This window comes from Chionomys nivalis, chromosome 10 (genome assembly GCF_950005125.1).
Source record: "Chionomys nivalis chromosome 10, mChiNiv1.1, whole genome shotgun sequence".
Taxonomy (NCBI): Eukaryota; Metazoa; Chordata; class Mammalia; order Rodentia; family Cricetidae; genus Chionomys; species Chionomys nivalis.
The window spans coordinates 22,131,893-22,203,349 of NC_080095.1; the positions used below are offsets into that span (position 1 = coordinate 22,131,893).

The following is a 71,457-nucleotide window of genomic DNA, read 5'->3' on the forward strand; positions in this document are numbered from 1 at the left end:
CGGATTACATCCCAACACAATTTATATGAGTGTATCAGCGTCATCTCACTAAACACATCGTAAGTAGAAAACAGTAGGAACGAACAGTTAGTGCTGCACGTTGATGCCGCCCAATGTCTCAGCCTGGTGGCACGGCTCTCTAGTGTGCTGTTTCCCCCATGACTGTGACTCTGGAGCCAACCCCAGGTGTGGTGTCTCTGCCCAGTGCAGAGAGAGACGCAGATGTATCACCAGCCTGGGAAGAGAGTCTGACGGGACAGTGGAAGCCCAGTGCGTTCATAAGGTTGAAAATGTCTAGGAGGAACAATTGTAAACAGGGAACCTCTATATTTATGAGGGCCCCAAGGCAGTTTGTGTACTCTGGTGAGAGCAGCCCAGACCCTGGTGCAGAAGCAATTCGTGGGAGAAGCTCCCCTGAGGTCCTTTCTGTGGTACTTTGTAGTTCTTGTTGGTTAAGTCCTGTATACCTCAGAGTCTTTGGGGCTCCCTAATATGTTCCTTAAGAACTGAGGACCCCCTAAGTTCCTGATCTTTCTGACTTCCATGGAGAGGGGTGAAGTCTGGTGTGGCAAGGATGAAGCCCTTAGTTCTTAGCTCTGTGTCAAACACTCCATGGGCCTGGTTGGCCTAGGCCTGGACTCAGCCAAAAACCCACAGACTTAAGCCCTCAGCCATTGTTATTGCCAACTCCTGACCACTGTTGCTCATCCCTGGCCCCCCACATCCTCCCTGTACCCGGATGAGGGATCAGGACGGTGTGAAGCTTGGCGGTGAGGTCAGAGACTGGGTAGCAAAAGAGACAGAGGCAAGCACTGCCGAGTTCTATGAAGCAGAGCCTTCACATTCTGACCTATGAAGCCTGGGCTTTTTTTAGCTTCCTACCTCAGTGAGCCATTATCCGTGTGCTAGCGTGAGTTCCTATGGCATGTAGGCGATATCTCTTCACTCGGCCCTGACTGCCCTGACCAGAGAAGATAGGTGCAGAACTGAGTGTTTTCCTGAGGTCTACCAGGAACTCTCCCCACGGATCTTCCTGGAGTCAAGAGAGGAGCCTATGTAGTGGGAGAAGAGTAGACAGTGCCACATCTCGTTCTGACTGCTGAGATTGAAGTTCCAGTCCCTGGCTTCTCTAGGATCATACACTTATTGTGCCCTACACGGGTGCTTTGTCATGCCTACATGTTTATCCCCCGGGGCAGGAATCTCCCTCGGGCACTTCAGAGGCGGGGTACAGAGTGTGGGGTGTAGGCTGATAAAAGGAATGTCACCTGAGCAGTGGAATGTCGTCTCCCGCTATCTTCCCGGACATTTGAGTCCTGTGTAGCCGGAGGGTAGAGAAAGAGCGGGAGAGAATAGATGGAGCGAGCAGGACAGACAGGGGCCAGATTATCAAGAGTCTTGAAGTCATTTATGTGAACATGTAGATTTATTCTACGAGGGGTGGGGCATATAAAATTTACCTTGTGGAGAGTAGCATCATCACCATCACCACCATAACCACCAACCTCTGTAACCGCTTCATTACCATCCATCATCCCTGCCACTACCGCCATCACTGCCACCATGGCCACCATTATTAGCGATGCCATTAATACCATCAGAGATGACATATGTTCTGTCAAGAATGTACCACTGTTCTAAATACTCTCCCACGTGAGCCCTGTTGGCAGTTCTCTGACTTGATTGATGCTGTTGCTCATTCCAATTTTAAAGCTGCCATAACATGGATGAAAATCAAACGGGAGCCCAGGGCAGAACCAGAATCCACTCCACATCTCCCTGACTCTGAAACCTGAGCCCCCAAGAGCTGATCCTACGAATGAAGAATGAGAATTAGGGAGATGGCTGATGTCGGAGGTGAGAAGCAGTAAGGCATGATGATCCGTCCCAGAAAGACTCAGGGGACACAAGGGGGCAGAACTGGAAAGGAATGCTTATCTATTCAGGGATGAAGAAGAAGGGGTGCAGTGAACACTGAGCCCTAGGTTTCTGGAATGAACAGATTGAGCAGCGCTGTTTGTGGAGTCGCAGGATGAAGTTTTTTTTTGGATGACCAAGTGGATGAAGGAAGACATGGAGAGTGGAGGTGGACCTGAACGGAATGTACGGAGATCCCCATTGCATACACAAGCAGCTGCTTTCATCTTGATGCCATGTGGGATGCTCTTGATTTGAGGCAAGGGTCAAATGTAAGCATTTCATGGGAATAGATGATTGGACTTGGCCATCCCTGGCACTCTATGCTATGACATCGAAAAGGGGTTCGGTAACGAGCTATCTGTGGAGGAAACAGCATGGAGGAAAACACCAAAATGACATTTTCTGAAAAATTATAATACGATTTGTTTAATATATTTAAGTGTGCATATTTCAATGCATATTAATGTGTACAAATTATGTGTTGAGAATCATGCTTCCCCCACTTCTAACTCATAAGGGACACACTTGGAGACCACTGATCTTCTCCATGACAGAAGTCTCAGGAACAGACTGTGCTCCGCATCTCCCGACACTTTCAACTGCCAGAGTCAGGATCCCAGGTCAGGGCTCAGGGCTTCAGGAAGTGTGACACAGTCAAACACTATGCAAAGCTCATCTGTTTATTCCAGTGCGCAGAAGAGGTGAGTGTTTACACGGAGCCTCCCCTCTCATCGGCAGCCCCGTCACTTCCTCTGCACAAGTTCTCACAGGACACGCCTTCTCACCAGGCTGTCCACACAAGCACAAAGGGGGCTTTTCTCCTGCAGAGACCCAGGTGGAGACCCTTCAGACACCCTGAGGAGGCCAGGCTGTGTTCCTGGAGCCCACAGCCCACCAACATCTCTTCTGAGGACTGGGCTCTGCTTAACATTTATAGTATGTTATAGTATGGCCGTGGTTGGGTTCCATTCTAGCGCAGAATCCTAGCATCCGCTTCTTACTACACCTGTTTTCCTTTCCTGGCTACAAGTGTTAAGTTTACTGAGGGCAAGGGGAGGGGTGGAAAAGGAATTTCCCCCGAGGTCTTCTCTGTCAGGGTTCAAGGTGTTTTGTTGTTGTTGTTGTTGTTGTTTTGTTTTGTTTTGTTTTGCCAAAAGCGCTCCCTTTGTAAACATTGCGGCCAGCGTGGGTTTCTTTTGCTGGCCCCTTTCCTCTACACCCCTGGCTCCAACCTAGCCAGATACAGAACTCTGCTTGCTTCCCGAGTCTCCAGTTCCTGGGCTATTGAGTAGCCAGGTCCTAAGTGGCTTGGTGTTGGGGATTGTGTGGTCTGTTCCGCAAATCTCCCCTGGAACTTGGAGTACTGTTAGTCACAGGGGCCAGTCTGTAACGCCATTGTTATAGTTTGAGTCTGAAATTCCTCCCGCTCCTCCCTCATGTTTTGAGATTTTTATTCCCTATATGGGGAAGCTATGAAACCTTTAGGGAATCAGATCTAGTTGGTGCAAGTCACCAGCTAGGGTCAAGCCATTGAAAGTCATATCCTGCCCCTGGTCTCGCTTGTGTCTGTTTACTGGTCCGTCCGATGTAAGACGCCTCTGTTGCATGCCCTAGTTACCATACCGCCCCTACTACAGTGGACGGGAACCTTTTTGACACTGTGAGGTGAAGCAAACCTTTTCTCTCCCATAAGCTGCTTCTGACAGATAATTTGTCACAGCCACGAGAAAAGTCACTGATATGGATGTGTGGAAAAATAAACTCCTGTGGAAGATTCTGGAACTAGGAGTATGGAGTCTGACAACTGAGCCCACCCATGGCTCTTGGAGTAGGTTCTTACGGGGAATCCAGTGACCCTGAAGCCGTCTGGGGCAGTTCTCCCATCTCTAGTGGAAGACCTGTTCAAGGAGCAGGTGTGCTGTCCCCGCCCCAGGGGGTGTTTCTCAAGTCACAGTTTCCAGGTAGCTCAGGCCGCCCCTGCCATCACTCATGAGGCAATCTGTGGCCATGTAGGGAGTTGGGCCTGTAATCTTTGCCCTGGGATTAGTGACCTAGGGTAGGTCAGCTGCCCTTACGTACGTATGTAGCTTCCACTACTTTGTGAACCACTCTTAAACCACTGATTGGCACCCCTTGGCCACTGAAACAGGCCACTGTGAGGCAGGACAGCCCTGGACAGTTACGGATTGCAGTCAGGCTGTGTACTGTGGATTCCCTGGGCTGATCCCGCGAGAATTCTTTTTCTTTGTCTCCTAGCAACACAAACTCTTGCAGTCTCCCGCCATCTCTGTGTGCCAAATGCTTTTTTTTCTCATTTTCTTTTATTCTTTTTTAATTAAAATTTCCAACTGCTCCCCGTTTCCCATTTCCCTCCCCCTCCTCCCACATATTGCCCCCTCCCCCCGCTCCCCTCCCCCTATCCCCACTCCACTTCTCCTCCCCCCAGTCCACTCCCCCTCCCTCTCGATACTGAAGAGCAGTCCAAATTCCCTGCTCTACAGGAAGACCAAGGTCCTCCCACTTCTGTCTAGGTCCAGGAAGGTGAGCATCCAAACAGGCTATGCTTGAGAGACCCAGGTCCCAGAAAAATCTCTGAGCCGCAGCCCCCACACAGACCTCGAATGGCTAGGCTCCAAGCCCCAACCCAGAGAAAGAAACACAACCTAAAAACAGGACCAGAGCCAGGGGAAGAGACACTTTGTCCCCAAACCTAGAGCCGGAAAAAAGCCCCTAAATCCTGAAACTAGGGCCAAAAGAATGCACTAGGTCCCTAGATTTAGGGCATATCAAAGATTAGGTTTAAAAAGGTAGAAAGAATCAGAGAAAGAAACACAGTTTGGCCCCAGAAGCAGAGCCATTTCTGCCCCTTACTCAAAATCAGCCAATCCCCGAGCAGGGAAAACGGATCAATCAGAGCCTCAGGCAGTTACTGGCAGTTTGGGAAGTTCCCTTCGTCCTGGAAAGCTCCCCTACAACATTGGGAGGGCAGCCAATCCCAAGCCTGGAAGTCTGGAATGCCCCCTTCAAGCCACTAGGGGGCAGCCAATCACAAGCCCTGAGGCTTGGAATTCTCAGAGCCTCTGTCCCTATATAAACTCCATTTTTTTTTCTGCTGCTCTGGGACTCTTCTACACTGTTGCTGTTGCTGTCGATACTGTTGTTGTTGTTGCTGCTTCAGATGGATGGAGGGAACCGAGTTAACTCATGAATAAAGACTCCTTGTTTTTACATCGGAGGTGGTCTTGTGGTGGTGATTTGGGTTCTGGAATTTGGGCGGGTGTAACATTTTATTGTGTGTGCACTGGGGTGGGGCACTAAATAGAAGGGAAAGGAGGGAGGGAGGGCCTCCCACACCTGCAGGCACAGCCTGTGTTTTCCAACACTGATTATTCCCCATTGGGTAATTCCTGAGCCTCGGTGACTGTCTCTGTGCCAAGCGTCTTCATGTGATGTGTGTTCTGATGCCACACAGTCGCATGACACCTGCCGTTTGCCAAAGCACAAGACCCTCTCACATTCTAGCAGAAGAAGCAGAGGCCAGCGCCAGGCCACTGTGCTGTCCACCGGCTCACCTAGACCCTGTGCTTTCTGCTCCTTTCACAGTTCCTTGCGTTTATACACCATCAGCTGCCTCCTGGGGACTGCAAGTCCTGGCATCCTGCTTACATCAGGGCTAGACAGATGTCACTGTGACTCTCTTATCTCTTGTCCACAGTGTCTAATGCTGTGTGTTCAGCAAGTGCTCCATAAACACTTTGTGGGGTTCTTTCTCACTGTCTCCACGGTGACAGGAGTGACAGAACCCCAATCTCTGGGTCCTTACTTGGGACTCCTCAGAGTTTAACCTCCAGAAGATCCGGAAATCATCAAACTGTGAAACCTAGAAGCAAGTCAGCCAGACCTCCTGTGCATGTAGCCACAGGATGAACCTGGAAGCAGTTTCCCTGGAGATCTGTCCTTCCCCGAGCCACCGTGGGAAGGAAGTGCTGTCACTTCCAACCCTACCCCAGGATCCCTCCACTCACGGGGGCCTCAGAGTGCCAGTCAGTCAGAATCATCCCACTGTGCTCCAGGGCATCCATTCTTCAGAGCACGCCCATGCCATGAGACAGGTCTGGAATCACCTGCCTGTTTCCCTGGGGCTGCCTAGGATGCTTCAGGCTCCTTCCCGCACCCAGGCTGTCCAGGACCCACCAGTCTTCATACGTCTTCGAAGTAGTCCTTCCTGGTGGCCTCTGTTCACTGTCTGTTCCCTGACCAATCCTGCAGCTTGTGGATCTGGCGTTCCACTGAGATAGAAGTCTTCAGAGTCCCCAGGGAGTTCTCCATCTGGACTGATTCTCCCATGCAGCCTCCCTTCCGGCACATCGCTTGGTACACCTCCCGGGACTTCTTCCGGAAGCGCTTGCCCACAATCACGTACACCAGAGGGTTGAGGCAGCTGTTGCTGTAGGCCATGTAGGAACTGATCTGTGTAATGACGTCCACGGCCTGCCTGACCCAGCATCCAGACAGCACGTTGAGACGAATCAGTGTGTCCAGGAAGGTACTGATCTGGAAGGGAACCCAACATATCACAAAGAGCCCCAGGACGGCCAGCACCAGCACAGTGGCCTTCCTTTCTGTCTGGATCTCCTTGAATTTCTTCATCTCATTGTTCCTCAGCACCTGCATGATCTTCACCGTGCAGAAGGTGATGATGGTTAGAGGCAGCAGGAAGCCCACCAGGTTCAACAGCACATTGGTGAATACCTCCCAGGAGGGGGATGGGTAGATGATGGCACAGGCAGTGACGTTGAAGCCTTCTTCGTTGTACTTCATCAGGGTCCTGAACATCAGCATGGGTGAACTCAGAAGCAGCGTACAGCCCCAGATCACCAGGCTGTAGATTTTGGCCCAGCGCACCCCGCGCATCCGGCCCATGGACATGGTCTTCACTAGTGCCAGGTAGCGGTCAACACTCACAAGCATCAGGAAGCAGATGCTGCTATAGAGGTTCATGTAGATCAATGTGTTTACCACGCGGCACAGCACCTCTCCAAACAGCCAGTCGAAGTTATTGGCGATGGTGATGGCCCAGAAGGGCAATCCACAGGCCAGAATGAGATCCGCAGCTGCCAGATTGCCCAGGTAGATCTCTGCCACGGTGCAGTTATTCTTGTGCAGGCAGAACACACTGAGGACAAAGATGTTCTCCAGTGCAGCCAACAGGAAGAGGACCCAGAGGAAGGGAGCCTGGATGGCATTGAGCCAGCTCAACCACTCGATGTCTGGGCAGTCGCTATTCTCTGGAAGGCTCTTGTTAAGAGCAGACTCGAGGATGTGCGTGGTGATGTTGAACATATCATTGCTGAAAGAAAGGGGAAAAGAGACAGTTACACCCTCAGACCACAGGGGGGAGGAGAGAGGGATAAGGAAGGGAGGAGAGAAGAGAAGGGGAAGGGAAAGGGAGGAGTACAGAAGATGAGGGGGACCAAAATGTCCATCTGCTTGGCTAGTAGCTCCCCAGGGCAGTGCGGATGTGGGAGGTGGCAAGACTCCAGTCCCTCTGTGGACCGTACTAGGGGACACTTTGAGAGGCCCTCTGCTCATAGGACCAAAGGGACATGGCATGTCTTGGTCTGAGCTCTGTAAGAATCCTTCCTTGGCCACACCGCAGTGGTGAGTGCCGTCCATGACGGGCAGATGTGCACACTGCCTTCTCCCACCTCTTGCCTCAGGGTCTGTCACCCCTCAGCCTCCCAGAGCTGGTCAGGAAGGAGTAATGAATCAGATTAGAACAGTGATGTCCTCCTCAGTGGCCCCAGGACCACAACCACTTCCCAGGACAGCCCGTGCCTTCCGGCACTGCCCACTGGCAGGAAAGCATGAAGGTCAGCAGAGGTTGCATAGGAAGAGAGAAAGTGAGGCTTTGGACCTGGACTCAAATCCTGGCTCTTTTATCAGTTAACTCTGTGACCTTAGATCTTTACTTAATGTCCCTAACCAGTAAAATGGGAATAATAAAATATACTTCTTCGGATTGTAAGTAAAGATCTCAAAAGTCCCAAGCGCTGTGGTTCACCGAACATTAGTAATTATTTCCGTCAACCTATTAAAATGAAAATCAATGTCAACCTATTAAAATGAAAATCAGTGTCAAACTAGGACTGCCATTTGTGTTCTTTGGTAACCCCTCGACCACATTAATCCCTGGCTCTTCTTTCACTTTTAGGTGACATTGGCACCCCACAAGGCAAGCCCCTTCTCAGAAGTGTTTAGAGTGAGAGAATTTATCTGTGTTCAGCAAAGAGGCACTCGGCTTGGACACACGTTAGTTAGCTTCCAGTTCTAGCTGTGTGGCCTTGGGCACATGGCTTGACTTCTCTGGGCTTCCATTTCTACTTTCCTCCCACCACCATGCTATTATCTTCCTGACTGGCCTCGTGTGATGGCTTCAAGGTTCAAATCAAAGAGCGATTGTGAAGATACATTAAAAAGCCCAAAGCACACTTAGGAGGCAAGTGTGATTGGCATCTTCCCTGTGGTTTGGGTGCTAGGCGAGGCCCATGGCTGGGCAAGTGAAAGGGGACACCAGGCAGTATATCTGGGAATGTCTGTTTAACATCCTGGGGTTTCCCAGGAAGAACCCCTGAGTGCCTTCTGGGCTGGGGCCACCATAGAGCCCGGCTGAGACCTGTGACTCATTGGTAATACAGTTTGGACCCTGAGGTGCCTGGAGTCCCTGTAGCTCCAATGGGGATAAAGAGTCCCGTGGTCACCTGTGTGATGAATATTGGCTAAGTGGTGATTTCAGGAGGGCTCAGCCCCAGCATTCTACCTTCCTCACCAGCACCATCATCACTGCCATTATCACAACCACCATGACTTCCATCACCAGCATCCAGAGTCCTGGAGCTGGTCCCAGAGGAGTTTAAAAGTCCTGAGGATGGGGGAGTGCAAAGCAGCCAAGGCTAGACCAGAGACCCATCTCATCCGTTTGGGGTCATGGGGTTAAAGTTTGGAGGGTGATCCCAGACAGGAAAGGGGCTGTGTGACTGATGTAAGAGGTGCGTGTGAATAAGGGTCTCCGCTGTTGCCCCGAGGATGTCATGTAGAGGCCAATGGGGAAGACGCATGGAAGGCTCGGGAAAGATGCTTTGCTACAAAAAATTCTCTGATATGGCTCCCTCTGGGAGGTGGAGTCTCATTCTTTTCCCCATGGATGTGGCTGGACTTAATGACTGGCTGCTGACCTCCAGGGGTAGTAATGGCATGTGAGCTCCAAGGTGAGGTCATCAACTACATTGCCCCATCTTCCTTCCTGGCCTTCCAGAGTGCTGGCCGTGGGAAGCCAGACACTTACGGCGTGGACACTTGGAAGCACCTTGCAAGTGGAGTTGCCAACCCCAGTGCAGCCTGTGTGTGGTGTTTCTGCTCCCATGGCTCAGCCTCTTCCTACTGAGCCCAGGCATCACAGAGAGAGGCCGCCACCCACAGGCTGTCCTGCATTCTGACCTATGGGAATGGGCAGCTTCTTTGGGAACCTTCCTGGTGTCCTCATTCCAGCCCTGAGTTCTATTTCTGTGGACATGGAGGGCCCATGTTCTTAGCAGCAGCTTGGGGGAGCTGTTCACCCACTAGAGACTCAAACATACCATCTCAGCCATTCAGTATTCATTCTGTGGGCCAGCACTCGGAGGAAACGCGGGAGTGTCAGGAGCTGCCTGGTCAGTGAGCATTCTGAACTGTTAGGACATTCTCAGTGACCTACTGGGGTGGACATCTCTGTCACACCTGCCATAGGATGGGCAGGCTTGGGACCTCTGCTGTTCTGCCCATACTGGTCCATCAAGATGGAGACCTGTCTCCTGGCTCTGCTCTGGTTGTTTCCCCAAAGCTTCCTTTAGTGTTCTGTCTTCCAGCAGACATCAATTCCATCCACAATGACCCTGTCTTCCCAACTTGGACTTCTCTGATTTGTTGGATACTGATGCCAAAGTTTGAATTTTTTTTTTTTGGACAGGAAACAGCTCTGGCTGTCCTGGAACTCGCTTTGTAGAACAGGCTAGCCTCACACTCACAGAGGTTCACCTGCCGATGTCTCACAAGTGCTGGGATTAAAGGTGTGTGCTACCTCCTCCTGGCCACAGTTTGATTCTTTTACTCCCGCCCCCCAAGTTTATTTTTTGGACACCTCACTTGCGATGATGTGCCCTTATGCCCTCCCCTAGTCCCACAAACGCCACTCCTGCTGCTCCTGACAAGTCCATGGGGACGAAGATTGAAGCTTTGATCTTCTTCAGGTCTACACGAAGCATCCCCTCTATCACGATCCAGGTCAGGATGCAGCCCTCCCGCCACCCGGAGTCCTAGAGTGATTGACAGTCAGGTGAAGGTCCCTTGACTCACCCAAAAGAGGCTGTGGTGTACATGGGGTCCTCATGCATAGACAGGGGCATGGGTCGCTTCCAAGGAGGGTACATTTGTATTTAGGACGCAGAGAGGTGAGGTTCTTCCTGGGGGAGTGGAGAAGAAGACATCATCAGTCGTGATGACCAAAACACACATTTCTGGGCTGGAGAAATGGCTCAAGTGGTTAAGAGCGTGGCTGCTCTTCCAGACGTGGGTTAAATTCCCAGCCCCTACATGGGAGCTCACAACCATCTGTAACCTCAGTTCCAGGGGATCTCACAGCCTCTTTTGGCTTCCAAGACAACAGACACACAAGCGCTACATAGATGCACACATTAAAAAAAAAAAAAACCCAGTTAATTGGAAGGAAAAAAATTCACATCATTTATGAGGATGCAAGATGGAGTCTCAGGCCTTTTCTGGACATACAAGTGCTAAGGCCACATTGAATGGTAAGTGTGGCTGGCTGCAGTGTCTACATTCAGGAAGCTTCCAGACTGTGGAGACGTGGGAGATGCTACTCAACTGGTCGCAAAGACTTGCCGACTAGCATTGAATGCAAAGACAATGGTTTGACTGTATCCCCAGATGTAGACAGAGACTGCGTATTCATTTCCCAGCCACCCAGGCCTGAATAATCACACAAAAACTGTATCAATTACAATACGGCTTGGCCGATGGCTCAGGTGTATTTCTAGCTAGCTCTTGCATTGTAAATTAACCCATTTCTATTGATTTGCATATTGCTACAAGGCTGTTAGATTCTGGTATCTCTCCCCCTCAGCAGCTACATGGCATGTTCCTGACTCTACCTACTCTCTCTCTCTCTATCTCTGTTTGGATTTCCTGGTTTTATTTGCCCTGCCATAGGCCAAAAATAGCTTCTTTATTAGCCAATGGTAATAAAACATATTCACAACATACAGCGGGGAACCCCACTTCACCCAGAGGTCTCATGTAAGGAGCTTGGTCCCTATGAAAGACGGCATTGCACCTTCAGTCTGAACTGTACCCACAGGTTTGTTCTAAGCACTTGGTCCAAAGGGATGGAGCTTTTTTGGTATGTCATGACACCATTGGGGGTGGGGATTGTCTGGCAGAGATGGGTCACTAGGGGCGGGCCTCTTGAAGGTCACGAGAACCTCTGGTTCTGAGTCACCCTCTGCTTCCTGTCTCTGACAGTGTGAGGAGACTTGTCATGTGCTCTCACTGCCATCGTAGACTGAACCCCACTCGGAGACTGTGAGTCCAAACAGAACTTTCCTTCACTCAGTTCCACTTCTGCCAGACAGTTTATCCCATCAGGCCTTCACACTTGGTCCAGGACTCCATGGGACATGACAGTCCTGCCTGGGAGGTGTTTAGGAAGCTGAGGGTGCATGCATTTGTTTGGGTGCTTGCATGTGTATGGGTGTACCCCAGATATGTCCCACTCGGCAGTCAGACACTCCTAAGCAAGAAGATTCTGGACACAGCATAGTCATCTAGTTTCAGAAGCCAGTCGTCTCCCAGGTTCAGAAGCCAATCTCCCAGTTCGGCAATGGCAGCCAGGACCAACGTAGACAGTTGCGGGGGATGGGAGAGAGTATCGTAAGGCACCCAGATGATGCTGCAAGAGTCTTACTGGAAACTTCTAAAGCCAAGGCCAGGATTAGAAATTCACAAGAACTAAGTCTGCTTCTCCAAGGAGTGGAGATTGGGAAAGAGAAGAAATACCCCATGGCCAGCCTTTCAGAGAGACCCTTCCAGGCCTCTAGAGGCAAAATCCAACTGTCTGAGGATTTTGAACTAGTTTTAAGGCTATGTTAAGCATTATGGAGGTGTCTGTTAGTCACAGGTTGGCTGTCCAGGAGAAGGGCAGAGAGGCTTCTTCTGTCTGGGGGCTGGAGATGCTGCGGCCAGGTGAAGTTCATTGGGATAGTGACATTACTAGATGTTGGGGCCTTGGACTTGGTGGCCCTGGAGACGGGTTCAGTGCCCTCGGTGACTTTGCCATAAGTATCTGGGCAATGTGACCCAGACAGCCTCTGTTTTTAAGATAAAAGCAAAGTGCGTCTCCTCTCTTTGCCCCACATGTGGCCACCAGGTGCATTACTGCCCAGGGGACTTGTCAACTGAAGGTTTCTGTACATCTGGATGCTCCCGGGATGGCACTTCAGTGTGGGTTCCACTGGATCCCACTCCAGACAACCTCCCGTTTTCTACTGCCGTGGGCTTAGCAGCCCTTAGGACCACTCCATGGGCTCTGCCATCTGGCTGCCCTGTGGGTCTGGCTAGGGGCACAATCAGGGGATGGAGGGAGTGAAGATGGGGCACTGGTGTTCCAGCTCCCTACTCTGGAGGCCCTAGGGTCCAGAGTCCCCAGCCTTTACCCACAGCACCACTGTCTGAGGGGGAAGGACAGGGAGTGTGGGCCATGCAAGCCCAAGGCAGCCAGGTACCGTCCCCCAACCTGAGCCTACATGCTCTCTACACCTCTGTGTGTGGACTCTTTAGTCCACCTCTCTTGTCACCCATCCTAAATGTACCTTCTCAATCCTCCTGGGGTTTGGGGCACAGTTTGGGACAGCAAGTTCAGGTACAAGGAGAATGTTTACAAAAGATTCAGGCTGGGAAGTCAGTGCTCATGACAGTGGCGTGATGTGCTGTGTGTGTGAGGTGTGTACGTGCGGGGGAGCAGGAGGGCCCTGCCCGCTCCCAGATGTTGGTTGACTCCTACAGATGCTGGGGCAGGGGGTTCCAACATTCCAGTTCTCTTGCACACTCAGTGTGGACAGTGTCTTCTGGAGGCAGCCCAGATAAAGGAGGTGGAAGAAGAAAATTTCCCTTATGTCTGCTTGCTGCAGTCAGTCTCGTTGGCCAGTTCGTCTATTCTGTTGCTGTGGCATGCTGTCACTGATGGCACTGCCCAGCTTTTGTGGGTGTCTGTCATGGACTAAAGAGCCGAGGTTCCCTGGGAATCCTCCAGGACTCTAACCCCAGACTGGGACAGCAGGAGAACTGGCCTTGTAGACTGAGGAGCCAGGTTCTTAGACTCTCCAGAATGAAGACAGCCATTGTTGGACTACCAGACCATATTATGTGTAAGCAAATGAATAAATGCTTTTTAAATATACGTTCACTCTATCTGTTCTGTTCTTCTAGAGAATCCTGACCAACACAGACAGAAATCCTCCACGGGACTGGTATTTTTCTCAGCTGTATCATGGAAGTTTGCCCCAGAGCCCCTCCCTTCACTGTGAGGGAGGGATGAGTCAGTGGCAGGCAAGTGCCAGCTTTCGGCCAATGGTCTGCCTTCTTAGTACCACCAGGGGGCACCCTGCTTTAGTCGTGTGTGTGTGTGTGTGTGTGTCTGTGTGTGTGTCTGTGTGTGTGTCTGTGTGTGTCTGTGTGTGTGTCTGTGTGTGTATTCAGGGTGTGTGTGTGTGTATTCAGTGTGTGTGCGCGCACACGTGTGGTGTGTGTGTGTGTATGTGTGTGTTTGTATTCAGTGCGTGTGTGTGTACATGTATGTATTCAGGGTGTGTGTGTGTGTGTATTTAGGGCAGGGCCCTTCGACCTTGCTCTCATGCTCACAGCTCAGGTTTTTGGCCCTGATTTTATATCAGGATGGACACTGATTTCACAGGTTTGGAAGGAGACACCTAGCCTGTTGATCTCGGGGAACCTTTGATACTGTGTTCTGTCTGTGTTCTGTGGGGCATATATACTTCAGCATCTCAACAAAAACTGTTTGTGCACAGGTGTGTGCATGTGTGCATCACTATCTGTGTGCAAACTGTACCTGTGTGACCCCTCCATCTGTTTATCCTCAGGGCAGGTGTCTGCCTCGTTGCTCTTCCCACTGTCTGCTTGCCATGTTGACCACTTAAACAGCAGCAGCCAGTAAGCAACCCCCCCTCCAACACACACACACACACACACACACACACACACACACACACACACACCACCCAGGCCAGAGCCGGGAAGAATCGGGTCTCCTGAGTCCCTTCCTGACCCTTCCCAGGATATGAGTTTCCCCTAATGCCTGCTTTACACATCAGGATGCTGTTTATAGACCGTCCCTAGGTAAACCTTCAACCAAGGCACAGATGGGTCTGGGGAGAGTGGGTCCCTCATAGCCTGCATCAGCCTCAGCAGCAAAGTGCAGCCCTGGGCATGGCTTTCCAGGGAACCCTTTCCCTTAATGGAAGAAGGCAGCAGTTGCCTTCAGGCCTGGGGATGAGCGTGGACAGTGAGGAGCTGCCTGCAGGGGTGGAGGTGGGGGTGAAGAGTGGGGAGCTGCCTGCAGGGGTGGGGATGGGGGGATAGACAGTGGGGAGCTGCCTGCAGGGGTGGGGGTGAGGGTGGACAGTGGGGAGCTGCCTGCAGGGGTGGGGATGGGGGTGAAGAGTGGGGAGCTGCCTGCAGGGGTGGGGGTGGGGGATAGACAGTGGGGAGCTGCCTGCAGGGGTGGGGGTGGGGGATAGACAGTGGACTCTTCATTTTCAGAACTCCTAGAGTCAGCTCAGAAAACTAGACCCAACATTAGACTTGAGCATGTGGGCCCTTCCAGCGTCTGGACATTTTCTGGTTTTGGAATGTTCCAGAAATATTACTAATGGACAGAGGGAGTCTTGAGAAGAGAACCCCTTGCTGCAGGGAGGGGGTGGGGTGAGGGTGGGGCAAAGTGAGTTTGCTGGAGTGCTCACCTCAGACCTCAGAGGGCTGCTGCAATTCTTTGTCTTTTCTAGCTCACTGTGGCTAGGTGATCCCGTTTAGAATGTCGTTTTCCTTCCGACACAGAACTTCTCAGTTGATAGATTCGCAATGCAGTCCCAGCACGCTTGCCCCTTAAAATGAAAATCCCGTCTACACAGCCCTCGCAGGGGTTGCCCCCATCCTACTTCCTCCACAGGTCTCATAGTGATGTCTTGAAACACAAGCACTGCATTTGAAGCTATTCCTCTGCTCCAGTCCTCTTTGTGTTACGTGTGATCTGCACTGTTCCGGCCTCTTAATTCAGTCCTGGCTCTCAGGCATTTCCTAGGCTCCTAGCTCTGCCTGAAGTCACGCTCCTATGCCTGCTACTCACACTCCAGCGGCCCACACTCCAGCGGCCCACACTCCTGCTGCCCACACTCCAGCGGCCCACACTCCTGCTGCCCCTACATCCCATGGGGTTTTCTTCTTTCTTCAAGTACTTTGCCATGGTCATTCATGTGGGACAATCTAACTGGGACATTGTTTCCTGTTATGTCCCCTAAAGCTGACCTATATCTTATGGTGGTGACTTCCTGTAGCGGTTAAAATCTATAAGCCCTGACTTTCCACAGGGAAGGCATCCATTAGGCATGTCCGCCTTATGGATTTTGTGCCACATGTATCTCAGGATGCCTATGGATCGTTGTGACATGTGTGTAGATGACATGTTGAAGTGTTGGGCAAGCCTGGCCTCGGATCCTCTGAGTAGACTTGATTTCACAAGAAGGAGAATAGTTAGAGAAGATCCCGGTTTCACAGAAGATGAAGAAACACAATCAGGGCTGGCAGCTTCAGTCCAGGTCCAAGACTTCAACATAAGAATGTTTGAGTACTGCGGTCTCTCTCTCTCTCTCCTGCCTTAGCCATTTATTCTAATTGCTGTGTGGTTCCTCTTGCTGCTTCTGCCAAGCGCCTGACCCATGGCAGGTTCTCTGTCGGTGCTGGCTAGTTGACAGACAACGGGCAGGTGATGTGCTTTTCCTTGCCTCTGTATCTTTGCAGAACAGAGGCAAAAGCCGACAACCGTGCATCTCCGTTATATCCTCATACCCCTGGAGGCTGAGACATCCTTTCCCCAACAAAAATGCAGAGGCACAGAAGCCACTTCAAGTAGCCCAAACTCACACCCCATCAGGGGCAGGCTTCAAACCCAGGTCTGAGTAAGTCTGAAAGCTAAACCTTCCTCTAGCCCTAGAGAGGCTCTCACCCAATCTCCTAGTGCAGGCCACATCCCAAGGAAGAGCAGCAAGATGGGTGAGCTCACAGCCTATCTGTCTACTGGGGAAGTTGTAGACTTCTCCACAGAGAAGATGATCTGCATGTCCAGGGCCTCTCTGCCTCTCTATCTGCTAAGCCTCAGGCTCTGATGGGGACTTCGGGAGGACCTTCAGTGCACAAAAGAATAGATGCCCCCAGCCTGTCCCTGATGATATCTCACCACTCTGAGGACTTGATAAGAAGAGGTTCTTGCCACAGAAGAAGCCAAGATTCTTATCCTTGTCTCTGTCCTGCTACCTATTTCTTAAATGGGACTTGAGCAGAGTTTGACAAGGAAGCCAATAAGAGCGGCCACTGCGTGTGCGCACGCGCCTGTGCATTATATGTGTGTATAGGTGTCGTGTGTGTATGTGTGCATAAATAGTGTTGTGTAAATGTGTACATAGTGTGTATATGTACATAGTGTGTATGTGTGTGTGTGTACGCGTGCATGTTCCAATGAAGGCTGAGCACTATCTAGGTGTGCTCTGGGAGAATGCCCAGTTTTATTATGAAACTCTCTGTCACTGTCGTGTGTGCTCAGGAATGTGACTGAACAGGGCCAAGTACCCAGAGCTGTCCCAGGGACTTCATCACTGAGACTCATGGCCAATCCAAGGCCAGCTCCAACACTCACCAGCTGTAGACAATCTTGGATAAGCAGCCTCAGTTTCTGCAGCTGCTAGACCGGGATACTAATGTCACCCCCTTGGGGAGGTTGTGGAACTGCCAACAACTGCAAGGCGCACTTTAACTGCTCCAAGCCGACGGTATTGTCTTCCTGCTAACAGCAGGCTTTATTAGAGGTATGCACCCTGGCGCCAAAGGAGAAAATGCCCAGGCTTCCCTGTATCTTCTTTTTATCAGGAGAGGAAACGGAGCTTCCCTCACTTCCCCCACTAACCAGGACACTTCAGCCTGGAACCGGAACCAAGACTACCTGTATAAACTGGAGCAGCCAGAGGGGGCGCTCTGGGACTGGGCCAGGGTGCAGCCCCTCTGAGAACGTTCTTTCTGGTGTCCTGGTAATTGAAGGCCCAAGCTTTCTGAAGTCCTGAAGTATTTGAGTGGGAAGGGTTCCCAAGAGGCTTTTCAGAAGAGAACTTGAGGCTCAGAGGCGGAAAGTGTTCTCCCAGGAGACACCCACTCAGCTGAGCTTCACCTTGAACCCGAGACCTTGAAATCCCAGCCCCTCATTCTTTTTATTATCTCATGGCTGCCCCATACTGAGGTGGAAGGCCAAGATGTGTGTGCCCAGTGTCAGTCAAAACCAGAGTTAGTGCCCGCCTCACCCCATACTGTGGTGGACACGCATGGGATGTTAGGAGCACGTGCCTTTGGTGAAGGTAACGGGTACAGACAGTCTTCCCACGCCCCTGAGCGGCCCAGGTTTCCTGTCCTGAGCATTGAAATAATCACGGTAACAGGCGATATAAATCTTTTCCAGAGAACAAAACCAAAAACCACATTAGAGAGGAAGGCTGCATGCACGTCCAGACAGGAACACAAGTTCCTGCAGCACAATTCCCTTGGGTGGCAGACAAGGTAGGGAGCACGTGGGTCCTGAAGGGTAACCGTGACTCTACAGCTTCCTCAGCCGCCCGAGAGAGGGCCTGTGATAGCATTTGTAGTCGAGAGCCCTTGAAAGAGGATGAGCCCCCACCCCACCCCGACTCTTCCAGAGTGACCACTACGGGATCATTTACACCACTGCCAAGTGTGTCTATGGCACTTGCCACCCAGCTAGGTTTCCAAACAAGCGGGAAGAAGGCAGACCGAGCAGAGAACCTGAGCCAGCCGCAGACAAAACAATCCCATGTCATGAATCAGTTTGGGTAAACAAGGAGGGGAAGATCCCAGTGAGTTTGGGGCAGGAGGAGCCGAAGTTTTGTCCCTTCTTACATAATATACTATAATATCCAGGGTCAAGAGCTTCCCCAGGACGTGCCTTTGGCTATGACGGGGCTTAGCGCTTTCCCTTCTTGGGGGTAACCTTTCTCCATCCAAATGTCTGTTCTTGTGTTTGCCATAGAAGCCTCATCTGAGGGTTACCTCCTTTGAGAAACCTTCCCTGATTTCTCCGCCATCAGACAATCCTTGTCCGTCTGGGACATTTGAGCCAAAAACTGGAGGAGGTTGGCCTAGTGTTGAGACCTGGGTAAATGTCTGGTGACTGTGGACCCTCTTTTTGTTCGTAGGTGACACAGGTTACAGGTGACTCTGGAGATGTCCCGGGGATGGGGGAGGGGTAGCAGAGAGCTCTCCATCTGAGAAACATGCAAGCAGACGCCATGGGATCTGCTCACTGAGCTTCAGAAGCACACCTTTTTTCTCATTGGCACCCAAAGGTGGACTGAGTCCGTCTTAATCAGCTCCTTCACTGGGCATGGCACAGAGATGCTGTCCCCCTGACTCCCTGTCTCCCTGTCTGGTTCTCCCCACCTTTCAAGGACCCAATTAGACCTGCTCAAAGTCCTGCCAAAGACTGAGTATCCCCTTAGTCACATGACCTCTGTCTGCTGGAAGAGGAGCCCCTCAAAAGAGGGAGTCACCCTTCAGAATTCCAGCGCTCTGGGCTTGGCCAATTTTTCCAGGAAGGTGTGGGAGGGGAGCCGGATTCTGAGTGCGGCAGAGCCAGGGGTCCAGAGAGATGCAGAGAAGACTGGGAAAATCCAGTCCTGGAAGCTCTTTCTCATCAGGCCCGGGTTGTGGAGCAACACAGTAGGCGTGTCTTGATTCTGTCAGTGCAACCTGGGGCAAATGACTCCACTTCTTGGTAAAGTAGGCTTACTTCTTTGAACAGGATGCTGTAAGTTCTGGTAAAAATGTAACCCAGGGCCACGGATGGTCATATTTGCTTTCCATGTTTCCGAGCACATGACAGCTAAGCCTCTGTATGTAAGCATGATTCCCATCAGCCCCGTTTTACAGACAGGTAAACTGAAGCACGGGTAGCAGAGAAGAGAAGAATGGGCAGAAACCCAGGCAGAATGGGCTGGAACCTAGGCTGTGGAAACTTTGAACTGATATGTCATAGACAGACCAGATAGGATACATCGTGACTGACCCTACGCTGCAACGGTTTCCGGCTCACAGCCTGGAGCCCCGCCTCTCCTGTAACAAGCACATCCTGAGCAACTATCATTTACTTTGTCCCTATCTCAGTCTGGGCCTGCTACTGATCTGTCTTACAATCAGTCTGCAAATAGAAGGAAATGTATCCTTTTTGGAAAAAAAAGTTAAAAATTCCTTCATTTTTTTTTATTCCTGATTCCACAATTTACAGGGCAATATACCTGACGTAAGGAAAAGAAAAAGAAAAGGTCACAAGAGACAAAAGACCTCAGGAGTGCACGCCTGATTGACACTGTATTGCATGAATTAGTGGCTGTGCCTTTACCCTCTGTGGCTACGACAGCCGGAGAAGGGATTCCTGTTTAGGCTGCAGTGACGTTTCTGACAGTGGCTCGTCACCCCTTTTGTGGCAGACAGTTCCTCCTGAGACTACTGTGCAGAGTAACCTGCAGCTTTCCTGGAAACTCCTTGCTCTCCCGCTAAGAGCTATAGTTGTCTCTGCTGTTTCCACTCTGCCTTCTGTTACCGTATCCACCACAGATCCGTAGCCAGCACCACAGGCACCGCCCCAGCATCTTTGATTGTTTGCTATAATTTCCCACATGGCAGTCACCTCCACCCACATCTCCCCCTTCCTGGTAGCCACCAGAGCCTCTTCCTTCACCTCCATATCCACCACCTTGGTTTCCATATCCTGATCCACTGCCACCATAACCTCCTCTACTGCTGTAACCATGACCACACCAGAGTTGCCACCGTCACCTCCAAATCCATTATAGCCACCATCCACACCTCCATAACTACCTCTGCTGCCACCACCTTCACCACCAGAGCTTCCTTTTCCACCAAAGTTTCCCCCATGACCAAAAGGAAAGAAAGAAAATCAAGGGCCCGTCTCACTTCACAGTTATGCCCATTGACAGTGTGGTATTCTGAACAACAGTTTTATCGACTGTGTCGTGATCGTCAACAATTAAAAAAGCAAGTCAGTTCTCCCTCTCCCACTCTGCCTGACTTCCATAATTACTATGATTTCAATCTTGTCATAGTTTTCAATGTAGTCCCTCAGATACTGATCTTCTGTGTCTCCTTTAATACCACTCTGATGGCTGTTCTTTTTTCTTTTTCTTTTTTTCTAAGACAGGGTTTCTCTATGTAACAGCCTTGGCTGTCCAGGTTGGCCTCGAACTCACATAGATCTTACCTCTGCTTCCCAAGGGCTGGGATCAAAGGCGTGTGCCACCACCACCTGGCTATGATGGCTGCTCTTGGCTGTCCACTATATATGACTACATCTGGAATGGAGGCACAGCAGTGAGGGATTTCTGTCTAACGTGAAGTAAGAAGGCACACACCTTAATCTGGACCTTGAGGAGGGAAGTGTTATCTGGGCCACACGTTCTGCTGGAAGCCTTTATAAGGACAAGGAAGAAGGAAGCTTTGCCCTTTCTCTGCTTGCCCTTTCCTTGCTAGCACATCCATCCCTTCACTATCTTTAGAGCCTACTTCTTCAGAATTTCAGCATAGCACTACAGGTCAGCCAAGAAATCCAGCCTTGTGCACTGAGAAACTGACGGGTTCTTGGACTTTCTTTCCACAGGCAGCCATGGCTGGATTCACTGGACTACAGTCTGTAAGTCATTCTAATAAAAACCCCCTTTATATACATATTCATTCTGTAAGTTCCATCAGTCTACAGAACCCTGACTGATACAAGCACCACCAAGAATTCTCTTCACTGTTAAGTGGGCACTGGGCTTTCCAGGATCCTTCCTAGAAATGGCTCCCTTGGTTTCGCCACAGGCCCATCAACCTTGTATGACTGAGCACACGCAGCAGCACCCGCCTACTTCAACGCAAGCGCAGGTCACAACCATAGCCTCTGGAATGTTTTGATTGGAGCTCCCCCATTACTCCACAGTCTTTAAGTGTGCCCCATTTCTCAAAATGTTCTCTTAAGTTGGTGGTTCTCAACCTTCCTAATGCTGCATGTGACCCCTTAGTACAGTTCCTCATGTTGTAGTGACTCCCAACCATAAAATTATTTTACTTGCTACTTCATAACCATAATTCTATCCTTATAGTTATGTGCTCTGTCTCTGTCTGTCTGTCTGTCTGTCTGTCTGTCTCTCTCTCTTTCTCTGTATAGACCAGAGGATAACCAGTTGTTTTCCTTAGGTAACATCTACCTTATTTTCTGGGACGATCCCCCACTGATCTTTAATCTTAGCAGGCTAGCTAGCTAGCGCCAGGGACCCACCTGTCCCTTCTTCTCCAGGGCTGGACGACAAGTGAGCCCCATGACCCATGGAGCTTTTCTTTTAGACTTTTAGTTATTTATTTGTGTGGGTGTTTGGCCTCCACGTATGTCTGTGTACCACCATGTACATGCAGAGCCTGTGGAGGCCAGAATGTGGGCTCTGGGAACGAATCTGTATGCTCTGGAGGAGTAGTCAGGAGCCCCCTCTCTAGCTGACACCTGGATTTTATTAAAGGAGGTTCTGGGGCTTGAAATCAGGGCCCCATGGTTGAGCAGCAAGTACTTTATTGAAGATGGATGCTAAAAAGAAATCCCACACTAGCTCAGAATCGAGTATAATAAAGGGTTATTTATTTAGGGATAGACTCACAGATCACAGTCCTCTGCACGAATGGGGAACAGGAACCTTATCCAGCAGCCGGAAGAGAGAGAGAACGTGTGCTTTACATGGGCATATATAGTTTAAGAGGCCACGCCCAATTGGGTGGGTTGCTTAGAGGCTACTGGCTGTGGGATTTCCTACAGCATTTTACCATCTGAGCCACCTACCCATCAGGCCACCTTCTTGTCACCAACATCTGTTACATAAACACCCCATCCCCAGCCTACAGCAGGCAAGCCTGGTTTGTAGTTTTAGCTAGCAGGAGGGGACTTGGAGGGAACCTGTGACCTGCTCCAGGGCTGGGAAGCCTCAGCCAGGACCTGACCCTGCATGTGTGCCAACACAATGCCACAATATGGGTGGAAAAATCCCCAGGTCTGAGCTGGGATTGAGCAGTGCCTCTGGCATGCATTGGCTTGCTGACTTCTCCAGTGCTTCTTCACATTCTGGGGCCAGAAATAAACCCTCCCAGATTCCCTGCCCAGCTCATTGCTGATTTGACCTGCTGGGACCCATTCCTACTCCAAAGCCTGCCCTGGGGAAGCTGGGGTCACAGTTTTGTTTCCCCACTTAATGGTTAGTCTCTAAGTACCATTATGGGTGAATGGGGCAGGCTGTTAGCAGGGGCTCAATCAGTTTTCTGGATGGCCATTAATGGGAGTTTGTTCCTACTGAGGCACCAGCTGCCCATCTGCAAGGATCCACTCCTGATTGCTCACCCCTGCAGAGACCTTCAGAACCAAGACAATGTAAAAATAGCCTGGTCTTCCTGTGGCATGTCACAGACCAGAGAAGGTAGTAATAGGTGGCATCTTTGATGTCTTTCTGAATAGGGATGAGGCAGGAGGAGAGGGTAGACTAATGGCTTCCAACCTTGCCCCCAGAAGGTTTAATTGTGGCATAATTTAGCGAACAAATTGCAAACCTTTAAAACAAAAAAAAAGGCCCTTTCATTTTTGTGTTCTGTTTCTACAAAGAATCAAAGGACAGGAAGTGCTTCATGCAGAGACATGCTCATCCTCGTTTAAGAGAGGGCCTTAGGGGCAGCCTGACAATGGCTAGGTGGTATTCTACGCATGTGTAATGACTGCCCGAGGATGCTTCTCAGAGCTTGCCAAAGTGAGATGCCACCTCTGAAGTCTTGTCAGCATTGTAAAACTCTGGGCACGGATTGTATCCACAACACAGATTTTTATGTTCTGGAGGGTGTGCTGCTGAAGGCTGGCACGGATGTCTTTAGTCCCAGGATCGCCGTTTGCTTTGGTGCTTTCTTAGTTCTTTGTAGAGGGGCCTAAGTGTGCTTTTAAAATGAAGACCATCTATAGGGCTGGGGAGAGGCCTCAGATCTTTAGCAACCACAATAAAGCTGGGTCCAGGACCGTAGGCCTGTAACTTCAATGCTGAGGAAGGACAGAGAAAGGCAGCTCCCTGGGGAGCCTGCTGGTGGCTCAGTCTAGCTAAAGGTTGGGTTACAGATTCAGTAAAGGAGTCTGTCTGGGAAATAAAGTGGGGAATGATAAAGGAAGACACTGACATTGACTTCTGACTTCCCACAGGCACACACAGGCCAGTGCACCCCGACCACACACGCACCTAGCACTTTTGCAATAACAAACCGTACGTTTTCTCCTTGTAAAAAACAAAATAGAGAGTGAATTATAGTTAGTTTGTATAAGAAAGACAACTGACCAGGCCTTGCTTATAGTAGGACCTGGCAAATTAGCTCACAGTTACGTTTTTGTTTAACGTGAAATGTAAACTGTTTCTCCCATGATTCTCTGGTTGCCTAACTACCATTCTGCGTAGGTGAATTAGTGGGCTCTGCTAACCTGGGAGGGTCCTCAGATGAAACTCTAGGACTCTCAAGCTCCCTACCGTGCCACAAAGGCCTGCTTTGATCACATGGTCCAACCTACTTCCTTGATTCTGCCATGACAGCCCAACGAAACCCCAGGAGATGGAGGTCCTTCCACTGTGTTCTCATGAGCCCTGCCATCTTGGAGTGTAGTGGGAGTTGCGGGCTGTGTTCCTGCCGCCCCAGCTCCTGGTCGCCTAGCTAGCTTATGCCCCAAAATAACAACACACAAACTGTATTCTTTTAAACACTGCTTGGCCCATTACATCTAGCCTCTTCTCAGCTAACTCTCGCACCTGGACTAGCCCATTTCTAATTTATGTGTGTAGCACCCCAAGGTGCGCTTACCGGGAAGATTCTAGTCTACATCCATCCTGGGTCGGAGCTTCATCGCATCTGCCCCAGAGAGCAGAGCTATCGAGTCTGAGCTCACTTCCTCTTCCTCCCAGCATTCTGTTCTGTTTACTCCACCCACCTATGTTCTAACCTATGAGGGCCAAGCAGTTTCTTTATTTTTTAACCAATGACCTTCCTCCATCATTGGAGTGGCATTTTCACAACAGTGAGCCCTTGGAGCACATCCCACGGAGCATGCCTCCCCATCACCTTCATTCACGGAGGACCATTCCTCAACTGCCATGCCTGGATGTGATCTGAGTCTGTCCCCCAAGGGTTCCAATGTTGGAGACTTGGTCCCCAAGGTGACAGTGTTGGGAGGTGGTGGGAGGTGGCGAGGAACCTTTAAGAGGTAGGACCTGGCAGGAAGGCTTTTAAATCCCTGGAGACATCTGCCCTTGTTATTCTCCATAATGTGATAGACAAGGGGAGAGGCTTCAAGGGTCAACTTTAAGCAACACAAACTATAAGTGAGCTAAAGAAAACTCCTCTTTTTCTCTCCTGTTTTCTCCTTCCACCATCTCTCTCGTTCCTGCCTCAACCTCCCCAGTGCTGGGGTTCCAGATGTCCCACCAAACCTGGCAGTAAACCCCCTTTATTTGCAAAGTTACCTGCCTCAGGTACTTTATAAGAGTGGCAGAAACTGGAGGAGTCCAGAACCACAGCCCATCTCTCTCCTGTATTCCTCTCTTCTACTGGAGTCTGATGTATTCCCTCTGGGACAGCCTTATTCTTCCTGCAGCTTGAGAATATCTACAAAGAACAGAGAAAGCCTGAAGTACCCAGTGAGCCCCTACTCCCAGCTTCCAATCTGATGCTGACCTACCCTCTTTCTCTTTGCAATTTCAAAAATACATTCAGAGCCTGGCGGGGATGCTGCCCTTTTGGCGATTCTCACAGCGTGTGTGTGTGTGTGTGTGTGTGTGTGTGTGTATGGGGTCAGTTTCCATTCTTTTCTTAGCTGGTGAAGAATTGGGAGATTTGGAACTCATCATAGTCCACGTGTGAGGGGACTTTTCCTCAACATCCCCTAAGCCACCCAGACTCTGGTACCCTAGGAGCACGTACTGAGGACAGACTGGCATAATGGAGTAATGCTATCTTGATGGAGGTGGGTCTTGTATTTATCTGTTGCTTTCATTGGTTAATTAATAAAGAAAACCGCTTGGCCCTGATAGGACAGAAAATTAGATAGGCGGAGTAAACAGAACAGAATGCTGGGAGAAAGAAGCCGAGTCAGGCAGTCGCCATGATTCTCTCACTCCAGACAGACGGAGGTTAAGATCTTTCCTGGTAAGCCAGCTCGTGGTGCTACACAGAATATTGGAAATGGGTTAGATCAATATGTAAGAGCTAGCCAATAAGAGGCTGGAACTAATGGGCCAAGCAGTGTTTAAAAGAATACAGTTTCTGTGTAATTATTTTGGGTAAAGCCATGCCGGCAGCCCGGTGCTGGGGACGCAGCCCCACCGCTCTTATTACAACAGCGCCAAATGTATCGATGTAAATGAATGCAGACAGATTATAAAAATATATACAGCTTTAATGGGGAAATAGACTTACAGGACCACAGGTTCCTGCGGAGAACAGGAAAGCAGAGAAAAAAGGGGCTGCTGGGATCACGCCCGGCAGATTTATCAGTAAACATTAGCCCGAGGCGAACACGCACCCAATGCGTGGAGCTTATCCCTACACTATCTCGTACCCCAGGAGCACGTACTGAGGACAGACTGGCATAATGGAGTAATGCTATCTGGTACCCCAGGGGCACGTACTGAGGACTGACTGGCATGATGGAGTGATGCTATCTGGCATTCAAATCTCAGCCCTGCCACTTGCCTGTGCTGTGTTCAGCTTTCTGAGCCTGTGTTCCCACCTGTGGGGCAAGGAGCTTTACTGTTGGTGTGAGGGGCGTGGGTGCTGTGGGGACCTGGTGTGTTCATCCCTGTCACTCACCAGTGCTGGCTCCCTTACTTGACTCAGACTTTACAGATGCCATTGCTTTCTCCCTGATCCAAGGGGGGATCTGGACAGCCAGAGGCCTAGATGTCTTTACCTCTATTCTCTTAGTCATAGGCCCAAAGGGACCCTGGGAAAGAATTCGCTGGATCACTTGTGAGGAAAGTCCCTGGGCTGGTGATTATCTCTGCCCTGAACTCATGTCTAGTGCTTGGGGGGGAAGTTCTAGGGCCCAGAGGGAGAGAACAGGCAAGGTACTCCAGGTCTAAGTGACTCTGGGATTTCTCACTGTGGAGAAGGGCCTAGCATGGGCTCAGAGTTCTGCACTCTCTCCTTCCCCCGAGACTCCAGTAGCCTTACCGGTTCCTACACCCATACCTGTGCCTGTCTGTGGAGGCCAGGTCAGGTTCAAAGGCTCCTTCAGCCACTGTGTCCCCTTTGTAGATTATCCTGTCAGCTGTCACGTGGGGGCATGTCACCTTAGAACAGGTTTATCAGAAGGAGTAGCAGAGACAGGTTTAGGGGGCAAGGGTCCCCTGGGGCCAGGATAGGACTTACACATACTTCCATCAGGCGATTTACCTGGCCATTTCCAGCCCACACCATGCCCTTCCCCTATTTAAGCCTAGTCTCTGCTCCATAAGGTACGGGCCTTAAACTTGAAGCCTACACAAAATCTCCCGTTAGACCTTGGTTTCTGTGGGCAGAGGCCTCTGATCTGTGGGAGTCCAGAACAGATTTAACAACTTGGATTTTTTTTTTTTTTTTATCTACTAACTTAAAAATAGAAAGAGTAAGGAAGGAATACTAGCTTCTCAAATCCAGGGCACAAAGTCAGGGAGGCTCACACATGACTCTGCTCTATCCATCCAACAGTGGTCCTCCTATTAGCATAGACCAACAAGGAAAAGAGCCAGCTCTTGGCTTCTCCTTGAATAGCTTTTTGATATCAATATTTGTCTTTTTTGCAGTTAGTTCTTCTTGATTTTTGTGCCATTATTTTCCCCTCTCTATGTTTCTGGTTATTATTCTTTATCTGATTTTGTTCTCTGCTTCTGGAGATTCAGTGTGCGAGGCAAGCACTCTCCTACAAAGCTACAGTCCTGATCAACTTTTATTTTTTTTATTTTGAGGTAGAAATGTCCTGCTACGTTGCTCAGACTGGTTGATCTTGAACTTGTAATCCTCCTGCTTCAGCCACATGAAGACTGGGACTATGGACCTGTGCCATTAAAGCCCAGCTTACCTATAGCTACCCCAAAAGTGAATTTGAATGAATGCATTTGTTTGTACCCTTGTGGCTTAGTGACTACCTCTGAAGGTGTGAATTCTCCTCTAATGTGACCTTGACTTTGTCCCCTAAGATTGATAAGGAGTGTTATCATAGAGTCGATCACTTCTCCAATATCTGCAACTCTTGGAATGAGTTTTCGGAGTAGTTTCTAGAATTTCCGGGTGGTTTGTGATGTGTAGATTTTATATCAGGTGTGAATTTCCATAGATCAGGCTGACAATACGGCTTGTCAGAGCTTCATACACGAGACATCTATCAGCACCTGTGAGATTTTCCGGCAGGTCTGGCAGAACACACAGTTGGTTTCTGCACATCAACCCGTGTGTGTCACGGTGCCATGGCGGTCTTTAGAGCACTGACAAAGGTGAGAATCCCTATCTGTTGATTAATACCAAGAGTAGAGAAATAATGATACTCTCCCAGCTATGATAAAAATTGAGGCTGCAGAGATGGCTTAGCGGGTAAAACGCTTGTCACACATCCATGAAGACCTGAGTTCGGATCCTCAAGAGCCGTGAGAGCCGGACACAAAGGCACACATCTGTCATTTCAGAAAGGAAGGCCAACTGGTCCAGCTGAAACGAAGAACTCCAGGTTCAGTGAGAGAACCTGCCTCAAAAAACTATGGTGAAGAGCAAAGGGGTGGCCTTCACGCATACACACACACACACAAGCACGCGTGCACGCGCGCGCGCACACACACAGGGGTATGTCCTTGTAATGTAAGTGCTGGGGAGGTGGAGACAGGAGGCAGCCAGTCTACCGGTTGGCAAGCTCCAGGTTCAGGGAGAACTCTGTCTCAAAACAGAGAGAGTAATGGAGGAAGACGCCCAAGGTTTGACTTCTGCTCTTCACAGGTGCTTGTATGGTGAGGGTGTCAGAACATACACATGCATACTACACACGTGTGCGGTGCAGGTGCACACACAACCACACGTGAGAAGAACAAGACGAAGACCTTTAGCGCCCTCCTCACCCCCCTTCCGCCGCCATTTTTCCACTTTCAGCTTTGGTTGAAATAACATGAGGTTTTCGTCCCCGGCAGTTACAAGCTGTTTATCTTTTCTGAGCAACCATTCCAAACGTTTATTAGGCATCACAGTCAAGCTTCAACCAACTTCAGGGCCATAGTTTGGACTTTAATTGGAAGGCTCTACCGATCACAATAACTTTTCTATAATACTGTCCCTGTTCTTAAATTGTTTAATGGAATGAACTTCCTATTTGACTAGAATTCTTAATGAAAAAGTTTCTCCTTCCACCCCTCCCCCCAGGAAAACAAATCCCTGCTTGAGATTTGAGTCTGTGTGAGCAGAGGCTGTTTCAAGGACCCCCAAGCATCTGAGTCTACTTTTAGTAGAAGTAGTTTCAAATTCCCCTTCCTAGTTCCAGGGCTCAACACAGAGCCAAGCACTACTAAATGTATTTTCTTACACAGACTCTGAAGACTCAAGGCTGGTTTGTTCTGCCACCCTCAAGCCTCACCCCCGACCTCATTGTCCTTATGCTGGATACAGGCATAGATAGGTGTGTGATTTCTCCACTCCACATTTTCAGACTTGTTAGACCTAGTGAGATATAAGTAAACCTAGGCTGCTGGTCTAGAATTCACAAGGTCACCCAGGATGGCCCCATACTTGGGGCAATCCTCCTGCCTCAGCTTTCTGAGTGCTGGGATTCCAGGTGTCAGCCACATGAAGCTTGTCTTCTTGTTTCTATTTCTGTCTGTTTTGCTTCTAAGATTTAAGTTTTTATTCAGATTTCTGCAAAGAGACCTGCATGCACATGAGAGCTTCAGAAGGTACAGAGAAAGCTCAATGACTCTCAGTCTCTCTCCTGCTATGATCTAGCCCTGCTTTCTCCACTATGAAGGCCTGCAGGCTGTTGTGGGAATTCGATCTAACAGTAAATTGTATTGGGGTGGCTTGACCCAATGCGCATGGTCTTTTTTGGGCATGTGACCAGATAAGGACTAAAGTTGAGAGTCACACTCGCTTTCTTTGGAACGATGTAGGAGCTGGCAGAGCTATGACTTCGAGTTCCTCTTGGTCCTTTGGGAATGAGATTATCGTGCTGCAGTGGAGAGCTGGTCCCCAGCGGGATCGGTGGAGCAGCTGGGGATGCAATCCAGAATCCTTCTTCTGTTTTGTAATCATTGTGTGCAGATTTGATATTAATAAAAGGTAAAACAATCCCCAGGTTTCCTGCATTACCTGGCTTCCAATGTGGGGCTCGAACCCACGACTCTGAGAATAAGAGTCGCATATTTTATCAGTTGAGCTAGCCAGGGTCTATTGTTAAAAATTAATTTCTCCTCATACTTATTTTTGACTCTTTAGAACCTTTCTTTATATATAATACTATCTTAAAAATTAAACTTTCTGTTTCGATATTAAGTTTACGTTTTAAGTTTTCCACAGTGAACAATAAATTCCCCTAACAGTCATCTCTGAAGTCTCCAAAAAGATGATGGGGCCCCACAACAACGATTGTACCTGGATCATAATGATGCCATTGAGCCAATAAACACCACTCCAAGACTGACTTTGGGCTACAAACTGCTCAGGACAGTTCCAAGGTGGCTGACTGAGATGGTCCAGCCTCAGGCACCACTCTAGCCTGGACTTCAGATAAGCTTTAGCCATTACTCAGAGACTGGCTGCTAACAATTCAGCTAGTCCTCCTAAGACTTAACCATTGTTTTAGTTTTTATAGGGTCCTAGAGAGATGCTGTCACCAGCTAGACAGCAGGAAGTAGTTCTAAGAACATGACACCCCCTTTCCCAAATGGTGAGGTGAATGGTTTTGGTTTTTCTCAGGATTATGGATAATGTTTATCTGTTGGGAGTTGGTAATAAATTGTTATAGGGTTGGGGTGGAACAATAGAGGTTAGACTCAGAGATCTCATTTGGAATTTAGAAAGGGGGATAGATATGTTAGGATAATAAGATAAATTATTGTATCTACTTGCAAACTAAGAAAGCAGCTCTCTGCTTTAGATAATTTGCATTGGTATGGATTCTTGTATATTGTTACAAATTTAAAATTATTTTTGTCATACTGTATATATGTTTCTACTTCTGTTTAGGATATTTTGTATATTGATGCAAATTAAGGTTATTCTTGTCATATTGCACTACACATTTCTACCTCTGGTTAAGAAATTTTTATATATTTTCACAGTTTTAAGGTCATTGTCCTTATACTGTACATTTATTTATAGATTGTATATTTTTATAATGTGAATCTTTAGTCTTTGAGCTATTTCGTTAATAAGAATTGCAGGTTAATCGCCATCCATGTTTGTCAAACTTATAGTCATGTTCATTAGGTATTCTAGGTGTGCAGAGATATATACCACAAAGATAGGTCATCTTCAAACACTCAAAGATCTACAGAATATGACATTTACATGTTTTAATAACTTAGAATTCTTATGAGGTGAGATATGACTGCTCCTGGCAGCACTGATATATTCCTGAGAGGATTATGTGCACTGAAGACTCTTCAGGTGGAGTTTGTTTTCTTCTTGGCAAAATTGATCTATTGGGCAAAAAACTGCTTTTGCCTTGATTGCTGACAGTAAGCATTATGTCCAATCCAGACAAACAGGACACAAAGAAAAGTAACTCAAAACTTTGCTGAGGCAGGGTAGGACAGTCCTTCAAAGTTTCCTGCTTCTGAAAAAGGTCTGTCAGATATTCTAGGCCTATGAGCCAAGGTTGGAAGCCCCAACATCACAGAGAAATCCTGGGTGACTGTCCAGGCAGCCAGCTGTTCTGTTATCTTCTTGCAATTTTGGAAATCACTTGTCTGAACTTCCTGCTTATTTGGGTAATATTATTTTTTCCTCAGGTCTCTGATGGGATTGAAGACTACATAGTTACAGTTATAATCTTCACGAATCTTAGCTAAGGACATATAAGGTGCAAACTTAGAGTCTTTAAGAAAGGACAACTATTAAAGCACTCTCTATAAAGATTGCCTTTTACCTACAGTCTGGACTTCTAAGATGTAGTTCTTACTTGATGGTTCTTTTTATGTTGTTTTTGTTTTTTGTTTTTTCAAGACAGGGTTTCTCTGTAGATAATGTTGGAACCTGTCCTGGAACTCACTCAGTAGACCAGGCTGGCCTTGAACTCACAGAGATCTGCTTGCCTCTGCCTCCCTAGTGCTGGGATTAAAGGTGTATGCCACCACCACCTGGTTTGTAGTTCTTATTGTACATAGTTTTATATAAGGATTAGAACCTTCCCTTTTATTTTAGACTAACAGGGGGAAATGTTATGAGAATTCGATCAGACAGCAAATTGTATTGGGGTGGTTTGGCCCTATGGGCGTGGTCTTCTCTGGGTATGTGACTAGGTAAGAACTGAAGGTGAAGATCATGCTTGTTCTTTCTGGGATGGTGTGGGAGCTGACAGAGCTATGGCTTGGAGTTGCCCTTGGCCATTTGGGAACGAGGTTATGACTCTGAAGCATAGAGCTTGTTCCCAGTGGGATCATTAGAACAGCTGGTGACATAACCCCTCTTGTAATTATTGTGCATGGATTTGATATTAATAAAAGGTAACACAACCCCCAGGTTTCCCGCTTTAGGCTGTCTCTTGGCATCCGATCCCTTCTCTTTTCAGATGCCTGGCTTTCATGGGAGATGCCCATGTCCATGTGTAAGGACACACATAGACACATAGACACTCCCAGGTCCACTGTCCTCACTTCTGCATGCATCAGTTGAGCAACCAATCTGTCTTGTTTGCTTTCTGTTGCTGTGAGAAAGATCATGACCAAAAGCAGCCTGGGGAGGGAAGGGTTTATTTGGCTTACATATCCTGGAGCACAGTCCATAGAGGAACACAGTTCCAAGGCAGGAACTCAAGGTAGGAACTTGGAGGCAAGAACTGAAACAGGGACCCTGGAGGAAAGCTGTTGACTGGCTTGCTCCTCAAACTGCTTGCTCCTCCTGGCTTGCTCAGTTTGCTTTCTTATTGTACAACCCAGGACCACTTGCCCAGGGAGGACACCAATCACAGTGGGCTGTCCCTTCCACATCAATTATTAATTAACAAAATGCTCTTGTTAATTAATTTAAAAATGCCTCAATAAAATGGCATACCTACACGCCAGTCTTTTGGATGCATTTCCTTAATTGGTTCCCTCTTTCCAGATAACTCTGGCTTGAACGAAGTTGACAAAAAACTAACTACAACATCACCTCAGTTTTCGAGGTGCTAGAAGAGGAATCCAGGACTTCCCCCATACCAGGCAAGTGCTCTGAGGCACATCCCTGACCCTCAGTTTTTTTTTTTAAATCAAAATATAAGTGTTTCTTTTTGAACATATTGCAGTGACTGATCACATGCAATAGTCACATGGTCCTATAATAATCAAACCAGAGCAATGAACATGCGTCTCTCAGGCTGACATTTTTGGCACGTGGGGAACCTCACACACAAGTAGCACTAGACAATCCACTGTGTTGAGCAGAAGCCACTGCCCGCGGGCTGTGCTTTGGCGGTGCTACAGCCTGTGTCTTCCCCTCACCTTCTTTGTGACCAGCCTCCCAGTGGCACTGCTGTGGGACAGTAGGGCTGTCCCTTCACGCATCACACTCTCAGGGGGTTTCTGATTTGAGTTTTAAGATAGTTTCTAATTTAATTACTATTTATAGCTGAGAGAGCCAAGGCTCAGAGAGCTAAATCGTTTGCTCTAGGCCGTGTGGTAAAGAAAGGAGGGATTCAATTCTAGCTTAGCTTCAGAAGAAGGGAGGAATGAAGAGGAGAGGGGAGAGGATGAAAGGAGAGAAGAGAGGAGGGAAGGGGAGGTATGGGGAGGTATGGGGAGGAGAAGGAAGAGGGAGAGGGGTCTCATACTCAGAGGTATCCATCTAACCTGTGCTCTAAGGGGCTTTGCAGGACTCCCCTGAAATAGGGACGATTGTCCCCATCACAGGCAAGCAAGCCGAGACTGAGAAAGTCTCCCTCAGTGACACAGTTGAGATTTGGCTCCCAGGTCTTATTTGTGTCACCTCACTCTGGCCTCTGACAACGGGGGTTACAGGATCCCACAGTTTTCTGGCCTCCAGAGTCTCTGAGCCGCCACCTTGGTGATGGAATCAGAGAAAGAGGGATTCTTCAGTCTACTCTGGAATGCAGCCCTGGGTGTGTGTTTTGGGTGTAGGCATCCCAGAAAACCAGGAAAGTTTGTCATTCAACCCCTTTCATAGAGGGCAGATGAAGGACTATGGACATTTCATCTACAAAGGCCAAGGAGAGCTGACCAGTGTAACCCTCACAGCATTAAATAGAGTCCTTGCTTTGGGGGAGCTGGTTACCTCTGCCTAAGGTGGGGATTGCTAGCCTTACAGCCCTCCTGAGATGGACCAGGTCACGGCAATGGCTGGTTCTCTGATCCAAGCATCATGCAATCTAAGACTGTTGCTGGGATTCATGAACCAATGAGCACGTTAGAAGTGGTCACTCGGGGACTCAGTGGATTTGGATCCTTTCACTGATGGCCTTTGGCCTTTGTTTGTTTGTTTGAGAGAGGGTTTCTCTGTGTAGCCCTGGCTATCCTGGAACTTGCTCTGTTGACCAGGTTGGCCTCAAACTCTCTGAGATCTTCCTGCCTCTGCCTCCCGAGTATTGGAATTAACGACATGCACCACCACCACCCAATGGCCTTAGATGCACAGAATACTTATATATTCATTCATTCGTCCAACCTCTCATGTGCTCAGCAAACAGTAACCATGGAGGGCAGTTCTCAAGCAGAGAACTATATAGCCCATGAGCAGATTGATACAGAGGGGCAGTTCCCATCTTCATTCCGCAAGCCCAGGCTTCTTGGCAGGTCTACAGGACTCTCCCTTGCACCACGCAGTCCCTTGCTGGCCATAGCTGCATAGCAGAGAGGGGAAGCCCCAATGTCACCCTCAAACACCCTGAAGTTTCTGTCTAGTCAGTCACTGCATTAGCAGAGGTCATACGGTCCAGCTATTCTGGGCTTGGTCCCCTTTGCTCGGTGTCTGATGGGTTCCCTGTAGAGCAGTCTCTTCACAATGGCTCAGTCAATCATTCTAGCTTTCCCTTATTTAAAGGTGACAGAGCCTGAATTCCCATAGTTATGGGATTTCCCGGGCAATGTACACAAGACACTGGTGAGGTTGTTGTCTCCTCCAGACTCGGTTTCCCCATCAGTGCTAGGGGCCTTGAAGAGCGCAGTTACAGAGGCCTTTTTGTTTTTTTTTTTGTTTTTTTTTTTTTTTGGTTTTTCGAGACAGGGTTTCTCTGTGGTTTTGGAGCCTGTCCTGGAACTAGCTCTTGTAGACCAGGCTGGTCTCGAACTCACAGAGATTCGCCTGCCTCTGCCTCCCGAGTGCTGGGATTAAAGGCGTGCGCCACCACCGCCCGGCCCTACAGAGGCGTTTTTAATACACCGAGCTGTAGTGTAGACATTCAGGGTAGAATTGGCTTGAGTTCCTAGGATTCCCTGCCAGGCAAGCACATGTGCTTTTCCACTTTTAATATTTTCTCCAGCAAGCGGAGGAAAACAACAAACTCTAAGTTCCCGATACTCAAATTGTGGGGGCTTCCCATTACCCTCACTGCTGTTGGGGCACAGTAGGGGTATCAGTTCCCCTACAAGCCCTTCTCGGACACAGAAGAGCCAGGAGTTGTGGCTGGCACAGCACCACACCCACACCCAGCCAGAGCTCCTGCTTCCTGTGCACTGTTTGAGAGAGCCACTGGCAGCTTGTGACTCAGGAAGGCACATTCTAACCTGCCTAACCCATGAACATCACCGCAGCCACCCCACACAGGCTACCGACTACCAGCTCAGCAATGGGAGTCACAAACCACACGTGTAACATGTCCCAGGAGGACCAGATTTCTGTCTCTGCATTAAAAGGAGTCACTAAGACTTCTCTGGGGCCCTGGCCCTGTAATACAAAACCTTCACCAACAATGTCACCCACGGGACATGGAAGCAGAGCTGAGACTCGAACCCAAGATAACACACCAAGCTCACTCATGGCCACCACCTTGAAGAAGGACCAGGACGGGACTGACACAAGCCTTTGTGGATTAAAGCCGCCACCACTAACACAGATGGGGCACATCAGCCCGTGGAGACAAAGTCTCTTTGCTGTCTTAACCTCGGCTCCAAGGAGCAGTCGAGCCCACCTTACAGACGGAGAAAGCAAGACTCAGACACTACAGAGACTCTCAAGGGACCATCAGTGGCCCAGTGAGTGAAAAGCTGCTCTCACAACACCTGTCCTGCAGTTGCCTCGCACTGTGCTGTGGAATTCCTGCTTTAGCCCGTGGTGTCCACCTGGAGCTTATAAAACTCAAATCACTGGCCACTCGCGGCGGCTTGGGGTCGGGGGGGGGGGAGATGAGCTGGATCAGACAGGGAAAATCTTTCTGATCAAGCAATTGTAACCCTTCCTCCAGCTATTTGTCAGACCTAGCAGAGGGAGGGAGCCTTCCTCCAACTCCTCAGGACTATAGAACCTCCGGGAGCCTGGGACTTGCCCCAGCCTCTGACCAGGACCTCTCTGTGCTGGGACATTCGGACTCTCCATGGACTAGCTCTTGCTGGACACTCACCTCTTCTGGAGCAAGCAGTGTCTGTGTCCTAGTGAGTCCCTTGGTCCAGGTCCAGCGACTGCCTGTCTTGTGCGTCCCAGACAGTCCTGCTCAGTCTTCTGAGGAGCTGAGCTGGAGTGGCACGGGAGAACAGCTCATCTTTCAAGGGCTGGCCGCTGATGTCATCACTCTCCTGGGCACTCCTCCCTCCACCTCTAGCTCAGCTCAAGCTCCCAGCCCAGCCTGGGGAGCAGCAGCAGCAGCAGCAGCAGCAGGAGCAGCAGCAGCAGCAGCAGCAGCAGCAGCAGCAGCAGCAGCAGCAGCAGCAGCAGCAGCTCCCAACTACAATGTTTATGGACCCACCCAGCTGCAGGGGGGCGAATTGGGATGGCCACAGGTAGCCTTCCATTTGTACAGACTGTTGACAGGGAGCCTGGAGTGGCAAATGTTTTCCCTGCGGCTAGAACGGCCACGGAAGGAGCACGTGAATGCCTGTGTTCAACATAACACTGCTTACCATTACTGGGTCTCCTGGGCTGGTTGTTTTGTTTCTGAGTTTTAGGTGCAAACAGTGGGCATTTCCCTAGAGGGTGTAACTAGAAGGTAACCCATTGGCCAGCGGCCTTCTGAAAGTGTTTTGTTCTGTTTTTGCTATGCACACCTTCCGAGGGTGCTGTGGCTGAAACCGGGATATGTCTCAGAGAAGGGGCACATTGTTGCCCAAGTCCTTGGGCCAGATGTGTGTGGGCCCCTGCCAGACACTAATTTCCTCTGAGGAATTTAGAAGCAGTTTCTTCCTCTACCTCCTAGCTCTCTGGTCATGTTCATTCCCTTTGAAGTTCTGCTAAAGACCTACAGTGCTTTCTGGTCCAGATCAGAGGAGTGGAGGGTGCTGGGGAGGTCAGAGACTAGCCAAGAGTAAACCTAAGGCTCCAGGAATCCACACAGAGCCCCAGCTAATGACACCCGCCCCCCGAATATCTCTCAGTCAAGCTCATACATTGCGGGGCGGGGGCAGGTCAAATGTCACCATAGGGATGGGAGGTGGATGGATTGGCCTGAGAACTAGCCCTGGCTTGACTTCGGACTAACTGAAGTTGAGTCAAGGCTCTTCTGAAGGGGGTATGCCATTGCCTCATCTGCACCTCTGGCCTGTCTGACCACAGGGAGCTCCCGTGGCCCTGGGTCTCTGGTTCACCTAGGTGAATGAGCCAGCTGGCTGGGCAGCCCTGCATGCGGATGCTGTGTGCCTCCCCACTCCCGCAGGAAAGGCAACAATCCCCAGCACAGCACCGAAGGGTCAAGAGGGAAGGATCCATCCACAAAATTTGTAGACCAGGCAGAGAAGCCAGGCTGAGGACCCACAGGGCTGAGGCCATGTGATTTGGGGTTAGAGGTCTGTCTGTGCGTAGTGAGACCAAGACTCAAAACCAGGAACAAAACTCCCAAAGTCCCACTGTCTTGTCCCCTTTCTATAGTCCCAGCTGGATGCTGTTGGGTCTGGAGTGGCTGGCTCAGTTTACATTACAACTGTTCTCACACTGGTGGGGAGCACCTCTCTCACTGGGTTCTCACTCTGGTGGGGAGCACCTCTCTCACTGGGTTCTCACTCTGGCGGGGAGCACCTTCTCAACTTGGGGCCAGATGCTCAACAGCTATACAGAGTCCTGTATCACTAGAACACTCAGATAATTCCCCAGGGAGTGTGAGACTCAGCCACACCTAAATGCCACTCTACAGGTCTGGCTTGCTGTCACCCTGTCTTAGGGGCAAACCCTAGTGTGGCACTGGGACACATCAAGTCCCCAAGATTGCGCCTTCCATCTAGCAAGCCATGTAGTGTCCAGCTACCAAATGAATCCAGAAATCTTATACAGCTCCCACACCCCTGTTTATTGACACTAGTAAGGACCTATCCCTCCATCTGGCTGTCCCTGTCTTCATACCACTCCCTGTCTCCTTGTCTTTCCCCTTTCTCCTCTCTGCTTCCCTCTCCCTTCCTTCTCTTATTCCCTCCCTCCTTTCCTCTCCCTTCCTTCTCTTCTCCCTCCGTCATCACCCTCTCCTTTCTCTCCTACATCCACCGGTCCATCTACCCACTTGTTCATCTCACACATACATAGGCAGGCAGAAGTGAGGAGCCAGGCACACACCAGGCCAGTCCCTGCCCTTAGGCTGCGGAGTCATTTCAAAGCACTCCTTATGAAAGCGGTAGCCACTCCTCTCTAGCTTAGCTCACTTTTTACACTTTGCTATTGATATGAGCAAAATCAGGCTAAACTCTCTCTGAAAGCTCCCTGCGGTGACTGCCTGTGCCATCCTCAACACTCTGTGTGTTTGTGTGGGAGCTGCAGAGGGAGTCTCAGCCTGGCAGGACTCTGGCCTTCGGCCCCTCCACTGTATGCAGGGAGGGCGGTGGAAGAGGCCAGATGTTTCTGTGACGTCTCCCACCTCCCCACCTAGCCATGGCAACACACAAAGGTTCCCCCGTGCCGCTCTCTTCTCTGTAATAGTTTTCCCAGCCACCTTCATCCTTCTGTGCCTTGGCACCATGAAGCCCCCTCAACTTCCAAGTGCGGCAGGATCACATTTAACTTTGGGCCTTTGCTCTGGATACTGTCTCTGCCTCCTAGACAGACGGTAACTCCTGTTTTCTGGGAGGTTGTTTGGAAACTCCTTCTGATATGCTTTTGTGTTCCCCAACTCCTGTGTGTCCCACACCAGCTCTGGGCTTTTTCTTGATGAGTTAAGAAACCCACAGGCAGGAAGCTCAACGTTTGATTGCTGTGTATCACCCCACAGAGTGGGCTCACTATAACTGGATTGGAAAAGTCCTCCCACCCAATCTAACTGGGGTGAAGGAAAGACCAAGTAAAACAGAAGAGCACAAAGCAGAATAGCAACACATTTGTGGCTATCCATCCACCTCTCTGCCACGATGTTTCAGAACATTCGTGTGCCACTGGGTGAGGAAGAAGTCCTCAAAGCTTCCAGAACTGTCCTGTGCTTTTGTTCAGAACTCCATGTTTTGACCAGAAAGCTGCCTACCACTGGCCTATCTATCTATCTATCTATCTATCTATCTATCTATCTATCTATCTATCTACTATCTATCTATCTACTATCTATCTACTATCTATCTATCTATCTATCTATCTATCTATCATCTATCTATCTATCTTCTATCTATCTATCTATCTACTATCTATCTACTATCTATCTACTATCTATCTATCTATCTATCTATCTATCTATCTATCTATCCATCCATCTCTGTGTTAAAAGAATTTATTAAACAGCGTACGTTGACATAGTAACAAGAGCTCTCTCACACACCTGAGAGGCTGAGAACTGGTAGTCGTTTGGTCATTAAGCCTGGGTACCTCAGCAGTCCCAGTCCGGCACTGAAAACCCAGACAGGTCTTGGAGAGTCATGGGACTCGGTCTCCTACGGAAGCCTGGAAACTCTGGTTCTGATACCATAGATGGAATCAGCAGCAACAGGGTAAATCAGTCCAGAGGCAAGGAGGTCAATCAAACAAAGGATCTTCTTCAGCCATGCTCTGCCCCCTTTAAATATGGGCTGCCCAGTAGATGACATCCATATTTGGGTGGTTCTTCTAACATCAGTATGGCAACTGGGACAACTCCTCCAATGAGACTCCCTAGTCTGGTGATTCTAATTTGTGGCCAGTTGCACTAAAACCAAGCATCACCGTGGTGACATGCACCGACTTTGGTTCTTAGCTTTCAGAAATATGGGTTTGGCTGACTGTCACCCTGTAGGGCACTCAGCAGTCCCATAGAAGGCATGCGTCTCACACTGCCTGCTCTGTCTGGTTCTCTGGGGCTGGGGTCCAGATACCCAAACAGGAATCTCGTACCCAGCCCTGCTGGAACATCATGGGATACAGATTTGGCCTTTGTTCATGGGACTAGGCACTCTCTGGACCATTTTGTCTCTGAGCACGTGATAAGTGACCCCACTGTCCTTTCATAACAATGACTAGAGCCTGATGAGGAAACGGAGGCTGAGAGAGGCCCCCTAACCTCTTAAATCTTGCACATGTGAATCGCCCAGCTGCAGCCTGAGCCCCAGTTGACTCCTCAGTCTCCAAGTTCAAGCGCAGCTGAGAAAACCTGGTAACAGCGGCTGAGAGACATTCCCTGGGTAGTGTGCTCGGTCTACAAGCATAAGGACTGGAGTTCAATACCCAGAATGCATGTGAAAAAGACGGGTGTTTTGTTGGCGCCTGTTTTAATCCCTGCAGTGGGGAGGAGGAGAAAGGCAGGTTCCTGGGGCTCCACAAGATCAGCCAGCCTAACCTACCTGACAAGTTCCAGGTCAGTGAGAAAACTTGTCTCAAAAAAAAAAAAAAAAAAAAAAGTGCCTTAGGTTGGCCCCCGGCCTACATGTGTGCACATACACAAACCCTGAGATTAGATATAATATGTGTTGTTCTCTAGTGTTTGAGTTCCATGCATAAGATAAAAATCTAAACACCCTGGAAAGAGCACTGCTTGGAGTAGTTAAGAATTTGATGTGGTGTGTGTGTGTGTATGTGTGTGTGTCTGAGTCTGTGTACCTATATGCTTATGTGTGTTATGTATAACTAATTTCTTTTTCTTTTTCTTTCTTTTTTTTTTTTTTGGATTTTCGAGACAGGGTTTCTCCATAACTTTTTTGGTTGCTGTCCTGGAACTAGCTCTTGTAGACCAGGCTGGCCTCGAACTCACAGAGATCTGCCTGCCTCTGCCTCCCGAGTGCTGGGATTAAAGGCATGTGCCACCACCGCCCGGCTATAACTGGTTTCTTATGCAACACGTATAACATATGTTTATCTCGGTACACATGCTATCGCACACAGTGGGTTTCTCCTGTTTGTGATCTTAGTGATGGGATGCTGTGTTGAGACGCAAACTCTGAATCTTGTCTGGGGCATGCTGTTCCCCAAGCCACTGAGCTGTCCACCCAGCTCTCCCTTTCCTGTTCTTCTCTTCCTTCCTTTCTTGGAGATTGATCCCAATACCTCCTGCAAGCTAGGCAAGTGTCCCGTCACTCATCAAGCTACCCCCAGGACTCTTTACTGTGTTTTCCCTATGGTGCTAACCCTCTCCAGCCATCATGCTAATTTGAGCAGGGCACCCTAACAGGTGACAACGAGGCCAAGTTCACCTGTTTCCCCCTTCTCAGCCTGGCACATTCCACTGGCTCTGCACTGGATTTCACCCTGGAAGAAAAGGCATTCAGGAGTGTGGTTCCCCTTCTCTCCCCGCAGATGTGCTTAGTGTAAGTGGAGGGGAGGCACTTGAGCGGGAGGCATGTAATGGGGTCTCTGGTCGTTGATGTTACAGGAGGAATGTCTTCCTTCCGCGTCTAAAAGTGCATCCTGGCATAGATGGGAAGCGTGAGTCGGGGTGGAACACCCCAACTTCAGACTCACTTTTAACCCCCTGAGTCAGGTACCCCCTACTTCTAGTTGAGACCTAGAAGTCCTCCAGGAAGACAAGTTATACCTCATGAGCTGATGGGTGACATCAGGGAGAAGGGATGAAAATCAGGCTGTTTGTTAGGACTTGGAAGGTGTACCCAAGTTCTGATATCTATCCGTTCCATATGTAAAAACTGAGATGCGTATAGAAACCCGTTCTTGCCCCTGAAGCTGTTGTACCTCATGGTTAGGGATGCCTCAGCACTGACTGAGTGGACACACTGGGACCCTTGCCACAGCCCTTAGGAAATACACTGAGCCCTTTGCCCAGACCCTTTGTCTCAGCTCTGAGGAGATATGCTGGGCCCTTTTGCCTCAGCACTGAGTTGATTTACTGGGCCCCTTGCCCAGGCCCTTTGCCTCAGCTCTGAGGAGATGTGCTGGGCCCTTTGCCCAGGTCCCTTGCCTCAGCACTGAGTAGATTCACTGGGCCCCTTGCCACAGCTGAGGAGACACACCAGGCTCCTTGCCTATACTTATGGAATGATTGTAAATGAATAAGCTTCAAACAAGTGAGGTCCTGGCAATTCCCAGTGCAGGGGAAACTGGGAAAGGTGCAGCTGGAAGGCCTGTCTATCCTCTGTCCACCCCTTCTGATCTGGAAGGAGGATGCTCGCTTGTCCCTCTGAGGATGGTGCAGCCATCAGTGGCTTGTTGGAAGGCTACCTCAACACCAGCCGCTGCACTTCCTAACTCTGTCTGGCTTGCGCTGTTGGCAGGAGGCAGGGAGAGGCAGTTACTCACTTCCTGAGGCCAGTGCACTGGCTGGGGCCTTTCCAAGCTGGGAAGTACTTCGCAGGGGTATACAGAGCTGGTTCCCGGCATCCTCCGGTTCACTCCTAAGCCTGACAGAGCTTGGGAATTCCAGGGAGCTGATCTACCTGGATCCTCATGCCATCTTTTTTCTCATGCTCTGGCTTTCCACCCTGCTGCCTGACCATCTTGGCAAGAGGCCACCTCAGCCTCTCTCCCTCCCCCATCCTCTTTATCTGAGGCCAAGGCTCAGGAAGAGGAACCCCTCAAGATAGTGGTGGAGCACAGCTTAGATGGGATCTTCTGGGGACTTCTTTAAAGACTTGAGGGGCCTAGAACAGAGACAGCAGGGGTAATTGGTTGGGGTGTTTGAGGATGTGAAGGGGTGGGTGCCTGAAGGAACTATTTCTGCCTATTTTCCCTCCCGATTCCAAATTCAGACTTTATCTTCTCGACCAGTAATGGTGAGCGGTGTCATAATGGTTGATGCGCAGCAGCAGGTGGGAGTCTTTCGTGATTATCCACATCTGCCTGCCCACCTACTGGCCAGATGGCTTCTTCATTGCCCAGGTCCTCTTGCTCTCTGCATCCTCTGTTCCCTCCCCTGCACTCCCTTCCCAACACTTTCTGGTCCTACACAATGATCCCCGCCATCTCTGGACTGTGCCTCTGTCTCTGTCCTCTCAGGTACTAGGACTAGTCACGAGTCAGGGTCCTCCTGCCCTCTGGCCACTTGTCATTGGTGATTTAATATACAGAACCCCAGGACCCTGTCCTTTCAGAGTGCGACAATCAGCTCTGTCGGTTGTGAGATTAGATAAGAGAGCTGATCGAAGGCCACCAGCAAAGCAGCAGGCAGGCGGCTGGGGGTAGACTACACCAAGGCAGGCCTTGACCTCAGCCCATGGGGGGCTTGGAACCACAAGTCCCCATGGGAGCAGTGAGACTAGGAGCACATCCATCAAAGGCTGCCAGGCAGCCAGAAGGCAGCCATCAACCCCACTGCATCACGTCTCATTTTTGGCAGGAGTGCAAAGCACTCCTTTGAGGAGCAGGCTTTCGGTCGGGTTCGAAGGCCTCGTTCCCCAACACTCCACCAGCCCCGAGGGGCACGGTGCTCACTAGCCAGTCACCCCACTCTTCTGCTCATCAGCAAGCTCCTGCCTACAGAATCACTTGTTCTGCACATCCTATACATATGAAACCATGCAAACATGGGGACCTACGTGCCTAGCCTAAGCTACTCGACAAGCTGGATTTGAAGTCCAGCCTCATCTTAGTAACTATCGGGTTCCAATCTTTTCATGACTGAATAATGTCCATGGTGTGTGTGGTCGCTCCCCCCCGAAGCTGCTCGCTCTGACTGTGATGGCCGTCCGCCTGGGAGGCGCTGCTCGGCCCAGCTTCAGTTCTCTGGTGCTATGCTCAGGCAGCTCCCGAGTTATAGGTCAGCCTAGGCTTAACTTTGGGAGGAGCCACCAACCTGTCTCCATCATTTTGGTCCCACCAGCAACACACTTCTTTTATCTGCCAATCGCGGGTAGGGAAACGGCCTGCTGATTCTGGAAGGATGCCTGACCAAGGGGATGCTGGGGTTTTTCTCAATCTTTCTTCTGCATCAATATCCTTAGGTAAGAAGACCTTCGTGGTTGTCTGAAGTGTGCTCCCACAATAGATGCAAGCACCTTACTGCTGACCAGAGAGGGTGGGTAATCCCTGAGGCTGCCCAGCTCACTGGTGGTTGAGGTGAAGCAGGACCTCAGGCTTGCTGATCTAGGGCTCTGCCTGCCCCTGAGAGTGGGTCTCTGTCCTCACTTGTACTTTCCCGGGCATGCTGGGACTGATTTCCTGGAGCTGCCCGTCTTCCACTCTTCCTCTCACTCCCCGGTAGATCCTGATTTAGCCCCTCCCACCCCCGCCCCGCTCAAGGCCTGGGCCTCCCTGGGAGAGAAGTGCTCTAGATACATAGCATTCCTCTGTCGGAGAGGTGAGGTCAGAGAGCCCACAGGCTGGGGGTGGGGGGCTCGGTTAGTCAGGTGCCCTTCATGGCTGAGCGACTCCCTCCACTTCACCTTCAGCAGCCTTCTTCTGAGTGTGTTTGTAGCAGTCCCTGGATGGGGCAGCTTACACATGGGCATCCCCCAGCTCCCAGCCCTGGACAATGCACCCCCATTGTCCAGTTCTAAATGGGAAGCAATTTGGTCCAGCCATGTCCTACCAGGTTGCAGGTATTGCCACCGTGGAAACCGCTCTCAGGTGGGAACTGAGGCTCACAGTGGCCAACAACGTGGATTCAAGTCACCACAGCCACCAAATGCTCACAGTGGCCAATAACCCGAGCTCATGTCTCCACAGCCAACTGCTCACAGTGGCCAACAACCTGAGCTCATGTCTCCACAGCCAACTGCTCACAGTGGCCAACAACCTGAGCTCATGTCTCCACAGCCACCAACTGCTCACAGTGGCCAACAACCTGAGCTCATGTCTCCACAGCCAACTGCTCACAGTGGCCAACAACCCGAGCTCATGTCTCCACAGCCACCAAATGCTCACATGGCCAACAACCTGAGCTCATGTCTCCACAGTTACCAATGACCAGGATTCAATTACTCTTCTCTGGAATCTTCTAGCGGACCTAGCTTGTTTCCCATGGCCCCTCCTGCCTCCCACTCCCTTCCACATAGCTGCTGAAGTGATTTTTCCTTCTACTCTTTCTTTCTTTCTTTCTTTCTTTCTTTCTTTCTTTCTTTCTTTCTTTTTTCTTTTTGAGACAGGGCCTTCTCATGTAGCCTAGGCTGGTCTTGAATCCAATGTGTGGCCAAGAAAAACCTTGAGCTTGTAATCATCCTGAGTGGTGGGCTAATAGGTGTACTCCACCACAGCCGGTTCATGCAGGGCTGGGAATCCAACCCAGCGCCTGTGCATACTAGCCGAGCTCTTTACCGACTGAACAAAATTCTCAGTCTCTGAAGGAATGGTTTTAATATTCTTTTTTTTTTTTTTTTTCTGACAAACACATATGGCAATTAGGATTTGCGGTGTCCAGTTCTATGGGTTTTGACAGATGTGGAGTTCTGGGTCTGCCAGGCTTGCACCAAATATAACACTTAGTCGCTCTAGGTTGGGGCTTTTATGTCCCCCATGTAGTGAACTCCTCCTGGCCTGGTAGCAAACACTGTTCTACTTCCTGTCCAGAGGGGTTTTCAAGATGGCCAACCATCTTCCTGTGGTTTCACGGCCCTGAGCATATGACCTGAGCCTCCTGTGCTGGCACGGTGTGGGGTCTGAACCCTGGTGTCCCCTGCCTCAGTCTCTAGGCCTTGTGCCACCTGACTGCCCGCAGCACATGGGCACTTGCTGACTCGGTTGAGAGTGGTTCCTTCTGGTCTCAGCTACCAAGACCAATTTCTCTTTCGCTGCAGCCTCCAGAGCCTGGACGCCATCCTGGCTTGGGAGATGTTGCCCCTTTGGCTTGTCCAACACAGACTGCCACCATGTGGATTGGTGCGCTGCACCCGGTGCCTACTTGTTCACTTGTTTGCCATGAACTTGTACCTCTGTGGGGATGAGGACAGGGTGCACCTGTGACCTGCCTGTCTGTAAGTCACTCAGGTGCATACTTACCTGCCACTCAGATGGCTGCAGACAGCGGTGAAACCAGTTTCTGCCTGACACCATGCATGTGTTCTTTCTTTAGACCTTTCAGGCTTCCCCAAACTCCTACCCACCTATCCCTCAATCCGTCCATCCATCCATCCATCCATCCATCCATCCATCCATCCATCCATCCGACAAACAGACAGGGACATGTCTCTCTGCAGGTGAACCCCCACTCGCACTACAGGCTTTAAAAGGGGGAGAGGAATTCCCATTCCTGTGTGTCTTTCTTCTGGAAGCCGCTTCTTCCAGGGTACAGAAGGGATGGGACCACCCACGGTGAGTGGGTGCTAAGACAACCAAGAAGCCCCAACCTCCAGAGCCAGGGCCTCTAGAAAGGTTTCTTTGGGGGAGGGGTAATCAATAAAGGGGGTGAGGAAGCATGAAGCCTCACACTACAGTCATGTGTGGCATAGCAGGGGGTCTGGGAGAGCCCCTGAGAGAGGATGGGGTGTGGGAGGGCACCTCAGAGATGGAAGTCCTGGTGAACAAGAGGAGAGACCGCTGAAGGTCACCCATCCTGTCCTCCTGGCTGGGTCAGGGAAGTGGTAGTACTGGGAGGATGGGGGAGGGGCACTCTGGGGCCCCACTTCAGGGTAACACTGAGCAAGCACATCCTGTTGATCCTGCCTCATAAATAGATACTACTTCTTAAAGGTCTGGTCAAAAACCTAGAGGGCCGAGGTGGGAACTGACCCAAGGCTCTTTGATGCCAGAAATAGCCAGCCCCCCACACAGGTAGCCTAGACGGGTGGGTGGTAACAGCCACTTCCGGGCTCCAGGCTAGGCACTCTTCCCAGACCTGAAATGACTCAGAAAAAGAGAAGGTGACCTCCTCCTCCTTCCCCGGGAGGTCGCTTTTTCATTCTGGGGTTTATTAAGGGACATTCTGAGCAATAGAATGGAAGAGTGGATGACGTCACGTGGAGCCTGGTGAAGGGGAAGTGTTCTGAGTGAGTCACCAGTGGGTCTCTTCCATTAGGTGCTTACAGAAGGCTGGGAGGCAGCACCGTGTCTCTGGGGTTTCCGCAGTGGTCCAGCGCTCATGGCCAAGGGTGAAGTTGGGTGACCAGAGGGGCTTCCTAGAAGCTTGGACTGGAGCCCATGCTGCCAGGAACATTACTCTAGAACCTCCTTAGATCTGCTCCCGTGCAAGTGTGCCTGTTTCCTCGTGTGCTGAGGAGCCCAAGGGTGGCACTGGATGCCATGCTGTCTCCAAAGCATGAAATCAGGGTCCACTTGATGCCACCATCTGAGGAGGGTTCCTGGGGCATCCATCTCTCTTAATGGCTTTGGCTCCTTCCCAACTGGGGAATCCCGGTCACCTGTGTGTACCCAAGTGTGATAGAAGCTGGGAGAACATTACCACCCTTCAAGACTTGTTGGATGAAAAGCTGAGTTCAGAAAGTGTATGCAGAGAAGTGAAGGAGACCAATAAGAAAGGGGTCTGACCGCCTTGTAGACACCCCAAGCTCGGATCATTCATGGCCATAGCTCCTGCACCTGGCCTAGGAACTCTCTGCTTCTTAAAATGATTAGTGTGCATGTGTGTGTATGGGTGCACGCACATATAGTAGAAGCCACAGGGCAATCTTGGGTATCATTCCTCATGGTCCCTGGCTGCTGGTGCTGTTTTGGGAGATCTTTGGGAGTGGGGTGGACTTTTGAAGGTGTGTGTGTGTGTGTGTGTGTGCATATCTGTATATGTGAGTATTTATAAGTGTATGTGTAAGTTTGTATGTATGAGTGTGTATATGTCAGTGTGTATATGTGTGTATACATGAATGTGTGTATGTTAGTATGTGTTTAAGGGTGTGAGTGTGTATATGTGAGTGTATGTATGAGTGTGTGTGTCTGTGATGTCTGTTTAAATAATTTTTCCTCTTTTTAATTGGGCTGCTTGTTTCCATATGGATGAGTCCAGAAAGTTTTTCCCGAGAGCTGTAGGTCCTTTATCAGATAGATCTGTACTTTGCAAAGATTCCCCTCTGGACTTGATTATGACATCAAACTTTTTATTACATCTTATTTATTTAAGGGTGTGCAAGCATGCAATGACCTCATGTGGAGATCAGAGAACTTGTGGAAGTTGGTTCTCTTCTCCCACATGGGTTCTGGGACTTGAACTCAGATTGTAAGGCTTGGCAGCCAGTGCCTTACTCTGTTGAGCCATCTTGCTGGTCCAGATCATGACATTTTTAATGAGTAAGAATTCTGTTTATTGTTCATGTGCATAAATGACCCTTTTTTCTGTAGTGGGTGCAGCATTTTATTCTTGTAAACATTTTATTTTTTTATTTTTAATTGATTTTTATTGAGCTCTACATTTCTCTCTGCTCCCCTCCCTCTCCCCTCCCCCCTTCAACCAAGGTCCCCATGCTCCCAATTTACTCAGGAGATCTTGTCTTTTTCTACTTCCCATGTAGATTAGATCTATGTAAGTCTCTCTTACCGTCCTCATTGTTGTCTAAGTTCTCTGTGATTGTGGTTTGTAAGCTGGCTTTCTTTGCTTTGTGTTTAAAAACCAACTATGAGTGAGTACATGTGATAATTGTCTTTCTGGGTCTGGGTTACCTCACTCAATATAATGTTTTCTAGCTCCACCCATTTTCCTGCAAAATTCAAGATGTCATTATTTTTTTTGCTGTGTAGTACTCCATTGTGTAAATGTACCAGATTTTCCTTATCCATTCTTCAGTTGAGGGGCATTTAGGTTGTTTCCAGGTTCTGGCTATGACAAACAAAGCTGCTATGAACATAGTTGAGCACATGTCCTTGTGGCACGATTGAGCATCTTTTGGATATATACCCAAAAGTGGTATTACTGGGTCTTGAGGAAGGTTGTTTCCTAATTTTCTGAGAAACTGCCACACTGACATCCAAAGGGGCTGTACCAACTTGCATTCCCACCAGCAATGCAGAAGTGTTCCCCTTTCCCCACAACCTCTCCAGCCTAAGTTGTCATCAGTGTTTTGGATCTTGACCATTCTTAAGGTGTAAGATGGAATCTCAGAATTGTTTTGATTTGTAAGCAGTTTCTTAATTAAGGTTTGATAGGGAAGAACAAAGCTCATTGTGGGTGGTACCATCACTGGACTGGTGGCCCTGGGTTCAATAATAAAGCAAGCTGAGCAAGCCATGAGGAGCAAGCCAATAAGCAGCACCCCTGCATGGTCTCTGCATCAGCTCCTGCCTCCAGGTTTCTGCCCTGTTTGAGCTCCTGTCCTGACTTCCTTTGATGATGAACAGCAATACAGAAGTATAAGCCAAATAAACCCTTTCCTCCCCAACTTGCTTTTGGGTTATAGAGTTTTATCAGAGTCATAGAAGCCCTATTGGTACCAGTTGGTACCAGGATAGTGGGATATTGCTATGACAGACCTAACCATGTTGTGTGGGAAGGACTGTGGAAGGACTTTGGAACTTTGGGTTAGAAAAGTCCTTGAGTGTTGAGAGCTCAGTGGGCTGTTCTGTGGGAGCTTGAAAGACAGGAATGTTCAGAGCAGTGCAGACAGTGGAGGCCTGGCTTGTGGAGTTTCAGAGGGAAGCAAAGACTCCACTAGGCCTTTTGTGTGAAGAATCTGTAGTTCTGGTTAGCTGGGTTTGAGGGATCAGCTGTGATTAACAGGATACAGAGCCACTAAAGTGAAGCCTTTGCTTCGCTGGGACAGTTGATGCTGGTCGGCTGGAGCAGAGAAATTAGCGGTGATGAAGAAGAGACCAGCAACACAGAGGTGGAATCTTCTGGGAAGTGTTTCCTGAGAGTCAGCACACAGAATCTGTGTTCCAGAGGTGGTCAAGGTTGTACCTTGTGCTGGCAGCTGAGCTTGGGGATGTGTAAGAGTGACCCAGGTGGTATTGGCTTTGAAGACTTAAAGGGGTCATGGAGAACAGCTGAGGCTTGGCACTGTGAGAGGCCAGGAGGGGCCATTTGGTAAAGGTGCAGCATCAATGGCAGTTAAAGGTCCAGGACTGAAGGAGTCATGCAGAAAAGGTGAGACTTGGCACCAGGAAGAGAGCCTAGGAGAGGCTGTTGGTGAAAGTGCAGCTATCGCAGCAGAAGAACCCAGCGTTTTGGAGAGGCCAGCACCATGGGAAGACCACCAAGAACAGAGGGGAAGCCAGATGTGTGAAACCACTGTGTGGCAAGGTCCCAGATCCCAGAGGTTGCTGGGATGGCTCTGGTCCAGGCCTCCTGGCGTCTGGTACCTTCTTGGATTGTGGCAGCAGAATCTTGTACTGTGTATGATGTTCTCTGTGTGCCAGTCTGTGTCCCAATTTCCCCTAATTGTAAGGATACAGTCAGAGTGGGTCCTTATTTTTACTTGATTTTTCCACAAAAGCCTTCGCCCAAATGTTATATTCCCACACTTGCCTTTTAAAAGGCACCGTGAGTGTGTAAGAGGAAAGATATTGGGCTCCAGGAGCATGTGTGGAGGGGAGCAGTTGCTGCAGTGTGCACCTGGGAGAGCATCCACTTATTAATCCACATGAGACAGCATTATGGTATTATTTTCAAGAATTTTTAAATTTATTCTTGGAAATTCCATGCATGTATATAACTGAAATCACCCCTCCTTATCGTCTGCTTTCTTTCCTTTCTTTTTAAAACTGTCTGAGTCCAAATAGTGCTGCCTTGCATATACAAGCATGTGGGGATATTCATCGGAGCATGGACAACATACCAACAGCTATATCCCGGAGGAAGAGTGACCTCCCCTTCCTCACCTCACCCTCTTCCCTCTGCTCCTCACCCTCTCTCCTCTGCACCCCACCCTCTCCCTTCTGCTCCCCACCTTCTCCCCTCTGTACCCCGCTCTCTCCCCTCTGCACCCCACCTTCTCCCCTCTGTACCCCGCTCTCTCCCCTCTGCACCCCACCTTCTCCCCTCTGCACCCCACTTTCTCTCCTCTGCACCTCACCTTTCCTCCCCTCTGCTCTCATCCTCTTCTCTCAAGCCCCCACTCTTCTTCTGTGGCAGTCCCCTTGCATACTTGCTTACCACAAGGCTCTCTGTTCTAGAGTTTAAATTCCCAGGCATTGTATCCTGGCTGGTTTTTGTTCTGATGGCATCTAAAGCCTACGCCTAGTACATAGCAGATTCTGGGGCAATGGCCTGAGCATGCTAAATAATGGCTAGGCTTCGGGATTGAGGCCTGGATCACTTTGCCTGAGGGGCTCTCTTGAGAGATGGCAAGAGGTCCCTTCCCCTCTCCGAAATAAAACCCTCAATATGGCATATGGAGTCTCAGAGAGGTCAAGGGACTTGGCTTCCTTAAGTCTCTCACAGATACAGTGAGTGCTGTGGAGGTTGGAGAAATGTCACCCCAGGTAGGCCTGAGGCTCCTGTCCAGGGTGCCACCCATTTGATGCCTGTACAGCAGCTCTGTCTGTCCTGACAGCTCTCTGGAGTCCATCTCAGCAACCTCCCGTAGTCACTCCTGCACAGTGGAGACAGTGCCCTGGGCTCTGAGGGCAACATGCAGTGGGCAGGACCTCCTGGCCCAAATTCTGCCTGGGCTATGAGTTCCCAAAAGTTCTTCCTCCTCTGGAAACGATTCCAAGAGGGCCTGGTGAGGTCGTGCAAGGGCCGAGGAGTTAACAGAGCAATACTGCTGTCCTGGTTGGGTCCCTGTAACATGTCTCCTAACTGTGCCAGTGGAAACTTCTGGAATGGACTTCCTGCATCCACAGCACCCTGAGTCAGTGCTGCAGAGCCCATGGATGGAGCCGCTAGGCCACGCAGAGGGCAGATCTTCCCAGCTGCTGACCCTGCTGCCTTCCCCTCCCCACCCTCAAGGTCACTCTGCGGTCTCACCACAGTCGTGCCCCTCACAATGCTCATTTAATTCAATTTGCTTTTGCTCTGCATGGCAACAGCAGACCAGATCAAGGCCTTTTGCTTTCTGTGGTTAGAGGGTGGGAGGGCTCATGCAGATCCCTGGGGGCTTGGGGACTTGCTCTAGAAGGCTTCCAGGTGGACTGAAAGCCACAGGCCGTGGCATGGTACACGCTGGAGCAAACCACTGAGTGAGCTGGCAAGTTTTCGCCACCCCCCCACCCCCCCCCCCAGCCAAGGACAACACACGATTATTAGCTAGCTTTCAGCATTTTCTGTTCTGTAGAATCCAGCGCCCAGCTTCAGGTAACTGTCATCTCATTGAACACCCAGAGCACCGCTGTAAAATAGACCCTGTGAGTTCCACTTTCTCTGTGGGGAAACTGAGGCTCAGACAAGTGCAGAAAGTCACCTCAAGTCACAAAACAGAAACAGAGAGGTTCTTCTCCTCGGGCCCTGCCTGTATTGTAGTGCCCACCAGGGCTCTTATTTCTTCCTCCTGCTCAGCAGGATTAGAACCTGATTTCTGAGCTCTGAGCAGTGGCCATGGCAAGACCTCAGCCTGGTGACAGGTTCAGGAGGCATGCGGACAGTGAGTGCCCTTTGAGATGAGGTTTCTAAGTCTGCAGAGTGTGGTGGGGGGTAATTTCTTGGGCAGTAGCCAGGCCTTCTGGGATGCCCCGAGTTCCTGGAAGGAGGTTGTCAGCATGTGCACAGCAGGCCAAGATGTGCACATCAGGCACAGCTCAGCTGTCACCCAGAGTGAGGGTAGCAGGGGCATGAGTTAGGTCTCTCTCTCTCCCTCTCTCCCTCTGTGTGTGTGTATCAGGTATATGCAGGTGCACATAGAGAGGCCAAAAGAAGACATTAGATTCCCCTGGAACTGGAGTTAACAGGTGGTTGTGAGTCAATCAATGTGGGTGCTGGGGGTCTAACCTGGGTCCTATGCAAAAGCAGCAAGTGCTCCTGACCACTGAGCCATTTCTCCAACCCCACAGCTTCATATTTTGCTCCAGCAATACTTGAGCAAACCAGCTTAAGGGAAGAATAGACTTACTTTGGTTTATGGTTTCACCTTGGTGGGGAGGGCAGGGCAAAGCTGCTCCCACCATCCTAGACAGGAAGCAGAGTGGGCCAAGGCATGATATAGCCTTCCGGGATACACCCTGTGACCTACTTCCTCCAACTAGTCCCTGTCTCCCACAGTTCCACCCCCTTTTGACAATACAATGGATTTTGTAACCATCAATGGATCTGATCATTGGGTAACTCAGAGCCCTAACAAGCTCTGGAAACATCAGCGCTCACAGATACTCCTGGAGGTGTGTTTCACTAGCATCCTGAGTGTCTCCACATCGAGGCGACAATCCGAATTAACCATCACAGAGTGGGTCAGATCCCCAGAATACATGACTCTGAGACACAGAAACTCCTGAACAAGAACTTCTGGGGTCCGTCCGTCTCCTCTGAGGTGTGCTCAGGCCACCCCACTGAGGTGAAAAATGGCACCACGTGGCCACCAACTGCTCTGGACTCCACAACTAAAAGAGCCCTTGCAGAAGGGACACCGACTGAATCACCAGCATGAGAGACATTGGGCTAGGCTGTGCTCCTTCCAGAGCAGAGATGTAGAATTTGTGCACAGGGCACCTACTTAGGGGGAAGCCTGTGGAAAAGGGAAGGGTACAGAGAGATGCCAGGAAGGAGGAGGCCGTGTAAGAGACTTTATGAATTAGCCATGGCCGGGGTGCCCGGAGCTGCATAGCAACGGGATCTAGTGAGATGGTGAAATCATCTCAGAGACACGTGCCAGGGGACTTACAGGAAGGCATTTTCTGCACTTCCATTTCCACAAAGCCTCCAGCCCCACAGTGATCCTTTGCTGCACTATGAGTACCCCTCAGGGACCATGAGCTGCAGCCACTGCTGGAACTGTTGGCTTTTCTGAGACTCTAGCCCCTATTCCCCAGCACACTTTCCAAAAAGGAGAGGTGGTCCCCTTACCTCTCTGGAGCTTCACTGGTCAGTCTGTGTGCCTGTGGGTCAGACACCCTTGGAAGGCTCAAGACGCCTGTTTTGACCTCCAGCAAACTTGATTTGAGGAACTGGGTGGATCATTCCCATCCTACCCATGGTCCTAGAGAGATGAAGGCCTTTGCCTAGGTGGGGGCACTTGGGGGGAAGGACCTATTAGACCTTAGCAGGTCCTTGCTTCTGAGACTAGATTCCCCACTGGGAGAGAGGCCAGGCGAGGGGACTTATCTGTCTCTGACTCAGGCATGAAGATCCCCACATGGCCAGGAGGTGGAAAAACACCAGAGTCGCTAGACCAGATGAATTTCATCCTAGTGACAGAACTTAGACCCCAGGGAGCGGATGGACGCAATGGAAGCAGAGGCTTTGATTCAGTTGGTCTCTGTGTGTGTGTGTGTGTGTGTGTGTGTGTGTGTATCTGTCTGTCTTTGATACAGAAGGAAATGGATGTGGACACCACATGGCCAGAGCCAGAGATCCCTGACATCCCTCTGTCCTGCTACCCACCTCCCAGGGGAGGAACCAGGGCCAGAGAGGTTACACAGGGAGTTAGCAGTGAACTCACTCACCTTTGCCAACAGAAAGCAAACAGGGAGGCTGGGTTGAGACCTGGCAGCTCTGGGAATGAGGTGGGTGGGAAAAAGCGAAATCTGGGAGGGGTGGCAGCGGATATGAAGGTGAAAGGTCAAGGGTGGGGCTGCTGCTATAGGCATCCTGCTTAAATTAATCACTCAATTGAGCAACAATGAAGAAATTGGTTTTAGTGTTAGCCATGCAATCAAAGCGTGTGATCCAAGAGGACAAAGGGCTCCCTCTGTACTCAATTAGAGGTACCCGTTGGGATGACAATTGATAACATCTGCTCAGTCTTTAAGACTGCATCCAACCTGCTGTGTGCCAGGGGCTCCATGTGAAGTCTGCTCTCCTGGTTCTCCAACAGGAGGCATACAATGTGGGGAAGGACAGACTCGGACTGTGTGGTGAGAGATTGTAAGAGGAAGGGGATGATAGGGAACTGAGACTAGAGGGAGTGATGCTCATTGCTGCCCGTGGAACAAGGTCTATGGAGGACCGGCAGGATCAATTTCTAGGTGATAGAACAAGCTATGGGAGGTTCCTGAGGCCTGATCATTGATGCTCATGGGTGGGTGAGAGTAGCAACTTGTCTATGAGAATTAGAAGTTTGGAGAAAGATGTGTGGGATTCAAGGAGGTCTTAAGACCAAGTCTGGAGCTTCAAGCAATGAAGAGGTCTCAAAACCCTGGAAAGGGATTTCAACTTTGTCCTAGGGGTCTGGCAGCTCTGACAGCCCCAGAGGGTGGTGTGTGTGTGTATCTGTGTGTGTGTGTGTTAGATAGGGCGCTCTATAGAAAGAGAACCAGTCAGATATGTGTCCATATATACATAAGGAGAGTTATTGAAAGGAGTAGGCTCACATGACTGTCTGAAATCTGTCGAGTGGGCTCCCAGGTTGGAGACCAGGGCATGTGACAGTTTAAGTTGGGAAGTTCCTGCTGCAGCATTCTCTCTTGCCCGGGGATGCCAGCCATCGAATGATAGGATAAGGCCCATCCATATTACAGAGGACAATGCGCTCTATTCAAAGTCTGCGGATTTCCAAAACACTCTTACCCAGGCTAACCTCACACATACGTCGGGGGTAAATCTGATCACATATCTGGGCCCCAAAGCCTGGTCAAGTTGACACAGCATCATATGGTCATCAGTGGAGTATGCCCCATGATCAGAACTACATTTCCTGGGACCCCCTGACTATGGTGAGGAGGACTTGGGCATGTGGAAAACCGAAGAACGGAGTGCCCACGGGAGGAGTGGAGCGTGTCTGGAGTGAGGATGGGGGGATGGAGATGGGCATTCTATTCTGACTGCCTCTTGCTGAAGGACATGCTGGAGAAGTAGGGGTAGCATGAGTATTCTAGGGTGCCAGTGGTCCTGAGTTTTGTGTTGAGTATCTGGGTGGGTGCGTGGAGGGTTGAGTGAGGAGCCCAGGTTCCCAGTGACACAGAAAAGCCCCTGGTAGTGGTAGCTGGGCACACTGCCCTCTTGATGCCTGGGCACTGTCCCATGTCCATAATGATAGATGCTCCCCACTGTGCTTCCTGTCTCTGGAGTGGCTGATGTGCTGGTTAAATGAATCATCACCTCCTGGTTTCTCTCCAGGACTCAGAACCACACCCATCCTGGCAGAGTCCACCAAACGCCTCCTTTTTACTAACACTGCCCCCAGTGACTTCTCTCTCCTCCCAAATCCCACGAACTGTGTTTATTATCCAATTCAACAAATGACTTCTTCATTCTCTGATTGTTCTTTAATTTTTAAAGGCTCACATTGGAGTGCTCTTTATGGGCAATTGATTTCACATATTTTATTTATCGCCAAGAGCTGTCAGACTCCCCGGGCTGCAGAAATAAGTCTGACAGCTCTTAGGAGGCAAAGGTTTGTCTCTTGTTCAAGCTCTGGGTTGGAACCCCGGGTCTGCCCCCACTTCAGTTTTCCATCTTGTTTCACAATTGCCTTGGTCCATTGGATCCTCATGAGGGCCCCAGAGAGTAGGAAGAGAGAAGGGAGGACCCTTTGCCATAGACTTTAGGAAGTAAATAAGCAAACAGCAGGATCGCTCTTTCCTACATCTCTTTTGCCAGAATACGGCCATTGCGGGCTTGCTGAGCTGCAAAAGAGGCTGGGAAATAGATTTCCTGGCATCTTCATGAAGAGAAAGAAATGGATATTGGAGAACGGCGGTGACATATGCCTTGGTGAGACTGTGGTTATTTTGGTAATAAGAATGTGGGGCCCGAGCAAGGAGAAATGAACGGTCCAGGAGCACAGGGCTAGACAGAGGGCAGATTGGAATGAAAGATTAGAAGGCAACATGTAACAAAGTGTTCACATTAAAATGTAAACTAGGGAAGAACAGTGTTCAGTTCATTCCCAGTTGCATTGCTCACACATACATAAGCACACATACGTGGTACACACACACACACACATTTAAAAAAACTGGAGGAAACATACCAAATATTGCAAATATTAGGTGATTACTTGGAGTACATATGGCTATTATTTTCTATCTATTTTCAATATTTTTGTGTGTGTGTACCTGTGCGTGTATACATGTGCTTGTATGTGCATGCACGTGTGTGTGTTCAGGCACAAGCATGCATGGGTGCCAGACTCTTAGTAGAGCATCATTCTTGTCTGTTTGGTTGCCTAGCCTTTAACTATTGAACCATCTCTCCAGCCCCACAGTGTCTTTATTTTATTTATTTATTTATTTATTTATTTATTTATTTATTTATTTATTTATTTTGAGGTGGTGTCTCTCACCAGCCTAGAACTCACCAAATAGGCTAGGCTGGCTGGCCAGTAAGACCCAGGTATCTGCCAGTCTCTGTCTCTCCAGAGGTTGGGTTACAAGTGTGACCCGCCATGCTGACATGAAATCTATGCCCTGGCAATGCTGAAGCACGCACAGGCAACCTGTATGTGGCGGTTCTGTTGAACTTGTCCATATTGGGTTTAATGGTCTTAAGTTGATGAGGATGACTGAGCAGGTCTCTTCCTGAAGAGGGCACTAGATCTCATTACAGATGGTTGTGAGCCACCATATGGTTTCTAGGAATTGAACTCGGGACCTTTGGAAGAGCAGGCAGTACTCTTAACCATCTGGAGAGATGGCTCAGTTGTTAAAGGCTAGGCTCACAACCAAAAATGCAAGAGCTACCATGCTTGCTTTATGTAAATGTATGGTCTTGGGGTCAAATTGAAGACAAACCATGTCTTCATGTTTGCGAGGCAGCGTTGTCAACCAAGCCATCTTCCCAGTCCTTGCATTTTCAATACATTCAACAGTGAGAAAATTGCTTGTCATTATTTTATAAAATTAGGTATTTTATTTTCTTAAGTTGAACTGTTTCCATGAAAGCATGCCAAGAGGACTCAGATGGGGGGCTGGAGAGACAGCTCAGCAGTTAAGAGCACTTGCAGAGGACCTGAGTTCAGTTCCCAGCACCCACTCCCCAGCTCACAGCCATCTGTAGCTCCAGTCAAGGGATCCCATACCTCCTGCGCTCCTGCATGCATATGGTACACATATATACATGCAGGCACACACACATACGGGTCTTAGATGTCATCCCCCAGGGCAAGTGAAGACAGCGTCCTTCTGCTGCTACTGATGCCTTCTTTTATGGTCCCATCTCTCTTCGTGTTCCATGTGTTCTTTCATACTGAATTTGTTCTGTCATTTATTTCCTCCCCGGGCTCTGACCCACAGCCCGTCAACCAGGTGCCAGCAGCATGGCCCTGTATATCCCAAGAGAAAGAGACACTGAGCGCCGACTGAATCTGTGAACCCAGAAGCAAAGTCAGCTGTGGATGGAACAAGAGCATGCCCAGTAGCTAGGATCCTAAGGGGCCTCAGCCATGTGCTGTGGGGCTTGCGGAGAGGGGAGGGTGGTTCCTGCTGTCACTGGGGCATTCCAGCAGGACCTACTATGAGGCGGGGCATTGCTGGGGCATGTGGAGGTAGGGACTCTGAGACACACAGGGGTGGGGCAAAGGTGAAGACGTCCAAGGCATACCAGGAGCTCAGGGACCAAGATCTGACTGGAAACTAGGTCAGGGTTCAAGCCAAGGTTCTCTTTAGAGCTCTATGTTTGGGGCTGCTAGATGGCTTGGCAGTTGGGAAATTCCCGCAGCGTCCAATTCCCAGCACCCAGAGCCCCCACCTGCACAGCCGTGCCTCTGGCCTGGGGGCTTCCCCAGCTGTGGCTTCTGGGAAGAGCCTGTCAGATAAGTCAGTGGCTCAGAGTAGTGACGTGAGGAGTTTACACTGCCATGGTGGCCAGCCACAGTCACTTCTCAGAGTCCACTTGGGAGGCCTTCCTGGACAGAGCAGCTCCTTTCCGACTTTCCATGAGCGGGTGTGGGACATACACAAACACAGGCCCACATACCTGGATACTGTCATACCTGAATGCACGAAGTGGGCAAGCCTTCGTTTTCCATGTGTGCACCTCTTCACATGGAGATACCTGGCACACAGAAGCACAGAAATCTACCCCCTCCCCCCGTTTTGCCTTCTGTTGAGTCCAAGTTGTCTTAGGGACAATTTCAAGTGCTGGAACCGTGTGGGTGGCAAGTCCTGCTATGAGTAAAATTAATGAAGTTATATTTTTGTGTTATTGGTTATGAAAAGAAAACCCTAATATTTGGTTATGTTGGGAACATAACTTTAGGGGCCTCCTGGTCAAGCTATTGGGCTGTTTGTTTACTCCCCTCTCCTATCCCTGCCTTTCAGCCAAACTCAAGTGCTGTGTGTGTGGTATGCATGTGTGCACACGTGTGCAGATATTCTTACCTGTGTAGGTGTGTGTGGAAGCTAGATGTCAACGCTGGATTGTCTTCCATTGGATGCTTATTCTTTTTCCTGGGATGGGTTATCTCGCTGAACTCAGAGTGAGCAATTTTGGGTAGACTCATTGGCCATCAAGCCAATAAGTTCCTCTTGCCTTCATTCCACAGTGATGGGGTTAGAGGCACAAGACACTCACTCCTTGCTTTTATGTGGTTTCTGGTTATTCAAAGTCTTGCAGCCATGCCTAACCACCACCCCCCACTTCAGAATTGTAAGCCCATATAAATTCGGTCCTCTGTAAGCCACCTTGACCTGTATGATGTTTTATCACAGTGAGGAAAGTAACTAAGACAAACATACACACAAAAGACAAAGGAAAACAAAAATTGGGTGTCTAAAGTTCCTTCGGTGTGTGCGTCATGTCTGGGAAGAAATACACGGGCAAGTCCGCTGGAGGCAGATGCAGAACCTTGGGCTATAAGTGGGCAGCAGCATCCTGCCTCCAGCCACGGAGGCCTGTGGTCCTTCTGATGTCTGCCTGTGGTACAGGCAGGGTAGTGAGACACAACAGGAAGTGGTAAACAAGCCCCAGGCTCCCCGGCCTGGGCAGAGGACAATGAACTCCTGGGCCTTCAATTGTGAAATTGCCACAATTGACATGTGGCACCAAGCGGACTTTGGTTTTTGTGTCTCGAGTGCAGAGGCCAGGTGCCAGCCAGTCCCTCCAAGTGGGAGCGGTGGAGCCCTACAAAGGAGTTCTTAAGGAAGGAAGATGGGAGACGCCGGGGAAACCACACTGGGGCAGGAGGTTGGGATGAGGAAGGAACATCCTCTGGAAGATTTGAGCACAGGATTGGTAGTTTCGGTGAAATCTCCACAAATCCATGGTGGGCAGGTTCCTGCTAACCCCTAGGTTTTGTCTACATGGGTTAGTATTATCTTCTGCAGACTTGGGGACAGGGTCCTGAGAAAACGACTCTTCCCGTCACACCAGCATATGGCGGTGTGAGCTCAGAGCCCCAGGATGAAGCCCAACAGGACTGGTGCCAGTTCTCCCGTCTCTGGCAGAACCTGAGCACCTGCCCTTTCCCCACTCTGACCACCCGCTTCCTATAGAGACTCTGCATGGTCACCTTGGTATGTATGGTCAGTCATGAGTACTGAGCATGCCACCTTCTGTGGTCACTGAAATCTGGATGATGTCAACTTGACATAGTCTAGAATCCTCTGAGGAGAAAGTCTCCATGAGGGTGGTCTAGATCAGACTGGCCTGTGAGTGTGTCTGTGGAGGGTTATCGTGATTATGATAATTGTGGTGAAAGGTCCCTATCCACTGTGGAACCTCAAACCATGAGCCAAAATGAGCCTTCCTTCTTCAGCTGTTTCCGTTAGGTATTTTGTCACAGCATGAGTAACTAAATACTGTCACCAGTGCCATTACTTACCTCCACATTGTTTGGGACCGCTCCCCGGACTGTGTCGCCAGGAATCAAGTCCAAGGTCACGGTGCCTGCAAACAAGAAGCAGAGAGAGATGCACACTGGTGCTCAGTTCACCTTCTCCTTTTTATTCAGTCTGGGGACACAGCCCATGGACTAGCACTGTCCCCATTCAGGATGGGTCTTCCCTCCTCAGAAAGAACTTTCTGGAAATAAATATCCTCAAGCCTTTCTATAAAGAGGCACCAAATTTACATATTCCCTATGGACATTCTCCCACATACTGTAAGTCTTTGGAGATTATATATAATGTTCAGTACATGTATACATAGATATGGGAAGTTGTTAGGCTGGGTTTTGGAGGGGGGTTGGAACTACGGGAGAAATAAAAACTGCACATGTTTAATATAGATACAATTTTACAATATTTTACAATATTTCAGTGCCTTTCACAGAGCTGGAGTCCATAGATGGAGAGTGCTAGCTGTGTATTCTTGCTGGTGTGTGAACGTCCATCTGCCACGGAAGCTTGCCTATGGCTGGATTTGTGTCAGTGATTTATTGAGGGGAAAGAAAATGAGAGGAAGACAGCGGGGGCAGATGAAAAAATGTTTTAGCTGGAAATCAACCTCTGCCTCACCGTGCAAGAGAACTCTGGAATACTGAAGAATTCATTGCCAGGGACAGCCTTGGCCACCACCAACATGCCTTTGGAAAATGTCTGAAGCGTGCAGAGAATGCAGTCTTCTGCCACTGTTGCGGGAGGCAGTGGTGGTATTTTCTGCCTCCCTTCTCAGCTGCCTGCTCACAGTCTTGGTTTGCAGCACTCCATGTGTCTGGAGTTCCTCCAGCTCACTACCTGCCCCAACTCCCCTCCTCTAGCTGCCTGGCAACCATCCACCATCACCTGGGAAAGTCAGAGGTAGTTCCCACTTCAGACAGGATCCTAGGTGTCTAGAGGACAGTGAACACACTTGTCTGCATGTCCCTGCTGATCTTGGTAGCTTGTACTTCCTCTCTTTCTGACTCCATGCTACTCCCTTCCTCCCTCCCTCTTGGTGATACCCTTACCTCATATTTTATATGCATGGCAGCAAGAACATGGGGCAGCTGGTTGCAGCACATTTAATAAAAGCTCAGAGACAGATATTAGGGTTCCTCTCTAGTTCTGGGGTTAAAGGCGTGCACTACTACACTTGGTTTCTGTGGCAAAACTAGTGTGGCTACTGGGATTAAAGGTATGTGTTGCCGGGCGGTGGTGGCTCACGCCTTTAATTCCAGCACTTGGGAGGCAGAGGCAGGCGGATCTCTGTGAGTTCGAGACCAGCCTGGTCTACAAGAGCTAGTTCCAGGACAGGCTCCAAAACCACAGAGAAACCCTGTCTCGAAAAACCAAAAAAAAAAAAAAAAAAAAAAAAAAAAAAAAGGTATGTGTTACCACTGCCTGGTCTGTAAGACTAGCCAGTGTGGCTGTTTTATTCTTTGGTCTTCAGGTAAGCTTTATTTATTAAAATACAAGTGAAATGCCACTATATTTTCCCTTTTTGTCTAAAATAAAAAGGCTATAACTCATATAAGAAAAACTACAATAAGTACAATAACTATATACATTATATATATATGCAATAAATCCCTCAACAATGTCTAGGCCATTTGCATTTGACAAATTCAAAGAAAATGCTCCATCCTATTCTGGTGAGTCCAAAGTCCTGGACCTAATTAACTTTCTATCATAGCTTGCTTTCTGTGTGAGATAAACAAGGAAAATACAACTTTAACTATCTAGCCTTCAACTCCTTCAGAGATCCAAGAAGGAAATGATATTAACTGAATAAGCAGAAAGTGCAGGCAAGTGACTTCCAAAAAATGTGAGTAATCACAGAAACAGCTGGCTGCCTGGACAGTCACCCAAAGTTTGTCTGCAACATTGGGGCATCCATTTTAGGCCTACAGACCTAGCATATCCAACAGACTTCTCTGTGAAGCAGGATATTCTGAATGGTTGTCCCTCCTTGTCTTGACAATGTTTGGCAATCACTTTCTTTTATGTCCTGCTTATCTAATTAGGACAGCATACTGTCAGGAGTCCAGGCAGGGGCATTTTCTTGCCCAGGGCCTTACTTTTGACACAAAGAAGATAAACTCCATGTGAAACTTGGGTGCTTATTATCTTCTCTGAAGTAGATTGGTGCTGCCAAGAGCAGACATGTCTCATTGTCATAAAAAAAGGCCTATGTTATTAAAACACCTTAAATGCCATATTCTGTAGATTTCTTAAGTGTTTGAAGATGACCTGTCTATATAAAATATGTCTTTGTTTGACCTTGAAAGCATACCTAATGTGACTACAAGTTCTATTATAAGTGACTAATTACCAACCTGCATTTTCTTATTATCCTAAAAAGTTGGTAATAATAATTTTCAAGGACTAGAGATTTGTATTACATTGTTAAATGAGCTGTATAGGTACAATACCTTGAACAAGATTGGAAATGTATATACAGCATGTTTTATCAAAATTAATCTCAAATTTGTATCAATATACAGAATTTGTATACAATATACAAAAGTTCAATCCAATGGAAAACTTTTTAAATGTGCATGCCCTTAATCCCAGAACTAGAGAGGAATATAAGACAGGAGGAGACAGCTCTCCGCACAGTCTCATTCTGAGGTTTCCTGGAGACAGGTTCACTATTTTCAGACTGAAGTCAAGGTAAGAGCCAGGGACTGGCTGCTTTGATTTTCTGGTCTTTAGGTTGAACCCCAATATCTGTCTCTGAGCTTTTATTAAACACGCTTCAGCTAGTCACACAATGTCTACAGTCAGGAAGAGAGAGACATAGGCTGGTGCCCTGTCTACATTCAGGCCAGCACTGAGGTGCTGGGACCAGACAATGAGCTGGAAGGCTCCAGAATAAAGCTGAGTTGAGAACCATGAGTTATCAACATGTCAATGCATTCTTCCCATCTCCCAACATCAAAGGATGGGGTCCACCGGGTGGTGGTGGTGGCACATGCCTTTAATCCCAGCACTTGGGAGGCAGAGGCAGGCGGATCTCTGTGAGTTCAAGACCAGCCTGATCTACAGAGCAAGTTCCTGGACAGTCTCCAAAACTACACAGAGAAGCCCTGTCTCAAAAAACCAAAAACCAAAACAACAACAACAACAAAAATGTGGGGTCCAGTGCCAGACAAGAGGAACAACACTGAGTCAGCCATGCGCCTTGCTCTTCAGTGGTTCCCTGTTACCAGGGACAGAGGATGTTATGCCTCAACTTATTTGTCCACCTGACTTGATTTAGAATCACCACGTTTCTTAGTTAGGGGTTTTATTGCTGTGCAGAAACACCATGACCATGGTAACTCTTTTAAAAAAAAAAGATTTATTTATTATGTATATAGTGTTCTGCCTACACATATGCCTGAACAGTAGAAGAGGGCCCCAGATCTTGTTATAGATGGTTGAGAACCACCATATGGTTGCTGAGAATTGAAGTCAGGACCTCTGGAAGAGCAGTCAGTACCCACAGCAATGGGGTTTTATCAGAGTGCCTCAATGATAATTTCAGAGGTTCAGTCCATTATCATCATGATGGGGAGCATGGCATCATGCAGGCCGACATGGTGCTGGAATAGTAGCTGAGAATCCTACATCTTGCAGGCAACAGGAAGTCAACTGTGTAGAAATATGAGCGGCGGGGCTGCGTCCCCGGCACCCAGCCACCCGCATGGCTTATGCCCCAAAATAATTACACGGAAACTGTATTCTTTTGATCACTGCCTGGCCCATTAGTTCCAGCCTCTTATTGGCTAGCTCTTACATATTGATCTAACCCATTTCTAATATTCTGTGTAGTACCACGAGCTGGCTTACCAGGGAAGATCTTAACCTGCGTCTGTCTGGAGAGAGAGAATCATGGCGACTCCCTTACTCGGCTTCTTTCTCCCAGCATTCTGTCTGTTTACTCCACCCACCTAAGGGCTGGCCTATAAATGGGCCAAGGCAGTTTCTTTATTAAATGAAAGTAACTCCTCCATCACAACTGAGAGACTGGGCATGGTATTCTGAGCATAGGAAACCGCCATATGCATTCCAACAAAGCCACACCTCCTACTAGTGACACTCCTTATGAGACTCTGGGAGTCAATTACATTTAAACTCTCACACTGTGCAAACAGCCCCGTGGGTATGTCTTTGAGGAAGTTTCCAGAAAAGTCTAAGAGATGAGGTGTAACAATTGGGTCCTAGGGTCTCAAGAAAATGTTTACACAACCCAAAGTAGTTTGGCAGGGCAAAACCCTTATTTCTGTAGAAGGGTGCATAGCTGTGCCAAATAAAACAGGTGAGGGCACCCAGTGTGAGTCCCACAGGCTTTTATTTCTCATGCAAAGGAGTCTGCTGAGGGCACTTGCCTAGAATGCTGCAGGTCCAGAGCCGAAGTACAATGTATTCTGAGTGAGCTTTAGCCCTCAGTAAGCTCACCTCTGTTTGGGACCTAACATCCTGATAAACGCAAACCCCCTGGAATATGTTAACTAAACCTCATTCCCCCGCCAATCAAAGACCTGAGGTTGCTGTCAGTCCCCGAAGCCTGCAGCTGTAGCCTTCCTCGCTGGCATTCCCACCAACGTGCTTTTTAAGTTCTTTGACTTATGACTTTCTCTGTTCTGTCCCTATAAAAATGTGGTACAATTTCTTCCACTTTGGAGCATAGAACTTGGGGTAGCCTGTGTTCCTCAGCCATGGTCGCTCATATTTGGCTCCAGAATCAAAAATTTCTTGCTCCCTTTGAAGTGATAGCCATGATTTTCTACTTCCAGGCATTGCACTGATTTATACTGAGGTCCATTCTAAGAGACACAATGTTAGGAATTAGGACAGAACCTTAAGACTCAGAAGGAGGCTGACGCATTAGCTGACTGGGGGCCATGGTGGCGGGGGCGGGGGAAGGAGATGGAAGTGAGTCTGCTACCCGTGGCCCAGAAGGCTACTACAAGACCAAGGCTCTGGGAAAATCCCTTGTTCTTTTTAACCTCTACTTCTCAATCTGTGAAATGGGACTTAACACCTAGCATGCCAATTCTACTGTCATAAAGTACCCAATGCACACTTTGGGCTCCCTGTGTGACAGTTTGGTGGGCTTGACTATGGAATGACCGGAAGGGGCAGCCTAACCATGTTGATACAGAGGTAACAGTGGGCATTGACCTTTGAACCCAATGCTGCTATGACCCAGTCCAAGGGCCTTTGAGTTAATGAGCTGTATCTGTCCCCATGAATGGTGGTGGTGGTGATGGTGGCATGCGTGTGTGTGTGGGGGGGGGTGCTGGGAGTGCCCCTGATGGTGGGCTGAAGAGGGGGGATGCTTCCCCCTCATCCTCTTAGCATTCTTCAAGTGTGCTAACCATGGGTGACGTATACTCAGAGACAGATGACTAAATATGGGGTTCAGATGTTTGTGGCTCATCTTTGACATTGGATTCCGTGCGACAACATAAACTCCAAAGAGTACACAAACAGAACTGCCCCTGGAATGTGTTTACAGTGATTATTAAGGAGGGAGGTGACTTCTTGGCCACTCCACTGGGTGACTAAGCTCTTATTTACCCTCCTCCCATTGCGCATGGATGGCTTGCTGGAAACTGGAAACGTGGGGGTGGACCGCAGAGCACTCTGATGCCGTACAGCGCAGGAGCGTGATCCTAGGGGCCCTGAAGCCATCTGGACTCCACCCATTCGCTCGACATCTTCAGACAGGGGTCTCCCCACCTGCTAAAGGTGCCTCGTCAGCAGACTATGGGTGCCCCAGGAAGAGGCTGCCCTCGATGCCTGGCTCAGGAGCGAAGTCTAGAAATGTCCACTCTGTTCTCTTCTATCCATCATTGGGTTTTACTGCAGTTTCTGCAAGGTTTTAGATTCGGAGATGAACCCACTCAGCTCTTTGCCCTGAAGCTTCTCCTCTAGACAGGGAAGCAGAGAAGAGCTGAGCTTGCGTGACACAGTAGGGCTGGCAACCCAGGGACAGAGCGAGCGTGGCTCACAGGAGGTCTCTCTGTGATCTGGTGGCGTGGGAGAGCAGCCTTTACAGTGTGGGCCTGAGGGCAGAGGAAGTCCTTCACTGTGGTGTCTGGGCAAGAACACCTAGAGACTTCTCCCCCCACTTTGCCATTCTGGGAAGATTCAAAGTTCTTCCCAAGGTGAAGGTTGGGTGGGGCTAACTCTCATAATTGAGAACCCAAATCCATTGCATCTCATGGAATTCCATTTATGGTGTATCTTGTCCACATGCACCTAACATGGAGCTGGACCATTCATGAGTTTCCAATTGAAATTCCATGCACACTGAGTGTGGGTGTCAAGGCCCGAGGCAGGGTGGGGGTAGGCTGTCCATCACATGTGATCTAGACTGCCTACCTGGAGTCCCAGATCTTCACAGTGGCCATGCTTGGCTTGCCCCTTCCGCTGCTCCTTGCCCTTTGCCAAAGCAGGCCGCCACTCCCCTACCCAATTCACCTGTCCCCCAAGACCCAGCAGGACGGAAGAAAACTGCCTCATAGGATGAATGCTTGCCTTGAGTAGAGAGGCATACTGTAAAACAGGGTTCCTTGCTCTGAAGCCTCTGTGCCCCTAAGTAGCCCCAGCCCTTCTCCTTTGGGCTGTTTGAATGCTGTACCCCTCCTTTCCTGTGCCAGTCCTGTGCCCTCACTCTGTGCCAGCATGGAAGGGAAGTGACAACACAGCGTTTCTTTGTGCCACTTACTTCCTGTGATTCTCAAGGGGGCATTGTTCCACTGTCTTTCTTAGGGGTTTTTCTTGCCGTTGGCAGGTAGTCTGGCACTCACGTGTTTGGTGCCTTTCCCCTCTAGCTTCCCAAAGGTATGTTTTCTTCTGGAAGATTTAGTTTTCAAGGTTTGAAATTAAAGTCTTTGATTCATTTCAAATAAAATACATGTAAAACATTAACTATCACATGCCTTTCATCTCAGGGAGGTAGAGGCAGGTGGATCTCTCTGAGTTCCCGGCCAACCTGGTCTATAGAGCTAGTTCCAGGACAGCCAGAACTGTTACACAGAGAAACCCTGTCTCAAAAAGCAAAACAAAATAAAATTAAAAAAAAATAAGCATAAAAAAGGTGGATGGACACAGGAGTCAAATGGAGCATGTCTGTGGCTTACAATGCTTGGCCACAGCAGGGCATCCCACACAGCAGAGGGAGGACCCTGCACATCAGATACACAGCCCACTAGGAACAGTGCAGGAAATCACTACTATACCATTGCAACATGGAAACAACCTGGCTTTCTAATAATAGAGATTAAGTAAACTATGACCAATCCACTTAGTGGAAGGTTATGCAACTGTTATAAAAGGAATTTACAAGAGCAACTTAATAATTTATAATGCTTACATCTAGTCTCAAGTGGCAGGGGTCAGGAGTCTGTGGAGCTGGACATATAACATCATGGTAGCTCGGGCAAGGAACAGAAAATCTAACAACACATTTAAAATGGACTCTCACACCACTGTGATGGGTTCCAAAACCACTGTCATCTCCTGCCCCTCCCACCAGTGGTCCAGCAAGGGGCTGCTTCTATCCAGTCTCTCTGGGCAGATACTTCCCCTTCGTGGTCAGCCTTTGTGAGCAGGGCCTAAACCATGGTCCAGGAGGGGTGATGCTGCACGATGGTACAGAGGGGTGATGCTCCACAATGGTCCAGAGGGGTGATGCTACAGGATGGTCCAGAGGGGTGATGATGCTGCAAGGTGGTCCAGGAGGGGTGATGCTGGAGGATGGTCCAAGAGGGATGATGTTGCAAGATGGTCCAGGAGGGGTGATGATGCTGCAGGATGGTCCAGGAGGGGTGATGCTGCAGGTTAGGTCCCACTGAGATGCAAGAGGACCCTAGCTGGCTCAGTGGCACCATCACTGCCTCCCCCAATGTGTATACGGTAGCACTGTCCCTCTAGGCTACCAAGTAGCCTGTCCCAGAGGTACCGGAAGATACCGTCCCTGCCCTGGCCATCTCATTCTATGTTTCTTTCCTAATAGACCTCTCTGGAATCCATGGCCTCCCCATGGGAGGTGTGTCCCATAGCTGTGCCTGTCTGCTTCCCACCATGATGATCATGAACTAACCCTCTGAAATTGTAAGCAAGTCACTAATTCAATACTTTCCTATATAAGAGCTGCCTTGGTCATGGTGTCCCCTCACAGCCATAGAATAGTTACCAAGGCACCCACTGTAGCAAGATCTACACTCCATACTTATCACTGTCTCATTCACTATAGCAACGAATTAGAATCAGTCATCCACTAGCAGATGGTCACCTAGTATGTATATAAAATGGAATGCTATTCATCTCTAAAGCTAAATTAAATTATAAAATCTACAAAAAAGGTCTTAGAACATTTAATATCAACCAAGGTCATATAATCTCAGAAAGAAAAACACCTTGTGCCAGGCGGTGGTGGCGCACGCCTTTAATCCCAGCACTCGGGAGGCAGAGGCAGGCAGATCTCTGTGAGTTCGAGGCCAGCCTGGTCTACAAGTTCTAGTTCCAGGACAGGAACCAAAAAGCTACGGAGAAACCCTGTCTCGAAAATCCAAAAACAAACAAAAAAAAAAAAAAAAAAGAAAGAAAAGAAAAAAAAAAGAAAAAACCTTGTGTTCTCTTTCATATGTGGACTCTAGCCAATAATATATGTATATATTTAAGCACATGGAGACGCACGCGCCGGGCAGAGACCGGCGGATGTGGGATAGTCCAAGCATGAAACAGTGAAGCCCACACTGAGAGCAGATCGCCCCACTACAATTAAATCAAGTAGGTTTCTTGGGGCCTAACCTGCAGATTGGGAGGCCTTTTATTGGCGAGATCCACTGGCCTGTCCCTGAAGACACTCCTGGGTGGGGAGAGTGTTCTTGGCCCACGGCGGGCCACAGGAAACGGAGCAGGGGCATTCCCAGACCCCCTTGACCCCTCGGTTAGTCTGTGAGGGCTGGTCCCCTCTGCTGGGGCTGCTCCTCCTTGGCTGCGACCTCTCTCCCTGGCCCATCCCAGCTTGCGCCCAGGGGCCCCCTTCACTCTCCCTCCCTTACTCTGGGGCTGTGGGATCACCCAGTTTAGCCTGGTTGGGCTCTGGGTCAGGAGCTCAGGACAGAGGGCAGCAGGAGTTTCTCTGTTTTGGTGGCTGGCCCACAGAGTGGTAGGCCTTTTGTTGGCAAGATCCCTGGCGAACAGGGAGCCTGGCCCTGTTCCTGAAGACCCTTCTGAGTGGTGAAGAGGATCGGTGGGAGACAGGAAATGGAGCGAGGGCATCTTGTAAGCGAGGCTCCTGGCCCAGCAGGGAAACCTGATCCTGCTTTAAAAGACCCATTAGATAGCATCGATAGGAAGAGATGGGCAGGCGCCAAGGCAAGAATTCACCCAACAATCTGAAAAACAACATGAAAACACCAGAACCCAATGATCTTACATCAGAAGGACTTGAACACCCTAACACAGAAGTGAAAAAAATTGACTTTATGAAAGCAGTAGAGTCCCTTAAACAACATGTAAAAAATGCCCTTATAGAAATGGATGAGAAGTATAACAAAAAGTTTGAAGAAATGAGTAAATACGTGAATGATACCCTGGGAAACCAAGAAAAAATGATCAAACAAGTAATGGAAACAGTTCAAGAATTGAAAACTGAAATGGAAGCAAGGAAGAAAACACAAACTGAGGACCAGCTGGATATGGAAAATCTAGGTCAACGAGCAGAGACTACAGAATCAAGCATAATCAATAGAATACAAGAGATAGAAGAAAGAATCTCAGATTCTGAGGACACCATAGAGAAAATAAATGCACGGATCAAAGAAAACAGCAAAGTCAACAAGTTCTCATCACAAAACATTCAGGAATTATGGGACACAATAAAAAGACCAAACCTAAGAATAATAGGGATACAAGAAGGAGAAGAGTCACAACTCAAGGGCACAGAAAATATTTTTAACAAAATTATGGAAGAAAACTTTCCCAACCTAAAGAAAGATATTCCTTTGAATATTCAAGAAGCATACAGAACACCAAACAGACTGGATCAAAGAAAAACATCCCCTCGCCATATAATAATCAAAACACAAAATATACAGATTAAAGAAAGAACATTAAGAGCTGCAAAGGAAAAAGGGCAAGTAACTTATAAAGGTAAACCGATCAGACTTACACCTGACTTCTCTATGGAAATCATGAAAGCCAGAAGGTCCTGGATAGAGGTACTGCAGAAACTAAGAGACCACGGATGCAAACCCAAACTACTATACCCAGCCAAGCTATTGTTCACTATCAATGGAGAAAACAAGACATTCCAGGATAAGAACAAATTTAAACAATACGTAGCCACAAATCCAGCCCTGCAGAAAGTAATAGAAGGAAAATCACAACCCAAGGAATCCAACATTGCTAACACTGCCTACAATAACTCAGGCATCTAGCGACCCTTCACCAGCACAACTCAAAGAAGGGAGACACACAAACTCTACTACCAAAAACAATAGGAATAACTGGAGCAAACAACCACTGGTCATTAATATCACTTAATATTAATGGTCTCAATTCACCTATAAAAAGGCACAGGCTAAGAGATTGGATACGAAAACAGGATCCAACATTCTGCTGTTTGCAAGAAACACATCTCAACCACTAAGACAGGCATCTACTTAGAGTAAAGGGTTGGGA

The 71,457-nt window shown here is 49.1% G+C and overlaps 1 protein-coding gene across 2 annotated transcripts; it reads right to left on the reverse strand.

Annotated features, from left to right (window-relative positions):
- Positions 1 to 5,612: 5,612 nt before the first annotated feature.
- Positions 5,613 to 36,235, reverse strand: Bdkrb2 (bradykinin receptor B2). 2 transcript variants are annotated; one of them, XM_057782895.1, is made up of 3 exons: positions 36,155 to 36,235; positions 10,312 to 10,418; positions 5,613 to 7,270 (listed from the first exon to the last, which is right to left on the reverse strand). In XM_057782895.1, exons 2-3 carry the CDS (start codon positions 10,383 to 10,385, stop codon positions 6,160 to 6,162), a joined length of 1,185 nt encoding a protein of 394 aa, XP_057638878.1. In that variant the 5' UTR covers positions 10,386 to 10,418; positions 36,155 to 36,235; the 3' UTR covers positions 5,613 to 6,159. The 2 variants fall into 2 exon arrangements, with proteins under 2 accessions (XP_057638878.1, XP_057638879.1); XM_057782896.1 differs by lacking the exon at positions 36,155 to 36,235 and adding an exon at positions 24,897 to 24,964 and having other exon boundaries at positions 10,312 to 10,414.
- Between the last annotated feature and the right edge of the window lie 35,222 nt (positions 36,236 to 71,457).

Excerpts from the sequence above, each read along its gene's own strand:
- Bdkrb2 (XM_057782895.1), bottom strand. The coding sequence starts at position 10,385 with ATGTACCCTCCTTGGAAGCGACCCATGCCCCTGTCTATGCATGAGGAC. Across the intron at positions 7,271-10,311 it reads TACACCACAGCCTCTTTTGG|CAATGATATGTTCAACATCA; the intron begins GTGAGTCAAGGG and ends CCTTTCTTTCAG.